This window comes from Cydia fagiglandana, chromosome 26 (assembly GCF_963556715.1).
Source record: "Cydia fagiglandana chromosome 26, ilCydFagi1.1, whole genome shotgun sequence".
In the NCBI taxonomy this organism is placed as follows: domain Eukaryota; kingdom Metazoa; phylum Arthropoda; class Insecta; order Lepidoptera; family Tortricidae; genus Cydia; species Cydia fagiglandana.
This window is the reverse complement of record NC_085957.1, coordinates 11349865-11421953: the sequence shown is the minus strand read 5'-3', so window position 1 is coordinate 11421953 and position 72089 is coordinate 11349865. Positions and strand designations below refer to the sequence as shown.

The window sequence follows — 72089 nt, the reverse complement described above, 5'->3', positions numbered from 1 at the left end:
CTCAAAAAACTACACCAAAAGACTCTTCTTTAAAGGCTTGGCCACATACAGAGCGCGACGCAGCGCCGCGTCCGCGCCGCGTCCACGCCGCGCGACCGCGGCACATGCTAACAGGTTACCGACGTCAAACAGACTGCGTCCCGCCGGTATCACGCCCCGCTTCTGTCGCGCCCTGCGCCGCGCGGCCCCTTGCGTCCGCGCGGCGCGTGCGCAGCGCTGCGCCGAGCGAACGCGGCGGCCCGCCGCGTCGCGCAAGGTCACATCAGTAGGATCGGACGTTAGGCAGCGAGCGGTGCGCCGCGTTCCCGCGCGGCCGCGCCGCGTTCACGCGCGCCTTGAGGGCGTGTTGAGAGCGTGAGGCCGGCGCGATCGGCGCGCGCCCTGTTTGACCAGGCTTCGCGTCGGCATCACGCGGCGCTGCGTCGCGCTCTGTGTGTGGCCAAGCCTTAATCGATCTCAACAGCGATTAATAAAATAACAAATAACCACGCTACAATTAAGAACCACAATAAAAAATAGGACGTGCAGTGCAGCGCAAGTGTGCAACAAAGAGAATATAGTATAGTAATCACTACGTTTTAAGAGACGGGACTTCCATACTAGTGATTTGATTAGTCTGTGTCGTTTGGTTATCCAATCATTACCAACATGTATGACAAACAACTGTCAAAGAGCAATAGTACCAATATAAGAGACTTAAATAGTGTAGTATGCTAGACGCTTGCGTATTTTATCGATATCGATAAATTAGGGAGGGTTGAAACATGGGCCCCTGTCAACAAATTTCGTTCTCGAAATCAGGTTAGAATCGAGTCCATATTTAAACCGTATGTTATATATAGTGTTCTTTGAGTGGACTCTGTCACAATCTGGGGGTCTACCGCGAAACAAGAAAATCGAAATTTCGTTATATGCATCTTCGCGGGGATCATAAGATAGTCCTAAGATCTTGACAATTGATTTATCCTGATCAACCTCTCTTTCTCTTGCATATTCGAGCGATAAGATAAAAGGCAGATAACTAAATTTCGATTTCGAGAAGCGCTGGTGGCCTAACGGTAAGAGCGTGCGACTTGCAATCTGGAGGTCGCGGGTTCAAACCCCGGCTCGTACCAATGAGTTTTTCGGAACTTATGTACGAAATATCATTTGATATTTACCAGTCGCTTTTCGGTGAAGGAAAACATCGTGAGGAAACCGGACTAATCCCAATAAGGCCTAGTTTACCCTCTGGGTTGGAAGGTCAGATGGCAGTCGCTTTCGTAAAAATTAGTGCCTACGTCAAATCATGGGATTAGTTGTCAAGCGGACCCCAGGCTCTCATGAGCCGTGGCGAAATGCCGGGATAACGCGAGGAAGAAGAACTAAATTTCGATTTTCGCATTTACCGGTAGTTCCTGGTTAACAAACCGCCTTGATGCATCAATGTCATAATTTATTGTCTGTGAAAACTTGTCAAAAAACAGTTTAAGGCAGAGTATGTATATGTTAGTCTATGAATTTACTAGAGTCGGTAGTGCTGCACTCTGGCGGCAGAACATTGCAGTAATATCCCCTATTACTAGATTCCAAAAATATATAACATAATGTCCATTCCATGAATGCACAGATGATAGATAATTTTCGACTAAAAATATTCGGAAAAATAATTATAGTCATGTTGTATGCAAGTTACCAGGAAATTCACTCATTTTATTTTATTTACTATTTACATTGACAAAAAATTTGGCTGCAGTCGATATCGATACTTCGTATCTTATACTTGTAGTACATCCCTAGTTCACAATGAAAGTGGATATGAAATATCTAATTTTCCATGTGTTTATAGCCCGCTACACCAAAATAAGGCTAAAAGTATCTAAAGCAATACTTACCGGTCATCATCTAATGGATATTTCGCCACAAACTTCCTTTTATGCGATTTTCGCGAGTGTACCAATTGCCACATATTTCGCACTGAAACAACTTAATTTTCGGTGGCATTTAAACAAAATCTATTGACTCACTGTATGTTCTTATCACGTTTGACTGTTTTGGAAAATAACGAAGGCTTTCAAAAAAGAAATTGCAAGAAATACGTAAGTAAAACCTACGAACCGCCATGACAAGCAACAAAGCAATGTGGCTGACAGTTGACATGACAGATGAAAAGCACTGACGGTTTATTTTGTTTTTTAGGGTTCCGTACCCAAAGGGTAAAACGGGACCCTATTACTAAGACTTCGCTGTCCGTCCGTCCGTCCGTCTGTCCGTCCGTCTGTCACCAGGCTGTATCTCACGAACCGTGATAGCTAGACAGTTGAAATTTTCACAGATGATGTATTTCTGTTGCCGCTATAACAACAAATACTAAAAGCAGAATAAAATAATGTTTTAAATGGGGCTCCCATACAACAAACGTGATTTTTGACCAAAGTTAAGCAACGTCGGGAGTGGTCAGTACTTGGATGGGTGACCATTTTTAGGGTTCCGTACCCAAAGGGTAAAACGGGACCCTATTACTAAGACTTCGCTGTCCGTCCGTCCGTCCGTCTGTCCGTCCGTCTGTTACCAGGCTGTATCTCACGAACCGTGATAGATAGACAGTTGAAATTTTCACAGATGATGTATTTCTGTTGCTGCTATAACAAAAAATACTAAAAACAGAATAAAATAAAGATTTTGTAGGGATGAATGTATAGTTATGATGTAAGTCCCAAATATATTTTAATCACTCGCGGACAGAGCGACCGATTTTATTATTAGATAATTTTCATATGTATGAGCTCTGTTCTGTGTAACTAATCCTAGAGCAGCTGTAAGCGCTGCGCGCCGCGCTGGACGGTCTAACGATCGGCCCTCGGCTACAGCGCTGACAGCGATGTATTGTGCCCGCCTCCCGCAGGCGCAGTGAGCCCTTAGAGACGAACGTTGTTATCGTGGCTGTCACACTAAGTTGCTTTTCCCGTTAAATTTGTATTTCTGAATAATTGTTTGGCTTTCGTTCTTACTCCTTCTATTTTATATAGATGTGTATTGTGTGCCGTTACAGAGAATAAATCGGTGTGCGAAAACGAACGTTTGGTGCCTATTATTTGCTCCTGCATCTGCACCCGCTTACCACGCCTAGCACAACTCTACCTTCCACATCTACAATTTCAATGGGCCTCCCATACAACAAACGTGATTTTTGACCAAAGTTAAGCAACGTCGGGAGTGGTCAGTACTTGGATGGGTGACCGTTTTTTTTTTTGCATTATGGTACGGAACCCTTCGTGCGCGAGTCCGACTCGCACTTGCCCGGTTTTTTTTTTTGCTTTTTTTTGTTTTTTTTTTTGCATTATGGTACAGAACCCTTCGTGCGCGAGTCCGACTCGCACTTGCCCGGTTTTTTGGCTATGGCTAGGTCACTAAAGCCCATACAAAACCTTTTTTTGTTCCTAGTTGCGTCAGCCTGGGATGCTACTTCTATGATCCGGACCATCCTTGGTCTTTGTCTTGTCTGTCAGACTGTCACTTCCATGTCACTTCACTGTCAGTCAGTGTGATGACAGCTCTCGTAGCTCGTTGTGCTATTTCTCTTGGGATTTTCTTCTCATCGTATTCGCTTTCAGTTTTTCTTGAAGCGGATTTCTTGTTGGTTTAAAACATTAATAACATATCTCAGTTCACGGCAATTCATATGCAAGATGACGTGCATTTGTGTGATATGCACACTCCGCAGGCCGCCGCTGACGCCGCTGGGCACGGAGCACAGGCGGCTACTCGATGCTATTGTATCTCCAGCTATTACCATGGTATGTTTCTCATGTTTTAGGGCCCCCCCACATCTAGCGTCTTTCGAGCGTCGGCTTCTACAACTCCATGGCCGCTGCTCGACGCAACGTCGACGCAACTGCGCAGCGACGTCATTTTCCATAGCGCTGACCAGACGCCGACGCTCGAAAGACGCTAGATGTGGGGGGGGCCCTTAGGGCGTCCGCGACAGAGGACCTACCGCGAACACCGAAGTTCGACAATTGGAGTAAAAGCAAAGTAAAAGAGAATTTGTGAACTTGGTGTTCGCGATAGCGTCGCACATACTATTTTTCGTTAACCCGTTCACCCGCTTCTTGCACTGCGCCAGCTAGCGGATGCCCTTACTAACAGAACTACGATTTTACAATGTAAAAGATAAATATCAAAAGAGCGACTAAAATCAAATGTCATTAATATTATTGATGTTGTATGTGTTAATTGACTGGAAGTATTGAATTGAGACAATATGTAAATTATTTGCTGTTGTACTTATAGTGTGTTGATGACATTGACTATAGAGGCGTTTTCAGATAATGGGCAAAAGAGAAAATGGCCTAGAACGGTATGTAGATGTAGATGTAGTGTAGGGACGCCCGGCCGGAAGCAGGCGGGCTATCGATCGCTTGTCGCGTTCATTTAGCCCGGTTCCCTGGAGTTGGAGCTGCAGGTTACTGTCCCGGCGGCATTCCCACACTATTCTCCTCAAATCTTCTTGTTTTCCTGCAGAACAGAAGGACATCTTTGAGTTCGACGTCCTTTAGTTCGTTTTCTTCTAGTGTGTCTCTACCGAATGTATTATATCGCGGTGCCGCGTACATAGTACATTCTGCTAGTAAGTGTAAGCTGGTCTCCTCCTTACCACAATGTGGACAGGAGGCATCTCTACTAATTTCCATTATCTTAAGGTGTCTGTTGAGAGTATTGTGACCTGTAATGATACCTGTCAGTAGTCTCAGACTGCTCTTACCTAGTTTCAAAAGATACCTGGTTCTCCTGTGGTCTATACCTTTGATCATCATCTTCGACTGTCTGCATCCAGTCTCTTCTTCCCATTCTCTCTGTGCTTCCATCTCTTTTACCTTCTCTATGACTCCCTTCGTGACATCAGCTGACATAGGCAGAGCCGGTTCCGGACCTATGTATTCCGTCTCCGCCCCTATCCTCGCCAGCTCGTCTGCTTTCTCGTTTCCCGTTACTCCCTGGTGTCCTGGTACCCATGCCACCGTGACACTTCTTTGCTTGCCTATGAAGTTGAGCTCCTCTCGGCATTCTCTCACGAGCGAGGAGGTAACTGATATTTTCTTTAGTGCCTTTAGTGCTGCCTGGCTGTCTGTGTATATTACAACAGCTCCCTCTTGTTTTGCGCTCTTTTTGATTATGCTTGCGCAGCGTGTTATAGCACATACCTCGGCTTGGAACACGCTTGCATATCTACCTAGTGGTACTGATACTTTCTCTCCCAGTTTGGGAATCACTATGCCCGCTCCTGCTAGTTTCGTCGAGCTTCTTCTTGAGCCATCCGTAAAGCAGATGGTCGTCGGGTGTCCGACTTCCACCTTCCAGTTGTCTCTTTCTCCTATGTGTATTCTATATTTCTTGTCAAAAATCTCCTGCCTCTTTATAAGGTCATTATTAGCCATCAACATTTCAAGTTTTGATAGTGCCTCTCTTTGTATTAGCGCGTGTCTCTTGTCCACGCAGCTTCCTCTCCATTCCTTGCATGCTTTCATTCTATACCACTGTTCCGTGGCTCTTTTCTCCACCTCAATCCAGAGTGGCTTCAAGCCTAGCATTACCTCCATTGCATGTGTCGGGGTTGTTCTCATAGCCCCCGTCATCATGAGGCACGCTAATCTCTGGACTTTGGTTAGCTCTCTTTGGTTTTCTTTGATATGTGCTCTATGCCACCATGTCACTGCTCCATATAGCACCCCGGGTAGTATTATCGCCTTGTAGATCCAGTGGATCATTCCTGGCTTCAGTCCCCAGTTCTTTCCTACTGCCCTTTTGCATTGGAACAGTGTTCTTATAGCTTTAGCCGTCTGCTCCTTGATGTGAGTTTTGTACCTGAGTTTACTGTCTAAAGTAACGCCCAGATATTTCAACTCTTCCACCATGTCTAGTTCTATTCCTTGTATCTTTATGGGTTTCATCTCCTTTATTCTTCTATTAGTGAATATCACTAGTTTCGTTTTCGATGGGTTGAGATCCAACCCTCTCTCTCTACACCACCTCAGTACCTGTCTGAGACCTCTTATCATTATATCTCTTATCACGGTGAGAACCATTCCTCTCACTAGCAGCACTCCATCATCAGAGTAAGCCTGCATGTACATGCCTCCTCTGTTGAGCTCTTTTACCATTGAGTCCAGAAGTAGGCACCACATCAGGGGGGACAGGCATCCCCCTTGTGGGAACCCTCTTCTCGGACTAATCGTCTTTGTTACTCCTCCCAGCTCCGCCGTAATGGATCTACCTTTTAGCATTCTCCCTATTCATTGCGCTATTGTCGGTCGGATGCCCTCTCTCTTCAGACTTTCTTCTACGGCCTCGAAGGTTGCTTTGTCAAAAGCCCCCTCAACGTCGAAGAAGCAGCCTAGTGCGTACTGTTTCGTTTCTAGTGCCCTTTCCACCCTTAAAGTTAGGTTGTGTAGGGCTGTCTCCGTTGACTTTCCTGCCATGTAAGCATGTTGATTCCCATGTAACGGGTCTCCACTGCTTTCCACATTTTCTCTTATATGTTTGTCTATCACTTTCTCTAAAGTCTTTAGTACGAACGACGACAAACTTATGCTTCTGAATGACTTCGCTTCTTGGTATGATTTCTTACCCGGTTTCGGCAGGAAAACCGCCCTCACCTCTCTCCACACCCTTGGAATGTATTTTAGTGCAATACTTGCCCTGTATAATTCCACTAAGTCCTCTTTTATGTATCTATATCCTTTCTGCAGTAGTGCCGGCAGGACTCCGTCAGGGCCCGCAGCCTTGAAGGGCGCAAAGGAGCAGATCGCCCATTCTAGCCCTAGAACGGTATACAAAGAATGGGAAATGGTAACATATAATGAATGTGATTTTCAGGCTGACCTTAGAGCTTGTGAAATCTTGGTGTGCGCGGATTGTCAGCAGAAGCTGCAGTCCGTACAGCAGTTCCAGAAGATGGCGGTGTACGGCCTCTCCGTACTCAAGTCTGTGCTATCTAAAGCGAACAATGCAACGGAACAGGATCAGAAAATAAAAACACTAATACAAATGGAAGATGGCCGGAAACTAGTAAGTTAAAACTTCATTCGTGACGTTATCTATGAAAAGGGACCTTATTGTCGATAGCGCTTACGCTATTATTATCGATGCTCCAATATAAATACAATGCCGCGCGACGCTGTGTGGCGTAAACCCCACACCCTCCCTTTTCTTAGATTATGCCCCATTTTATTTAATTTTACTTAGTTATAATTGTCTTCATAAATTTCATTGTAATTTTACTTGTCATCATCTGATTGACTGTACTGTATTACTTACTTGCTACTTGTTTCAGCTTGTCAATCCAATATCTGTTGTGGAGACAGTTATAAAAGAACCGGAAATGGAAGAACCATCCATACACGTGAGTTTTTGCTATTAGCTCTCTCTCTCTCTCTCTCTCTTGTATGAAATATTTTTTGAGTCTACTATCTACATCTAGCTAGGGTTGGCCACTAACAAATCAGAAAGAAACAAGCCTATTGAAGCCTTATTGTTAAGAGTGGCCAATAACTATCAAGTCTATAATAGCAGTCACTCTACCTACTGATGTGGCAGAGTATTCGCTGTCCTCGGGTGAAGTCTCGGTAGCTCAACTGACATGAGCATGGGCTAGTGATTTAGTGTCGCGAGTTCAAGTCTCGCCCGAGGCAGATATTTATCCAGTTTAAATTTATATCTAAGGTAAAAATAATTTATTTCGAACAAAGTCCATAATGTGTGTAAAACGTTGGTGTAAAGTAATATAATATTATATTTTCTAACATGTATCTTTCTCTGTCACTCTAATTACGCCTTAATTACAATAAAAGAGAAAGTTGCCCGCAATTTGCAAACTTTGGTATTCACGGTAGGTCCTCTGGAATTGAACTTATCTAAGTACAAGTGCAAGTCCTCCGTAATCAATTACTTCAGTAATCAGATTATGTAATTTTACAGACTCAATTACATGATTCAAAGGACTCACAGGACATGTCTATTAAGTCGGAGCCCCCGGCGACACCGGAGCAGCCCTGCTTAGACGTGGATCTCAAGCTTGAACTTCAACATGAATACGAGACGGTATTTGAACCTGAAATAGAGTTGAAATCAGAGTATGTTGAATTTGACTCTGAATCTGAATTTGATAACGCTTCCCTGAGTCGATCCGAGCAGTGCGACTCAGAGATGAAAACAGAAGGTGTCCCCGGAGTACAGAACATTGCGGTTCACACGCCAATCAGGAGCACCCTGCAAACTAATCACGTTTATAAGGTGAGTATTTATTAAAATGTGTTTTTACAAGATGAACAAATATTTTTCCGATACTTGCTTCCAAATAATGAAATTGACAAAATAAATGTAAATAGATTTTTATGTAAATGTAAATTGTGTATTGCCTACTGTTTTTTATTATAAAAATAATAAATGTGCCCTCTTAGTATGTTACTTATATTTAGTATGTAAATTGTATCTTCTGTTGGTGATCCTAATAAACAAATAAATAAATAATTATTTGTTCCTTTCCCAGTCCATTGAAAATAAAGTTAAGCCTGCAATTTTAAAACAAGCACACAGAGCAACAAAAGAACCCAAAGCAGCAAAAGTGGGTATAATAGCTAGAGCGTACGCGGCTAAACAAGCTAAAGCAGCTTTAAAAGCTAGCGCAAATGCAGTCAAAGAAGTTAACGTAGCTTCAGAAGGAGCAAATAAAATTATAGAAGCGAATGTAGCTTCAGATGAAACACATGCGGAAACACAAGGAAACATAGCTTCAGAAGCTAGCGATAATGCAGATAAAGAAGCAAATGAAGCTTGTACAACTGAAAACGCAAACGCAGCCGTGGAAAAGGAAAAGAAAAGGTTACTATATTTATATATTATGCATTGAATTGTATATTAATAACTTTGAAAGTATACTTCTGATTAAAATTTCTTTGGTCCAATCCCATGGAGCTATTTTATTATACTAAAATTATACTGCTACGGAATGCAGGGTAATGATATACAATAGGGCGTATTACTGCAATGTTCTGCCGCCGGAGAGCATTGATATTGAATGAAAATTAGACATGTTCGCAATTTTTTTCTATCAAACGAACTTTATATTTCAACAGTCTGCCCTCAGAAATACAGGGTGGAAAGATAAGTCGAGCCCTGGAGGGAAACTACCTAAAATCCTTATGCTGGCTCATTTTGCTTAATGGAGACATTCCTTTATTTTTAAAAGGAAACAAAACTGCATTAAAAGAATTTTTATTTTTTCTTCAATTTTGCTTGTCTAAAAAAATCTTGAGCACTAAATATTAGATTTTATGGATATTTTGTACGACAGACGAGTGTAACACCTAATGTTTCTTGGAGAAATGTTATCATTAACATTAACTGTATCGACTAGTACAATAAAATTGCGAGTTTTTATTTTTTGGAATTTTTAGTCGGTTCGAGTCCCGGGCGAGGCAAGCGAGTTTTAGAAAACCTTAGAATGCAGTTTTGTTTCTATTTAAAAATAAAGGAATGTCTCCTTTAAAAGTAAAATGAGCCAGCTTAAGGATTTAAGGTAGTTTCCCTCCAGGGCCCGACTTATCTTTCCACACTGTATAGTCTAGTTTCCGTATAATTTTTTTATTGCAATTGTCCTTCATTTAAACGTGCAAAAATAATAAATTTAAATTACAATTTTGCGGCGCCTCTCTTAAATTTCATATTCATTTATACATTGATTCCTTGTTTCAGAGAGAGTAAGAAGGCGGCGCGCGTGCGGTGCGGCATCTGTGATAAGCTACTATGCCACAACCGGAGTCTGCGGCAGCATTTCTATCTGTAAGTCAAAGGCGCATTACCACGGCACCGGTTTTCGAGGGCGAAACGTACGTCTAGCCCATGAGCCCGTGACGACCAGGCTTACGTCATAGTATAAAAGCTGAAAGATTTTATATGAATGTCCACTTAGTAGGTAAGAACGATCCCCGACTATAAAAGTGGGTCGCGGTTAATATAACGGTTTTGGATCGATATTAACAGGTATTTCAATACCGGTTCCGAGCTCTGACAGAGAGTATCGCTAATAACAATAATATAACCTCGATACAGATGTATCCCAGTGCGGGGCCTCTGGCAACTATGGAACACTTTTTAGAAAATAAACTATCCCCAATAAACTATCTTTGTTGTAATATTGCAGAATGCACGCCGAGATGAATCCGGTCAAGTGCGAGTTGTGCCACAAACAGTTCCGCAACGCGGGTGTTCTCCACTACCACCACTGTCCGCAAAAAAAGGTAAATACTATACTTACACCGCCAGCTGGAGTCACGCAGACAGATTTTAACCACGCATTTCTGGGGTCATAAGGAGCAATGGCAAACCTAGAGGACCAAGTCCAACGAGACGGTGTGACCAAATATCCGCCCAGATGGACATCACACTAAGCAACGCTTTCCACAAAACAACCGAAAGGGAGAAGTGGAGAGCTACTATAAGAAAAATTAGTATGCGGAGTCACGATTCTCAGCAGTGAGGGACCGACATAGAAGAATAAGGAGCAAATATATATATGTCTTTTGGTCAATTCCGCACTTACAGCAACACTCTTAATTGTCCATCTGTGGACCTTATACCTTATGCCTTTTATAATAAGGTTTACCGATGGACTGTGTGGGCGATGGTATCATTAAAACTAAATAACTAGGTTTATTGTTACCCTTGTTGCAGGGCATCCCTCGGCCGAAGCCGACGCAGCACTGCGAGGAGTGCGGGGTGCAGTTCCCGAGCCGCGCGCAGTACAAGGCGCACCTGCAGACCCTCAAGCACACGCCCAGGGACCTCTACAAGTTACTATTATACCATCAGCATTTATATTGACGACCTGTGGCGGTCTGGCCTAGTGGCCTAGTGGGTAGTCACCCTGCCTGTGAAGCCGATGGTCCCGGGTTCGAATAAAGGGCATTTATTTGTGTAATGAGCACGGATATTTGTGTTGAGTCATGGATGTTTTCTATACAAATGCTTAAATACAATACCTACAAGCACCACCAGAATTTGTTGTTTGTTTGTTTGTCACCGATACGCAACTCAAAGGCTCGGTCTGAAAACCAGCGGTGAGCCTCCGGATCAGCACATGCTGAGACTGACACCTATTTCCTCACAATAATTGTTACGATAGATTAATTAGTTAAGTACATATATGTATTAGTTAATAAGTTTTTTTTGTGGTAATAAAATATTTGAAGTTTGGAGTAGCGGCAAACCTAATGCTAATTATGTTTGTAATGGTTTCAGGTTCGAGTGTGAAGTGTGCAAGAAGCGGTTCCGGTACAAGCACTGGATGCGCGACCACGTCGACTGGATACACCGAGGGCTGGTAACTATACAAGAGCGCTATTTCTCAGCATTTAAATAATTTAATGAAACAAGAATTATTCTATTTACTTTCATTAAATATCTCAACTCAGCCATACGCCGAAGTTAACGGAGTTTTACAAAAACACCGTGCCAGGCCTATGGAACTCTCCGCGTGAGCTCGTATTTATTCCTACGAATCTGTTACCGTTCCCGGTAGACAAGCAAGCAAGCGTGGTTGCCACACGCGCTCACGCACGCACGTCACCGCGCGCCGCACTCACAATTTTTACGAGTTACAAGCTACGGACGTATATACTATTGAATTTCGTTGCGTTTATTACGACGTATGTATAGTTTAAATAGGTAGCAAATTTATAATTTATTTTATTAAATGTATATTTTAACGACAGTAAGTTAACTTTACACCGGAAAAAAGTACCTAATCATTTATGCTCCGGTTAACTAATAATTCACGTAACCTGTATTCATGGGTTCTCTATTATTTTTCTTTATTGTATAATATTAATCACTATCTGGTTTTTTATTACACGAAGTTTTAAAACTAATATAATTCGCCGGGATCATTGCGCGGTTTATAAAACGTCGGAAACACTGCGGTTACCGCGGGGACATGTGACCTTTTAAAATGAGTATTTCGCAAAAACTAGCGCATAAACGGAATATTACGTATAATTTAAGATTTAGATTTCCTTTTATTTCACTCCGCCGTTTAAGTAGGTATTTATTTACCATTTCTAAGCGTCAGCCGCGCGCGCGGTGCGGGGAGCGGCGCGCCGAAGGTCACTCCATTGTATTCGTGTGTGGGTATCAAAACGGGAGGTTTTTGCGTTTTCTTTGAGAGATAAGTATCCGTTCGTGAGAACTATTATTATAATCCGTGACCGTGTATAAGGAAGGGTTCGGTCGTTTCAGAAAAAGTACTCGTGCGAGCGCTGCGACTCCTCATTCGGGGCGTTCACGTCGCTGCGGCGCCACGTGGCGCGCGCGCACGACCGCGCCGCCGCGCCGCGCGACACGCACGTCTGCGACCTCTGCGGGAAGACTTTCAAGGTAACCACGGCGGGGAAACACTCTTGACTTCGGCCAAACTCGGCTCGGCATCGCTCCGAACGATTATTAGGGTTGACGCGACTCGACGTCCCTTTGCGTGCACGACCACAGAAAAGATAATAATTTGTATTTTTTTTACCACCAAAATAAAATAAATAAGAAAGGGATAGCATTGCATTCGACTCTGAATCGCTGTCAAACTTCGGTTTTGTACGAATTGTCATTTCTGTACGGTAGTACTAATTAGGTTCTGTTTAAAAAACCATACGCCTGCGATAGATGCAAGTTAACACATTCGATGCCAAGCTGCCAGGGTAATAAAATAATAGGGAACGATCCCGGTACCGAGTTTGTATGGCCAGAATCGGGAATTCCGAGTTCCGATACTATATTTGTATAGAAAACCAGTATCGGGAGCACTACCTAGTAAATAAAAAGCCTTAGATCATGTTGTCAATGACATATAATCTTTAGTAGATATGGTTCTGCTTTACCGCACTAGTGCGGTAATTAAAATTTAAAGGGCCGTAAGTACTGTAAAACGTACGATACGCGTGCGAACAGGTAATTCGCACTTATATTGGAAATGAAATATCCGAGTGTTTTGTTTGTGCAGGTGAAGAAGTCACTCGAGGAGCACCAGCTGACGCACTACGGGCTGCGGCCGTTCGCGTGCGGCGCCTGCCCCGCCGCCTTCTCGTACCGCGCCGCGCTCTACACGCACACGCGGCTCAAGCACCGCGGCGGCAAGAGGAAGAGGCAGCTGCTGCAGGAACGGACCGAACACCAGCGGGAGAACAGCGGGGGAGAGGAGGGACGAGATGACGAACAGACGGATGAAGATGAAACTCCACAATACTTGGAATTTACATTTGATGACTGATAATAAGAATAAATGAATTACTGTGACCGAGGTCTTTTCTTCCTGTTTCTGATAGTGATAACTCTAAAAACTGCAAACGTTCGCAAACTGCTTCATACAGATTTCACATGATTATGGTTTCTCTCCTAAATGGCTACGACCATGTATCATAGGTATTTGTTAAAAAATGTTTTCCCAAACAGGTTTCTTACAGATTTCACATGAATATGGTTTCTCCCCTAAATGGATGTGTCCATGTGGATATTTTATAAATACCCGCATTAATATTGTAGTTTATCGTAATTTTTTTGAGTTGACATCTTATTGCAAAATTAATGTGAGTTGAGTTACACATTATTGCTTATCAGCATACTATTAAAGAAATATTTCTCCCCTAATTCCCAGAAACTCCAATACTATAAAACGAAAAATTAAAATGTCTACAAAGACAAATATGAGATCACGGAAGGATCCATTTAAATAGGGGAGAAATCATATTAATGTGAAATCTGTAAGAAAGTATGTACTGTAGGAATTTGTTAAAAATGGGTTTTCGCAAACTGTTTCTTACACACATCATACAAAAGGCATAAGGTCCACCGATGTACAGTTAATAGTGTGGGCGATGGTGCCATGGCTATTTTGAAATTCTACACCAAATTGGACCTGAGCGAAAGAAACCGCTTGTATGTGATATGCTTAATTACCTTCCGTGTTTGGCTATTATTTATATACCTATTAAAATATCATTATATCACCTTGCGAGACAAGGGGACATGTAATTTATAATCTAATCTAACCTAACCTATATACATCTAACTTTAACCTAAGGCTATAAAAATATTAGTCATCGTAAAATGTGACGTCTATTTCAGTACCTAGATCTAGGTTACAGCCATCTTAGGTGTAAAAGGGCATATGATGCGTTAAGTGGAATTTACTCCCTTGTACAACTGCGCTGCCCGAGACTCCCTTCTTCACTATAGGGCCCACATATATTATATTAATTTTGTGTATTTTTTTCGAAATGCTTTAATCGTCAGGTGATAACGAAAACTTACTAGGTAATACCAAAAAAAATGAAATACAGCTTGGCAAAAAAGAGTAGAAATTAAAAACCGGGCAAGTGCGAGTCGGACTCGCGCACGAAGGGTTCCGTACCATAATGCAAAAAAAAACAAAAAAAGCAAAAAGAAAACGGTCACCCATCCAAGTACTGACCCCTCCCGACGTTGCTTAACTTTGGTCAAAAATCACGTTTGTTGTATGGGAGCCCCATTTAAATCTTTATTTTATTCTGTTTTTAGTATTTGTTGTTATAGCGGCAACAGAAATACATCATCTGTGAAAATTTCAACTGTCTAGCTATCACGGTTCGTGAGATACAGCCTGGTGACAGACGGACGGACGGACGGACGGACGGACGGACAGCGAAGTCTTAGTAATAGGGTCCCGTTTTACCCTTTGGGTACGGAACCCTAAAAAGTGGCAACACTGTAGTGTCGTCCCTTTCAAACCAATATATATATAAGAAAACGGGACGACACTACAGTGTTGCCACTTTTTAATTTCTACTCTTTTTTGCCAATAAAGATCAACCTTGTTTCCGTACGGCAATGAGAATACAATCTAATAAATTATTAACGAAATTTGGTTGTCACCCTTAAGTGACGATATTACAATTCAGATGGCTATAAAGTGGCTGTTAAATTAAATAGGTACATTCAGTCTTTAACTTTGTACGGTTTTATTACAAGACCCCTGTCCTTTGTAGGGTGAAACTATGTAAAAACTCGTAAAAATGTATGTCGCAGTTTTATGGTTCATACAAACTTACACACAATATAAAGAAGAGCTCTTCCGTGTTCATTTTAGTTTGCGTCAGTGTTAGCAAAGAGGTAAGTTTGTTTCACTATCACCCACTCCGCTCGGATAGGCTTTTTTTTAATCGGTGGGCAAAGTGGCAATTTATCCTCTGAATGCAAAGTAATTTCTATACAAGTTTTTAGTTAATTCCTCACGTTAGCTGATGCTGATAGGATGTACTTTAAAAAGTGATAATTTGGTGGTAAATATTGAAAATTATTGATTTACATTAGATTTCTAACATTTTAAAGCTAGTTTTCGTCTGGCGTCTGTGCAGAAAGGGGGCTCAACGATTAAAATTTTACTTTTTGGACCACTCGCTTGACTCACTTCCCCTGCTCTGAATATTCGTATGAGGGGTGAATAAACACTTTCCTCGATAATTCGACTCTGACCATGCTAACTTTGCACAAAATTGGCAGCAAACATTGTGCTTTGTAATGTTGGCGAACAGTTTTCATTATAATTGTGTATTAAAATATGCATGTCGTGCCGAATATTCAGCGGTCCGGTCGAGAGACGGGCTGAATATTCGGTATTCGGCCAAAACCTTCCAGCCAATTTTTTTTTCAAACCCACCCTAGTAGCATTTTCGTTGGGGCCCACGGTGCCAACGGTCGGGAAAACGTTGGGATGAGGTTCGTTCCGTAGCCAACATTAATTTTGTATTGGCCCACCATCGCATTTACCAACATTCGCTGTGGCACAGATGCCCAACAATGGGCCTTTGTGTATTTTGGTACCGTTGGCTAAACAACGATAATATTGGTTGGCCCAATGATGACATATATCGCATTTACCAACATTGGCAGTGGCAGTGATGCCCAACAATGGGCCTTTGTGTATTTTGCTACCGTTCGCTAAACAACGATAACATTCGTTGGCCCAATGGTGACGAATACCGCATTTACCAACATTGGCTGTGGCACGGATGCCCAACAATGGGCCTTTGTTTATTTTGGTAACGTTGGCTAATCAACGATATCATCCGATGGCCCAATGATGACAAATATCGCATTTACCAACATTGGGTGTGGCACTGATGCCCAACAATGGGCCTTTGTTTATTTTGGTAACGTTGGCTAATCGACGATATCATCCGATGGCCCAATGACGATAAATATCGCATTTACCAACATTGGATGTAGCATTGATGCCCAACAATGGGCCTTTGTGTATTTTGGTAACGTTGGCTAATCAACGATATCATCCGATGGCCCAATGATGACAAAAATCGCATTTACCAACATTGGCTGTGGCACTGATGCCCAACAATGGGCCTTTGTTTATTTTGGTAACGTTGGCTAGTCAACGATATCATCCGATGGCCCAATGATGACAAAAATCGCATTTACCAACATTGGCTGTGGCACTGATGCCCAACAATGGGCCTTTGTTTATTTTGGTAACGTTGGCTAATCAACGATATCATACGATGGCCCAATGACGACAAATATCGCATTTACCAACATTGGCTGTAGCATTGATGCCCAACAATGGGCCTTTGTTTATTTTGGTAACGTTGGCTAGTCAACGATATCATCCGATGGCCCAATGACGACAAATATTGCATTTACCAACATTGGCTGTAGCATTGATGCCCAACAATGGGCCTTTGTGTATTTTGGTAACGTTGGCTAATCAACGATATCATCCGATGGCCCAATGATGACAAATATCGCATTTACCAACATTGGCTGTGGCACTGATGCCCAACAATGGGCCGTTGTTTATTTTGGTAACGTTGGCTAATCAACGATATCATCCGATGGCCCAATGATGACAAAAATCGCATTTACCAACATTAGCTGTGGCACTGATGCCCAACAATGGGCCTTTGTGTATTTTGGTAACGTTGGCTAATCAACGATATCATCCGATGGCCCAATGATGACAAAAATCGCATTTACCAACATTGGCTGTGGCACTGATGCCCAACAATGGGCCTTTGTTTATTTTGGTAACGTTGGCTAATCAACGATATCATACGATGGCCCAATGACGACAAATATCGCATTTACCAACATTGGCTGTAGCATTGATGCCCAACAATGGGCCTTTGTTTATTTTGGTAACGTTGGCTAGTCAACGATATCATCCGATGGCCCAATGACGACAAATATTGCATTTACCAACATTGGCTGTAGCATTGATGCCCAACAATGGGCCTTTGTGTATTTTAGTAACGTTGGCTAATCAACGATATCATCCGATGGCCCAATGATGACAAATATCGCATTTACCAACATTGGCTGTGGCACTGATGCCCAACAATGGGCCTTTGTTTATTTTGGTAACGTTGGCTAATCAGCGATATCATACGATGGCCCAATGACGACATATATCGCATTTACCAACATTGGCTGTAGCATTGATGCCCAACAATGGGCCTTTGTGTATTTGGTAACGTTGGCTAATCAACGATATCATCCGATGGCCCAATGATGACAAAATATCGCATTTACCAACATTGGCTGTGGCACTGATGCCCAACAATGGGCCTTTGATTATTTTGGTAACGTTGGCTAATCAACGATATCATCCGATGGCCCAATGATGACAAATATCGTATTTACCAACATTGGCTGTGGCACTGACGCCTAACAATGGGCCTTTGTGTATTTTGGTACCGGTGGCTAAACAACGATAACATTCGTTGGCCCAGTGAGCACAAATATCGCATTTACCAACATTGGCTGTGGTACTGATGCCCAACAATACTAGTTGAGTTTGCTTGTGGCGTCACTAGATGGCGTTACTGTCTCCAAACATCGAAGTTATAGTTATTTTCTCGATCATTCCGGATATAATCATAATATTTTTTAAAAGTAACTTATAAATCTAATAGCTTTAACTAAACAATTTACACATAAATTTAAAAAATTGTATTTTACCAACATTTTCTCAATTTAAATCTCAAAAAACATAAATCTCGCTTACGAAGTTTCGAAGTGCGGTTAGTATATATACAAATTAGAGTTTATAGTAAGTGTACTTGCTTCGGCAGTACATATACTAAAAATGGAACGATAGAGAGAAGATTAACAACAACTGCTGCCTAGGGCCTTCATGTGGATACAACCAATGCCTACCGTAGTGTAATTGTAATATTTATCAGCAAAGGCCCAACGTCGTATTACACAACCACTTAACGTAGGGTAACTGTAGGACTCGTAAACAAAAGCCCATTACATAATAGACTGTAGGCACACTATAAATTACACAACTATTTACCTACGGTAGTATTGTAAGAATCCTACACAAGGCCCAACGTTAAAGTTACAATGTTGGCCCTTTGTGGGACAAGCTGTGTTGGGCCTTCAACCTGGTGCACGACTACCTACCGACCTACCTGACCTGCCGTTGGGTAATTGTTGAATTTGCAAACAGAAGCACAACGAAAAAAATGCCCTTTTTTATTTTTTTGCAGTTGGCCCTACAGCAAGCCATACGGCCAAATGTAACAATTAACCAACCATCAAACAAATGTGTATAGGCCCAACCACGGCCCAACCAAAACCACCACCGTTGAATAATTGTATGATTTATTTAAATAGGCCCAACGAAAAAATTACTCTAATGGCCCTCTGTTGGGAATCTTCGGGAGGGCCTTTGTCGAGGGCCCTCCAGCAAATCGTACGGCCAAATGTAACAATTAACCAACCTTCAAACAAATGTGTACAGGCCCATCCACGGCCCAACCAAAACCACCAACGTTGAATAATTGTATGATTAATTTAAATAGGCCCAACGAAAAAATTACTCTTATGGCCCTCTGTTGGGAATCTTCGGGAGGGCCTTTGTCGAGGGCCCTCCAGCAAATCGTACGGCCAAATATAACGGTTGCCCAACTAATACGTAAACAAAGGCCCAACAAAATCCCTACAAGAAAATGCTATTAGGGCAGGTACTAAAATAAAGCTATGCCTCCACGAGAGTCCAAAAACGTAGCTCCACGCAGCCACGAGGAGCCCGCGGCATCGCTCCCGCCAAGGAAATATGAGATAATTTACCTCAACTTGTTCCTTCACACCGCTGCCCACATCTCCGCCGTCTACGGTCTTTATCTGTGCTTCACTGTGGCACAATGGAAGACTATATTCTTAGGTAAGTTGTAATTAATTCAGTAATTTTTTGTAACTTTTAGTTTTTCGGAAAGCCTTATAATGCTTTGATGTTTTTTGTTTTCATGTTTTCCGCCATGCCAATTACCTAAATATTGTATAATTTCTATACCAAAACAACTTCATACCGGGTGTGGTCTGTAGAAATAATACTGTTTTAATTTCAACTAGATAGTTCTATGCTGCTCCATGCGATCCCGAGATAAAGGCTCTTGACAGACAGATGGACGGATTGACGGATGGACGGACGGACGGACAACAAAGTGATCCTATATGGGTACCGTTTTTTCCTTTTGAGGCACGGAACCCTAATAACGGAGGTACAATACTAATAATTTGTTTGGTAGCGTATCTGTGGCTGCTGATGGGAGAGCTGGGCGTGGTGTGCGGCGCGCACCGCTTCTGGTCGCACCGCTCGTTCAAGGCCAAGCCGCCTCTCGAGATTATGCTCATGCTTTTCAACTGCATCGGTAAGCCAAAACCTTTTTTTCACCTCGCATTAGCTCGTACACACACACGTATCTACACAACTTCATAAAATCTACACCTTATCTTAGTCAAAATTGAAAATACGTGGCTCCGCCTCTTCGTTACTACAAGAACGATACGGCTACCACCTTTGACACTTACATATTCACTAGCGAGAGTAGAGAGTGCCTCGCCTATAGCCTAGCCTCGCTCGTACTCGCATATAAGTGCGTTAGCAACCTGAGGCCCTACCGCGAACCGCGAAAGCAATTTTGCCTCTCTGTAGCACTTATATATTCGTAGAGGCAAAACTTCGTGCGTGGTTCGCGGTTGGCTCTCTGAACTGACTGCACCTTAACTTGTGCGCCAGGGCTCCAGAACACGGCGACGGACTGGGTCCGGAACCACCGGCTGCACCACAAGCACAGCGACACGGACGCCGACCCCCACAACTCCAGGAGGGGCTTGCTGTTCTCACACATCGGGTGGCTGTGTGTCAGGAAACACCCGGACGTCAAGGAGCGAGGCAAAACTACCGACATGAGCGACATCTATAGCAACCCGGTGCTGTGCTTTCAGACGAAGTAAGTTTTTAAATTAAAGTACCTAATAATGGAATTCACCGCTTCAGGCAAGATTCTTGCAGAGGACTTGGAGAGAACAGCCGGACATATGAAAGTATTTTGTACAAACCGTTCGTTAGTGGCGTACCTACGAGTATATAGCAAGGTATGGACAAAGCCGCTCCTCGCCCCTGGCCTCGCGACGGAAAATGATGTAGGCATTTTGCGTTCTGGACCGTTCGCGATGTAGACCTAGAGCGATATAGGCAAAATGTTACACTAGTCATTTTGCGTTCTAGACCGTCCGCGAATAACCCGCATTTAAGGGGCCCTGTAAAGTCTGTTTACCTAACCTTTGAATAACCTTTACAAACCTACTTTTGTAGTATATATTGAAAGAAAAGGGCCTCGCAGATGCAACTTCCCCACTAGACTAGATTAGATTAAGCCACTGACTTTCGGTTCGCACGATCAAAAAGGTGGTGTATCATGAATGATTTAAAAATGTCCGTCTTTTCAGATACAAAGTACCTTTGCTCGGGGTTATGAGCTTCGGTCTACCGACGCTGATACCGACACTCTGGGGAGAAGACATCATCACGGCGTGGCACGTCAACCTGCTGCGATTTGTTCTCAACCTCAACAGCATCTTGCTCGTCAACAGCATAGCTCATAAGTGGGTAACTGTGTACTTTAAAGCAATGGACTTCGGTCACAGATGCTCATACTCACGCTCTGGAGAGAGAGTATCTTGTTGAAACAAGTAAGTGTATACTATAGAGCAATGTGCACCGGTCACCGATGCTCATAAAAGAGCATCATCACAGCGTGGCAAGTCTACCTTCTGCGCTTCGTCCTAAACCTGAATAGCATCTTGCTGGTCAATAGCATGCTTAGCTCATCTTATGGCTTCTCTACACGATGGGCCAGCGCCGGCCACTCCAAGGGACGCAGCCATGCGGTAGAATGAGATAGCAATATCACTTGCTCCCTCTAACGCATAAGTGCGTCCCTTGGAGTGGCTGGCGTTGGCCCATTGTGTAGGGAGCCATTATAGGTGAGTTTAATTTACACTGTAGAGCAATCTTAGGTCTACCGATGCTCATACCCTTTGGGGAGAGACAAAGGCGCGCTCATTCTTTCTTCCGTGGGGAGAGAGCATCATCACAGCGTCGCACGTCAACCAACGGATCACAAATGTCATCACTATGTATGCAGTACAGTCGCCAACATTGACGCTGGTTCGTAGACCTTATTACAAAAGGCATAAGGTCCACCGCTGGGCAGTTAAGAGTGTTGCTATATTTTTGCCAGACCCTTGTGTTGATTTGTTGCAGGTACGGCACCCGGCCGTACGACGCGACGATATGTCCGCGGCAGAACGCCGCTTGCAACGTGATGACCCTGGGGGAGGGGTTCCACAACTACCACCACACCTTCCCGTGGGACTACAGGTTAGTATTCACGCTCCGTGATTATTGAGGAATTTAGGGTCCTAGCTAAATTGGTTGCTCAATACTTACGCTATAGAATTTCCAATTTAGCAAGAACCCTAAATGGCATAATAATCCCACCGTGTGGCGACTGTATATAATAAACAGACAAGTTTATTTTCACCACACTAGCTCGGAAAAGCTTACTTTGCACTTCAAAAACTCATAGCAAAGTTGCATTTTATTCAAATGTGAGACAAAGTAATCAAATGCAAATTTTGAGTTGTTTTCTTATGTTTGCTGGTAGAATTGACTTTTAAATGATGATTTTGGTTGATAAATATTTAATAACATTCATTTGGATTTGATTTGGTTTGATTTTGTTTGATATTTTACATTTAATATTTGCTTCAGGTTGGTGTGGTGAAAAATTTCGTGTTTCACTCGGGGGCAAATTTTATTTAACCCTCGTGCTTTGAAACCCTCGCAACGCTCAAGATTCCATTTATCGAATTTTGGAATCTTTCGCTTGCCAGGTATCAATATTAGCACGAGCGGTTAAACAACAACTTTGCCCCCTTGTAAAACAAATAACTATTGTTTACGTGGGGCAAAGTTGTTGTTTAACTCCTCGTGCTATATTGATAGCCGAGCAAGCGAAATACCAGTTGAAAGAGTGGCATGTAGCTTAAATAGCTAACAAGTCAGTCACAAAAACTTTCTCCATGCGAACGCGAGGAAAATACCTACTAACTGTAAGACATTGATATTAACATAGAGAAAAATACATAGAGTGCTAACTCCATACATCAGTTCTAGTACCAAAACGACTATGTATTATTTTCGTAGTCGACATCTAGCATCGAGTAGCGGAACTACTCGTATCAGTACTGCTGCCCATACCCATGCATCCGTCCCGCCTCATGTACTGTCACCTGCAATAATATGTTATTCTTCGAAGACCGCAAAAATATGTGACACGCTCTTATGGCTCTACAAATAAGATCGTGTCAGATATTTTTGCGGCCTTCGTTGTGTAACATATTATTGCAGGTGACTGTACAGTCGACGCAAAGATATGTTTACACGTTTGCACCTTACTCCTTTGTAATAAGGAGAAAAAATTTAACATGTATATTATGTGTATGTTTAATGTGTTTATGTGTGTTAAATGGGGTCCCTTTGTTTCCCATAAAGTTTTAAGTCATAATGTATTGTTTGTCATATTATCGTTAGTCATAAAACTGAAACCGTTAAGTTTTCAGGATTTTCGTAAGGTTATTATATAGATAGGTTAGGTTAGGTTAGATTTGTTTTATGGCAATCCTGAAAAGTTACGCGTTTCTGAGAAAAACCAATTATGACTAACGAAAATTCGGACAAACAATACATTATGATTATGACTTAAAACTATTTGGGAAACAATAGAGACCCGTGTTAAATGTTTTTATTTTTTATGTAAGTAAATTGATGTGACTAGTATGTAAGCGCTTTGGTATAACACTGTAATGCTTATATATGCTGAAATAAATGAAATGAAATGAACATATCTTTGCCGTCGACTGTACGGCGGCGGTCACGTGAGGCCGGGACCGGGGACAAATGGGAACACACCGATCTCATCGCTAAATTTGTTTCCTAGTAATTTTTTTATTTATTTTCAGGTCAGCAGAACTAGGAAAAAATTACCTAAACTTCACAAAATGGTTCATAGATTTCTTCGCTCTCATTGGCTGGGCGTATGACCTCAAAACTGTGCCAGACGACATGATCCAGAGGAGAATGAAGAGGACAGGAGATGGCTCTAACTCCTGGGGCTGGGGCGACAAGGACATGACCACGGAAGAGAGAGAAAGCGCTACTATCATCTATCCTGAGAAAAAAGAACATGATGATATTATGTTTTCTAAGAAACTTGATTATTCTAAAATTTTTAATCATGATTATTTTAGACTATTTGATGAGCTTTGAATAGCTACATCATGTTTTATATTCTAAATGTAATTTTATAATATGTGGCGTTCCATTAGAAAAGGGTCCTTATGCTTCATGTGCGAGTTTAGTATAAAATTCTAATGATTGGGCAGAAAATGTACCAATTGCACTGTTGTTATATTAGTGTCCGGGGTAAATCTTATTAGTTTTTTTTTTCTAATATAGTTCGGGGTTTGGATTAATATTGGATCAAGATCAAGTGATTTGCGGAAATAAGCCTTCCATAGGTACTTTATGACCAATAAATAAAGACAAATTATAGGTACTTAACTACCAAACTAGTTTCATTCAATTCTCCCAAACATGCTCGGTAAGTAAGCAACAAATACATATTCTTTATTATAAATAAAATCGGCAGAATTTGTATAGATAATGACAGACTAGGCGTCTTGATACGACCTAATCTATAGTTTGTCAAAGGACTCTCATTTCCATCATATTATCTTTGTCTTACTACACTAGTACAAGCTACAAGCACCCAAAAGAAGAGGATGAGTATGGTTTTCCTGAATCTTACTGACTGACAAATTGGTTTGATCGACTATTATTTATAAAATGGTCCTCTACTTATCCAACCCAACTATCGAAACGACAACCCAGCGACAACCATTGAAGAGTTTGCGTTTGGTTTGCGTAAACAAAGGACTCGCATCCAGCCCATAATAGTAAAAAAAAATATTACGATTATGTGAAAAAACGCCTCAACTACGTCAGTCATTTGGCTTAAAAGACTTGCATCCAGGCCATAATTGTTAAAAAAAAAACAAAACGTCAAAGTCATTATGTCACTTTCCACTTCACAATGTCTTATCATCGTTGCGAAAATATTAAGTCCAAGTGCACAAAATCTCTCACATTGTTCGAATTGGGTGTCTAATTACCATAATTACAATTGCCATTAAAACGGATGCAATTCCAAGGATGTTACATTATCTGGCAATGTTTTGCGCCATATAAAAGTGTGTTTAACGTTTTCAAACTCGGTGGGAGTCATCCAAGTGTTGGTGAAAACTTTTTCGAAATAAAATCTCAAAAATGAGCCGTTGTGATTTTAAAATAGTGTTGTTAGGGAGCGAACATGTTGGTAAAACGAGTTTGGTGATCAGATTCGTGAATTGTAGCTTTAATGCGGGGACTCCGTATCAAAATGTGAGTATGTTTACGTTGTTAGATAAAGTCCTAAACAATGATTCAGTCTTTTAAAGTGTTTACGCGAAGTTAATCATTGAGGTGATTCACTAAAGCCAGTGCTATATTGGAATTAAATAAAGACAATCATAATATAGTTTGAGTTAGACCAAGAAAAGTCGGCAGCGATTTTGATAGCCAGTGCAAGTGTTATTTTAAACGTCAAATTTCTATGTAAAATTATCTCTACACATGAAACAAAGTCCCCCGCTGAGTCTGCCTGTTTGTGTGTTTGTATGTTCATGATAGATTGAAAAACTACTGAACAGATTTTCATGTGGTGTTCACCTATTGGGCGGGTCGCTAGTGACATATAAATAACACTTGCACTACGTGGGCTATCAAATTGCTGCAGACTTTTCTTGGTCTAACTCTAGAATCTTTTAGGTGTTTGAATGTTGCAATTGTCCATTTGTTTCTAAGCTGCTTAGTACAAAATGAAATCTCTTCTTTGATATTTTATTCAGAAGCTTTGGAGTGTATCATTGAAAGATGTAGCTAGGTGGATAACATGCTTTTAAACTTAATAATAATGATTGTCCTGACAACAATTGAATATTCAAGTTTTTTAATGAAATTATATTTCAGACTATTGGTGCAGCATTCTGCGCAAAAACCATGCACTCCGATGGTAGAGACTTTAATGTTGGCATCTGGGACACCGCCGGCAGTGAAAGGTAGGCAGAGTGACAACCCTATAGTTCGTTTTTTTTTAGCATTAGAAAGAACTCCACAGAAGCAAGCATACATTTTTTATCAGACTCTTTAATTGTTAATAATTATTGAATTATCTAATGTAGCATGGTCAATACATATAATTTACTTCAAATTATTATCGCTAAAAGTGCCGGATTTGGAACCACAAGCTTACTTCTGCGAAGTTCTTTCTAATGCTAAAAAAAACAGTGTTCAAGTGAATAATCAAGATCAAGTGAGGGTAGTTCGCAAAACCCGCGCAGCAAGAAGATGATGATATGATTCCTCTCCAGTCTGTGTGACTACGAGCATAACGTCACGTTCGAAACGTCAGGCTGTTGGAAATAGGCCACAAACATAAGCGCCTGCTTATATTCTTTTTGTTTTTCCCTCAAAAGTCGTATTATTTCATTACAGGCGAAATAATAAACGTAATTAGATGGGTACTCTGAAGGCAGATTTCAAGATAATGTTGGTTATTTTATGTTTTGGTCAGGTATGAAGCGATGACGCGTATGTACTACAGAGGAGCGCACGCCGCCGTCATCTGCTACGAGCCGTCCTCTCTTCTCTCCTGGACCAGGCTGAGACACTGGCTCACTGAGCTAAGGACAGTTGAAGAGGTAAAAATAAATCTTTTCGGATTGAAATAAATCTTTATTAACAAAGTACAGCAGACCCTCTGAACGCCTATCATGGGCGGCGCGTCATCCTGAACCTTGTTGGAATGCACAAAGGTAAAGGATAGTGGGCTGTAGTCAGTTGAAGTCTTTGGCGATCAAACGTTTATGGTATCATGTTTCCAACTATAAGTGGTCCACAGACCAACCTCACAGGCGGTTTTCCGTGAAGTGGTCAGAACGGTTTACTAACGAATGGGTCAGAACAGTATGGTTCGTAATTCTGACTCGGCCGGCTCGGGCACTGGAGGCCCTGGTCACTTTTTCTTTTATAAGTATATGATATCTTCATCTAGTTTATAACTTATAAAGTAGTGTAATGCATTTACTCAAACTTAAACAAAGCAAAATATTTAAATAAAATACTGCAAAAATTTCCACAAATTTAAATAAAAATGAATTACGGGAGTATGTTATTATTAATGTCTAAGTCCGGCCCTGGGAGTTGCAGCTTGGAAACAAAGAATTGTTATCGATAAACGGGTTACCATTGCTACATGTTTACCGTTTTGAACTTAACTTACAGTCCGTTTTTTTTAGCATTAGAAAGAACTTCGCAGAAGTAAGCTTGTGGTTCCAAATTCGGCACTTTTGGCGGTAATAATTTTAAGTAAATTATATGTATTGATCATGCTACATTAGATAATTCAATAATTATTAACAATTAAAGAGCCTGATAAAAACTGCACGCTTGCTTCTGTGGAGTTCTTTCTAATGCTAAAAAAAACGAACTATGATGATTAAGGTCGTTCTGTTTTCAACATGTAGGTACCTATTGTATTACTTTTTATGAACTTGTTCTGCATTTTACGTGTAAGTTTCTGGACTTTTCTAATGCTACCGACTACTTGTTATCGTGACAAAATTTAATTTAATTTGTTATTGTTTTTATTTGTTTTGTATAACTTGCGATGCTCACTGATTTACCTTTATTACACGACTGCCCAAACAAAAAGAGTGTATTGTTTTCAGCGTTCATGTTTGTATGTATATGTATATGTATGTGAGTTTCTTTATTCCACCATAACTTCTGAATGCCTTAACCGATTTAGATGTATGATACATCATTAGAATCCTTACGTCATCCCGACTAACATAGGCTATGTGACGTTATTATAAAACCAATATGGCGGACGTAATACACAAAATTGCGTCACGTTTAGAAAAAAAAATCTTGCAATCCTATCGAGTGGGGTCTCAAAATGAAGAGCCTTGAAAGACGATTTAAAATATATATGCAGCATACGCGTTTAAGTCTTATTTTGGTTAAATAAGGATTTACAAAATGTGCTAAGAAAAATAAATCCTTCTATCTAATTTAGTGAGCTATCAAATGAAAGGGTATTGACTGCTGATCATAAAAATGTATACAAATCATCCATATGATTTGTATATAATTTTATAAGGTAAAAGGAACTAAGCACAAACATGTTCTAAATCGCCCTATTGAAATCTAAACCTGTGAACTTCGATTTAAGCGATAGGGTTTGAATAATTTATGGCTTATTGCATTCTTATATTTCTTGTGAATAAAATTGTACTTGACTACTAATTCAACCCGACTGTAAAAAAACTGATTTTGATTTAACACGTGCGTAGGTAACCTCAATCATTTCTTCTTAACTTTAGTACTAATTTAATTTTCATAATAGTAAGAAGTATTTAAGTGACAATGATGATACATATTATGTCTTTCTATACTTGTATAGGTCGACTGTAACAAAAGTGTATTGTCATTCTATGTCTGAACACCAAATTAAAGGCGCACCAAAGGTAAACTTCGCGTAGGGCCGAAAGCCCGAAGTGTCCAAAAGAGGCGTACCTACCTTTAGTATAATATTGTACGCTTACCAAAGCCGAGCGCCTTCGGCGCCCTCATACACAAAACGTTGGGCGTAGCCCGACGTACGTTGCGCGCTGTACGCTTACCAATCCCGGGCGCCTCCGGCACCCTCATACTAAGAGTGTCGGGCGTAGGTAGTCCGACGTACGTGGCGCGCTCGCGCTGTATGTGTTCCAAAACCGGGCGCCTTCGGCGCCCTCATCCTAAAAGAGCCGGGCGTAGCCCGACGTACCTACAAGACACGCTGTACGCGTTCCAAAGCCGGGCGCCTTCATACTTAAATCGTCGGGCGTAGCTCGACCTACGTGGCGCGCCGTACGCGTTGCAAAACCGGGCGCCTTCGGCGCCCTTATACTAAGAGTGTCGGGCGTAGGTAGCCCGATGTACTTGGCGTACTGTATGCGTTCCATAACCGGGTGCCTTCGGTGCCCTCATATCTAAAGCGTCGGGCGTAGCCCGACGTACTTGGCGCGCCGGACGCGTTCCAAAACGGGGCGCCTTCGGCGCCCTCATACTAAGAGTGTCGGGCGTAGCCCGACGTACGTGGCGCGCTGTACGCGTTTCAAAACCGGGCGCCTTCGGCGCCCTCATCCTAAAAGAGTCGGGCGTAGCCCGACGTACAAGACACGCTGTACGCGTTCCAAAGCCGGGTGCCTTTGGCGCCCTCATACTTAAAGCGGCGGGCGTAGCCCGACGTACGTGGCGCGCCGGACGCGTTCCAAAACCGGGCGCCGAAGGCGCCCTCATCCTAAAAGAGTCGGGCGTAGCCCGACGTACAAGACACGCTGTACGCGTTCCAAAGCCTGGTGCCTTTGGCGCCCTCATACTTAAATCGTCGGGCGTAGCCCGACCTACGTGGCGCGCCGTACGCGTTGCAAAACCGGGCGCCGAACATACTAAGAGTGTCGGGCGTAGATAGCCCGACGTACCTACGTGGCGCGATGCACGCGGTCCAAAGCAAGGTGCCTTCGACTTTCTCATACTAAAAGAGTCGAACGTAGCCCAACGTACGTGGCGCGCTGCACGCGGTCCTACTTCTATTTCTTTCTAAGAAGTTATATTTAAAAATGTCGAAAATCCCAAATTGTGAACATATCCACATATTGTCCACAGAAAAGAAGCCCGGACGTATTCCCGAACGGTGAGCTTAATTAAAAGGTCCCAGTTCCAGAAGCTAATATCCACATAAAAAAAACTTCGTAGACAAACTAAACGGCCGGGGGAAATCTCTATACAGGGTGATTCAGGAGACGTGAGCAGGACTAACACTGCGCATTTAGTCAATTATAAGCAACTGTTTCGTATCAGTATTAGTGAAGTTAACGTTAATTTTCTAGTCGTGTTGAAAAAAAAAAGTTATTAATTTATTTACGACATGCATGGTCATCCTACTATTAGAATACTAAACTACCGATATTCTGTGTCAAATTGAATGTCATCACAGTCTGGTTACTTTTGAAAACTCGTATCTCACTCAAGTTTGACAGTTTATTTTCTTCATAATCATAATGCTGTCATTACGGTTAAAGAGGTGGAATTTGGAATTTGTTTATTAATTAGGTCTCGTAGGGTGACCATGATTGTAGAGAATTAAATTTGCCCTCGCCAAAAAGTAAAAAAATAGGAAAAAGTGTGGTTGTTTCACCTAAATACGAGGGTGATCGATCAATTATCAGTTACTGAGTGTGCAGGATTAGTCCTGCTCATGTCTCATGAATCACCCTGTATACCTACATTAAATCATAGTTTTATACTTAGTTTTTTTCACTAAAATGTTCGAAATAAAATAATTAATTAAAAAATTAAAAACACGACTGCTGCATTTTAAAGCGAACTGAAAAGCTAAAAATAATGTTCATATGTTAGTTACATAACTTTATGAATCTAAATTGGAATGTATAAATATACACTCACGGTCATTCACAGTAAATACTAAGGGTTATGCTCATTTATGACCGTGAATGTAGGTACGTGTACATTTAATTTCTATTGCAGTCGGGGGACCTTTTGAATGAAATGCACTTAGGCACACCAAGGTCCCCCGATTGTAATTGAAATTAAATGTACACGTACCTACATTCACGGTCATAAATGAGCATAACCCTTAGTATTTACTGTGAATGACCGTGAGTGTATATTTATACATTCCAATTTAGATTCATAAAGTTATGTAACTAACATATGAACATTATTTTTAGCTTTTCAGTTCGCTTTAAAATGCAGCAGTCGTGTTTTTAATTTTTTAATTAATTATTTTATTTTTAGTATGTATTCTCAAATTCTCATGTAGTGAAATGTACAGTCGACGTCAAAGAGAAATTTACAGCCAAAGTAACAAAAAAATGTTTACACGATCTAAATGCTATGACAATAAAGTCGTGTGAATAATTTTTTGTAACGTTAGTCGTAAAGATCTCTTTGACGTCGACTGTACAATTTCTTTTGAGAAAATAAAGTTCTTTAAAATGCTATGCAGCCGACTTCTGGCCGAAAGGTGTCGTGTTTCGGAGGTTCCGGGGCAAACTGCCGAATCCGACACAAGAGCAGCCGATGCAACGGAGCCACGTCGTTTTGTCGACTAAATAGTGTTTAGTTTTAAGTTATAAAGTACATATGTATGTTAGTCTGTAAAGTATTTGTAATATGGACCTTGTTGCCGGAATTAAATTTCTAAATAAAATAAAAATTGGCCTGGCCATGACTAGGCGGGATAGGGCATTTCGAAAATATAAGCGGGATCGTTCCGAGGAAAATTGGCACCTGTTTAAGATGGCAAGGAATCGGTGTAATCAAGTGGTGAGAGCAGCGAAGCGAAAACATATCTTCAATAACATCGTTCCATCATCGCCTAAGGAAACTTGGAAATTTTTGAATTCTATCGGTGTTGGTAAAAAACAGAGTCTGCAGGCCATGTCCTTCTCCACTTTTCCTTTAAATGACCTGAACTCCCACTTTTCTAAATCGACCATATTAGATCCTGTCACTAAATCTCATAGTCTCTCTCTCATTTCCGCCCTGCCCTGCCCCTCTAATACAATTTTCTCGTTTACCTTGGCCACTGATGATGAGGTTGCTAAAGTTATTAGCTCTATCAAGTCCAATGCTGTTGGCCACGACGAGGTTAGTAGACTTATGTTAACATGTATCTTGGAATGTATTCTTCCAATTATAACCCACGTTATAAACTTCTCACTGTCAACTGGGGTTTTTCCGTCCTTGTGGCGTAAAGCACATGTCATTCCTTTACCAAAAGTTTCTAATCCCAGTTCATTAAAAGATTTCCGTCCCATCTCTATTCTCCCTTTTTTGTCGAAAGTCTTGGAAGCTATAGTACACAAACAATTATCAGCTCATATCTACTCCAACCTTGTTCTCACTCCATTTCAATCAGGTTTTCGTCCAGGTCACAGCACTACCACGGCATTGCTTAAGATCGTTGAGGATGTGGGGCTAGCTATGGAATCTACGCAGCTGACGGTTTTGGTACTGATCGACTTCTCAAACGCATTCAATGCAGTCAACCATGACCTCTTGTTAGCCGCATTGAACCACTTAAGTATCACGTCATCAACGGCTAAATGGTTCGCCTCATATCTTCGAGATCGACGTCAGATGGTTCGCGTAGATAGTTCCTCTCTTTCCGACTGGTGTGACCTCACGTCCGGTGTTCCGCAGGGCGGCATACTCTCTCCTCTTCTTTTTTCCGTTTTTATTAACTTAATTGCATCTCATATTTCATGCTCTTACCATCTTTACGCCGATGACCTGCAATTGTACACCCACAGTAGCATTAACGATCTGGATTGTGCCATAGCAAAAATCAACGAGGATTTGAATCGTATCTCTGTTTGGTCCCGTTGTTTCGGCATTTCTGTAAATCCGTCCAAATGTCAGGCGATTGTACTGGGTAGCCCCCGTTTACTCGCCGTAGCTGACCTCACTCACTTGTCTCCTATCGTGTACGAAGACATTCCTGTGCCGCTGTCATCGCAAGTGAGAAACCTGGGGTTGATTCTTGATAGCGGCCTGACTTGGGAACCACAGGTGTCTGACGTATGTCGTCGGGTCACTAACACCCTTAGAGCCCTATACCGGCTTAAAAATTTCCTTCCAACTGGCACCAAGGTTCTCCTTGTTCAGGCTCTTGTGTTACCTATTATAGACTATGCTGATGTGTGTTACGCGAATATCACAGAAGTCTCTCTGAGCAAGCTGGATCGGCTTCTTAATAACAGCATCAGATTTATTTTCGGACTCCGTAAATATGATCACATATCTGCATATCGCCGTCGACTTAACTGGCTCCCTATTCGTGAACGGAGGTCGTCACGTATTCTGTGCACACTATACACTATCTTATTTGATCCAAATGCGCCAGACTATCTTAGATCCAAATTTCATTTTATTACCGCCCGAGCAGGTTGCACCCTTCGTGAGTCCCGCAGTCTCAAGCTTTCTTTTCCTTCTCATCGTACCGGTTTTATCTCTAACTCCTTCACCGTTCAGGCGATCCGGCTTTGGAATGATCTCCCACTCAATATCAGACAGGCTCAAACCAAGCTTTCGTTTAAGCGCATGTTACGTAAGCATTTCTTCGACAAACTCACTGGTTAATTGTCCATCGTAGGCATAGTATTCTTTGCACTGGGTACATAAAGTAATATATATGTAAGTTTATTTAATTATAGTATGTATATGTAAGTTTATTTTCGTTAGTATGTATTATATATCGCTATTTTTTTTTTGTCTTAAGTTACCTATTCTGCGTTTTTTTTTTGTTTAATGCCTGCACCTACTACTGTTTCTGTTTAGCCTGGTGGTTGACTGGTAGAGAATGCCTTTAGGCATTAAGTCCGCCATTTGTACTTTATTTGTTATATTGTGCAATAAAGATTAAAATAATAAATAAAATAAATAAATAAATAAAAAATTAAACACGAAATAATTCTGCTTCCAGGATTGCAAAGTATACCTTTGCGGCACCAAAAAAGACCTGCTGGACTCCGGCCTCGCCCAGCGCGAGGTCCCGGAGGAGACCGTGGCCACGTACAGCCAGGGACTGAGGGGACATTTCCTGACCTCTAGCAAAACTGGGGAAAACGTGGGTAAGTGATATTATAGAAAACACAAACTTGCAACATGTGCATCAAATAGCTCTAGGGCTCTTGTCCGGCGCGGCGAGAGGTCTCCGAAGTAATTATAGTCTAACAGCCGTATTCATAAAAAATCCTTAAATGAGGAATGATCAGCTTATTAGCTAATCCGCTGTTTAGGCTTAATAAGCCGTTGATAAGAACCATGATTTATAAACGTTTATTAGGGGCTTCTTAACTAATAAGCAGATTAGACGCGTTATGTTGGCATCTTGGCGCATCATAGACTAAAATATGGCTGAACATTAAATTAAAAAAAAAGTTTGACAGCAGCACTAGCGGCCAATCGTAATATCATGAAGAAGTTGATTTACTATTTTGACTAATTTTCGGAATTATCTCTTATTAAAATAGCTTCTGTGCCACAAAAATAATTAAAGATTGCTGCATGGCCGGAAATTTTATAAAACTTGGTGAGTAACTACGTTTACAGACAAGTATCTTATACAGAAACAAGTAATAATATGAGTTCACTGCAATGTTGATATACCTATATCTTATTGCTTTTAGTTTCAATATTATGTGGAATGGAGTCGAAAGAAGTGGGGTTCTTTCAAACTAACCGAGAAGTGCATAATTAGCGAAGAGAAGAAGTCGAAGCCAGATACCGTACCAGACCCCACTCGCCTCCGCAAGAAGAACCATTGAATAATGGTTCATGAGTTCACACTAATTTATTCTGGTTGCGGCAGAAATTCACAACGGGTCAACAAAACGAAGTCCATTCAGACTCACTAAATCAGGTATGAACAATGTCCTATACTTACTTGTTTACCTTACATACCTGCAGTTAGACAAAGAAAAGTCTGCAGCGATTTTGATGATAACTCTAGGTACAGTTCAAATTTTGGGCATGACCATCTATTTATAATATATTATAGACATAGGTACATAACATAAAATGTAGTATCTGAACATGTTAAGATTGACACTTGCATTGACGGCTTTGACATTATTTAAAGGTTATAACACTTATAAATTTGGTAAATTTATCCGTGCTTTGTGGAGCTTGGTGTATTTGTTTAAAATTATGCATAGGTACCTACCTATTATAGGTATTATATTTCTTAACCATACAATGGAACCAAATGATAATTATATGTACAAGTGATGTTTTATTGTAACAAGCCGTTGTGTCGCGAGTTTACTTCTTGTCATCGTGTCATTAGTAATAATTTTGTAATGGTATTTATTTTATGCATGGAACAATGCGATGGTTATTATACTCGATCACCTAGCCAACCTACTTACTACGAGGAAGGATGGTTCACAAATTAGGCAGTATTTAAATACCAGTGTACAGGTGTGTGTATAGATACTGTGTACCTGCTGATTAAAAATAAGATGTTTTCTGCGTACAGTTGGTTATAATTAAGTTGGCTAATCTATATCTCATCAGACAGTTTGGACATCTATTCCAGAGAGTTTGCAAGGTCAATGTACAATGATATCATATTATAGTACCTAATAGGTAATGAATAATAAATGAAGTCATATTGATCTCTGTCTATAGCTTAAAATGATACTTAGTTACCATAACTATATTGAATCATGTGACCCTAACTTAAGTACATCCATTATATCATAAGCTAAAAATTAAAGAAAATTGTTGAATACAAAAATACTTTTATTCAAATTATTGCATCTTTTCAGATCCTGAAAGTACCATCATTAGCCACTGTTATTGTTGAATAACTCCAGGCTTTGGAAGAAAAGCTGTGGCCTGTGAACAGCTGTGAATATTGGTCAGAGAAGTGTAACTGACTCCGTACACTGCAAGTCCCAGCAGGAAATCAGCAAGAAACCTAAAAAAAAAACATCAAAATGAAAACCTAGCTTGATTTAGGTTGAAGTAATAAAATTGTTCTAATTTAATTGGTGTTTTATTTTACTAATTAAATATATTTTTTGACTTGTTAAGGTTTGTACAATTTTTATTAATGATGTACAGTCACCTGCAATAATATGTTACACAACAAAGGCCCATAAGAGCATTGCACATTTTTGCAGCCTTCGAAGAGTAACATATTATTGCAGGCGACTGTACCCATATTGAAATACTCAAAATTCCATTTTTCTAATTACAATGCAATAAAATCTTAAATGTATCTAGCAGTCTAATAGGGATGTTTCCTGTACTTAAAATAAATTATGTCACACCATACCATGTATAAAATAAAGCACCAGATTATTATTAGAAAATAAATTTTCATATAAATACCATAATAGCAAATAATTTTGAGAGTTCTAAAAAGGAAAGTAGGACCCTATTTTGCACATATTTATGATATTCATGTGTTTGCAATATTGTTCTGATGAAAGTGTACAATTTATATAAAGTAAAGTAGATATTCATAGGTAAGTTCATGCTATGTACCTAGTTCAAAGAAGTTCAAAAATAATATTGGTAATTAATGGTTCTTATGTAGAATAAAATTAAAAGGTATTTTTGAATACCAGACAATGACAAGGACAAGTTTAGTGCTGCCCATCTGATATTAAGCACTGCAGCCTACAGGCAACTAGCGGAGTTACAAATAGCCGACAGTGCATTTTTGGGAGCACTGGAAACCTTAGCGTCAAGAACAGGTAGGTATAGAATCCAACCTGGATGACCATACTGAATAATTAGTTGACATAAATGAAACTTTCATTCTATAAAGTTCAGCTTGCAATATTTTTACCTGGAGGCCAAATTGTTATGCTCAAAGCCAATATTGAGCAAACTGCCTATGCAATGACTGCATATACCCGTGACTTTTTCAGATTTTTCATCACTTTACCAGACTGACAAGAGTGCACACTTCTTTTACCTGTAAATAAGTTGATACTTTTAAGTAGTGCCTACTTACCTGTGATATTTTTTATTAAACACAGTCGGTTAAATATGTCTATAAAACAAGTTAACTTATGGTAAATATTATAATCTCATTAGGTATAATGGTTAGTTATTCAATTGCAAACTATGAACGAGATTGATGTACTCTTACAGGGTCTATAATATTATATAGGTAGGTATAATGTGCGCAAGAAATGCAATTAAATTTAAGTTTGCGAAATGCGAACACCCTGATCTTAAATTAAAAACAACGTTTCTGGCAAGTGGTAATAACGAATAACTAAAGGGTTTACGCACAAATATAAGTAAGTCCTCGCCGTGTCCGACGATGGCGACTCCTCCAAATATTTTTAATTAGGAACATGGAACGCTCTAATATTACTTGCCAAGCCAAACTTGGTTTCGAAAATGCGATTGTATGGCGAGCAATGAAGCTGGCCCGCATAGATTTAAGTGAATCTGGCGGTTTACCTATTTCTCCAAACGCCTAATAGCTGTGAGGGAGGAACTCGCTCCGTTTATGATGCATTTTTCCGACTACGCGATCATAGAATTCTGTTGCCTTCTTCGATATTTTGGTTAAACGAAAATCACCATACACAAAATCACATAAACAACTTATAAAAAGCGGGATATTTAGGTTTCGCGCCATTTTCGCACTATATCCAGGTATGTAATACGTAATTGCACATATTAAAGTTGTTTTCCATTCACATTTGGGATTTTAACCAAAACGTACTATTTGCTCTTGCTCTTGTCACTCTTGCCAAAATCAGCTGTTTCGTGACCGCCATCTTGTAAAATAGCAGATAATAAACAGATAAAGAAGGGTCCTCGGCTCCGTAACTTTCCGAGGATTTAATAAAGAGATGATCAACTGTTTAGCGCTAAAAAGTGTTTATGAATCACGTTTTGTGACATCCGGTTATCAGCAACTGATGATCAATGCTCTAACTGTTTATGAATACGGCTGTAAGACTAGAGGATGGGGGTAAGTGCAATGGTTAAGGGGAGAAATCATATTCTTGCGAAATATGCGAAAATGAATTCGATGAGAAAAAATAAACCAATGAGTGAGTAAAGTTGGACCTGTTCTGTCAGAGTTTACAAAATTACAAGTACATTTCCTATCTACATTTTTTGGCATTTTGGCTACGTAACCTTAAAAAACAGATTTTTGTACGAGTAACGTAACTTCCTTTTAGAAGTATATTTATATGAAATGACTAACTAATTTATGTTTGTTTCAGAGGAACTCTTCCAGAAGATAGTGGACGACTGTGCGTCCGACAAGCGAGTGATGAAAAACGTCGAGGAGCTTCGAGTGCAGATACTGAAAGACGAAGCAGCCTACCGCGCCAAGGACAAGCAATATTGCTTATGTTGAAACTGATGTTAACCTCCTAAATCCAGATGTCCTTTTAAAAGGACACATTCAAATCGATTTAGAACTGTAATGGAAAAAAATAAAGTTCTTAATTCAAAATTACAAAAATGACTGGGACTTAGGAGGCTAAAACTACACAACCATGAGCATCGAACAATAACTTGTTCACAGAAAGAAACATTTTTCGCGATTTCATCATTCCTAGCGCCACTTGCACCATCCCATTAACCCGGGGTTAACCGGTTACTGGGACCGGTAACCGGTAACCATGGCAACTCCAGCTTTAACCGGTTAACCCCAGGTTAGTGAATGGTGCTTGTGGCTAGTTATTTGAAACTAGACTGTTTATGAAAGGAAACCAGAACAAATGTGATATTGGGGTAAAATGATGTAAGTTTAAATGCTTTAACGTTATCAAACATCCTAGATATATCTATGAAGGTCAATGTGGAGAAGACCGACTATCCGGTAACACCGTCTTCAAGCTCTTTTGTCTTGCGTTTGTACACATGCAGGAAGAAGAAGCTCTTCCTTTCTGACTGTGAGTGAAGTACGTTTGTAAATATGAGCATACATCGGGGTTCTCGGTGCGTGAATGATTTCGTGTATTTATAACTTTGTTTATTGTAAAATAATTACCAAACTATTAATTAAACGTAGGTAGTAAGGTCCAAATATGCTTAGAAATTTTAAATTATTATCGTTTTTTACAGTTTTTACCTGTTATTTGGCTAGTGTAAAACATTCCCGCACCGAAAACCCCGATGTATAAATACGAGAGATCTCGCCCTATGACGGCTATGACGGCCTTCCTAACCAAAAATTTTATATGCCGGTCTTGGAACAGTCATTATCTTTTCCGCGTTATCCCAGCATATTGCTCATGGGAGCTGCTTGCTGCTGGGGTCCGCTTGACAACTAATCCCAAGAATTGACATAAGCCCTAGTTTTTACGAAAGCGATTGCCATCTGACCTCTAAAATATCTGATGTGGAATAGTTTATGTACCGGCACGGAATTTAATTTCAGTACTATTTGGTACCTGGTCACAGTGACAATAGTAGGAGGTCCCTAAACTGAAAATCGTAATTCAAGACCAAAAAAATAAGGTTTTGCCACTGCAATAATTTGTTTGTAGAATAGTAAATTCCTTTTGATAAATAATCACGCTAAGATAATTTATAAATTAGTAATTTTACTCCTACGATTTATAAAGTACTTTTATTTACTTATTTTTACATAAATACAAGACGCTAGTAAAAAGTGGCAACATTTTCTTACTTTTTTTGGTCTTGAATTACGTTTTGCAGTATAGCGACTTTCATATTGAATTATTGATTCCCTGTGACAAGGTACGAAACGGTACTGATATTAAATCTTTGACTGTACCTCTTAAAGGCTTGTGAAATGAAAAGCTCCTCTTGAGTTTAATCCACGCCACAAACAATGTTGTGTGTTTTCTTTTGTGTGTTCATATACGACCTTGAATAGGCATGTTGACATGAATCACAAATATATAACATGTTATGTTTTTACCATAGCAGGGAATATTAGAATGATGAAAATCATATTTTGCAAGTGTAAATATGCGTAATAAATTAATTAAAAATAATCAAAAGTATTTAAATTAATGCCCAGTATCACGTGACTGCAAACGCCAATCGGAGCGCCTGACGTCATGACATGAGAATCACCACAGACTAGTCATCAAACCTGACCGTAATCCATACGACACCGCCAAAGAGTTTGGATGTTCAAAAACTGTATGTATTTTTTATTTCGACAATAGACATTTATTATATACGTACAAAAATATTATTACATGATATAAAAATATATACTTATTTGTTATTAAATAAATAAAATGTTATATAATATGATATTTCACCAAAATCTTTTTAATTATTTGGCTGAATGGAACTATCATCGCCATGTTGGCTGTCGGAAACAAAAAAAAAATTAAAAAGTTATATCTGCGCCCACAATATTTGCACTCACAAATTTTAGTTGTATCATAATAATTCATTTTAAATTGTAACTGTAAGTTTTTGTGTGAAATCAGTTATTGTGATTCATTTTTGAAATGGTTTTATCATCGCTGAACGTAATATGTATACATATAGTTCGCAAGTAACAATATCATTCAAGTCATAATCCGTAACTGCAACGTAAGTATCATGTAACAAATATTTGATTTATACTCTAAGGGTCTTGATTGTTGTTCTTTGACACATAGGCACTGCATAAGACATGTAAAACTTGTTATTCATTATTTTAGCTTATATTTTTACGTAATACTGATCTTTTAGAAAGAGAGATAAATTAAATACTACAGCTTTTGTTCGTTTGTTTGCAGCAGTTTGTTTATTTATCTGTTCGTGACGTCACGTGACAGCTTGGAGCGTTTAGGCTCAAACTTTAAACACTAAACAAATTAAGCTCTATTTAGTATTTAAAATTAATCAATAAAAAATTTAAATATTTTTTTTCTAATAATTACGTGTCTATCTATACAATGAATACAGTTCTAGAAACTTGTCAACATGCCTATTGATGTGGATATTTAGATTTTATGAATTAGAATACCATTTATATTCCTTCCAAGTGTTCCTCGCTTTATTTAATGTATAAAGAAGCTAGGCTTTTTTTTTATAAATGGACTTATAAGTTTTAAAAGTTTTGACTAAGAACATTGTATCCGTTGTAAAAGCTAGTTAAGGGAAACAAAGTAATATGTCACAATCGTCTATGTCGTAAAGCCCGATGTCCTTTTTTTAGGACAATATTTATTCATTTCGCCCGCTGTTTTTCTGGACTGGTACGACCTTCAAGCCTTCAAGAAGCCTCGCATCTTAAAGGCCGGCAACGCACTTGCAACCCCTTTGGTGTTGCGGGTGTCCAATTGTCCATGGGCGACGGTCATTACTTGCTATCTCGTTTGTCTCATGTATCCTAACTAAATACGCGTTATGTCTGTGCCTACAATTTTAAATTAAAAAAAGTGTCCTAATTGTAAGCCACTGTTTATAAATAAATAAATAAATATTGGGGACATCTTACACAGATCAATCTAGCCCCAAACTAAGGAAAGCTTGTACTATGGGTGTAAATACATACTTATATACATAGAAAACACCCATGACTCAGGAACAAATATTAGTGTTCATCACACAAATAAATGCCCTTACTGGGATTCGAACCCAGGACCATCGGCTTCGCAGGCAGGGTCACTACCCACTAGGCCAGACCGGTCGTGTTTAGTTTTTACATTTTAATTAGGTTATCTTATCAAATTAATGACTAACCATGAAATGTCGCTGCTTTCGATTTCCATACCGTTATATGAAATTGCTTCTAAAATCTATAAAACAGCTTTAAAAAGGATTTGGTAAGTATTAAAAAACCAGTCACACAAAAATATAGGTTCTAATATGCCTTTTCTGTTCTCTAAAGGTAATAAAGTATAACTAATTGTAAGGCAAGAATTCTTGTTTTATTTTAAACTGATGGTTACATTTTGTCCTAAAAGTAGGCCTGTGGGCTTGACGGGGTTGTAACAAAGCTATAATAAAATTATTTGTTGCCTTAAGCTATTGTGTGTAGCTGTTGTATATAATCAAATGTCACAATATGTTAATAAATGCTTTATATTTTCCATTTGTTTTTTTTTTAACCGTGTCATCCGTCTGTCATATGACTAATGTGGATATTTTATAAGATTTTACTTTTTAGGGTGCCGTACCTCAAAAGGTAAAAACGGAACCCTTATAGGATCACTCGTGCATCTGTCTGTCCGTCTGTCACAGCCTATTTTCTCCGAAACTACTGGACCAATTAAGTTAAAATTTGGTACACATATGTATCTTTGTGACCCAAAGACGGACATGTAACGTAAACAAATTAATTTTAAACATGGGGGCCACTTTTGGGGGTAAATGGGAAAATTAAAAAAAAAATCCAAACTATATCATGTTACATATCAAATGAAAGAGCTCAATGTAAGAATCTCAAATATATTTTTTTATAATTTTAGAATAAATGGTTTAGAAGTAATTTAAGAAAATAGGCAAAAAATGACCATTCCTCCCTTTATCTCCGAAACTACTGGGTCTAAAATTTTGAAAAAAATACATAAAATAGATCTTTACCTATAGATGACAGGAAAACCTATTAGAAATATGTAGTCAAGCGTGAGTCAGACTAATTACTTAGTTTTTGATCAGACTCCTACGGGTTTTTTAAAGGAAATTCACATATAAAAAATCCATTGTTAAAAATTGAGTAATGTACGGAACCCTTGGAACTCGAGTCCAAGTCGCACTTGACCGGTTTTTAAATTTAACTTGCAATGTATGTAAATTGTACCTATGAAACTATGTTTGTACGGGTCAAATCTTGTAAGTTAAATTTGACTCAGTTCCCGGTTTTCAAAGCTGACAATTTGCATATATATTATGTAAGTAGTTTTGTGACAATGCAATATTATGGTACAGTCCACTGTAATTAAAAAAAACCGGACAAGTGCGAATCGGACTCGCCCACCGAGGGTTCCGTACTTTTTAGTATTTGTTGTTGTGTTATAGCGGCAACAGAAATACATCATCTGTGAAAATTTCAACTGACTATCTATCACGGTTCGAGAGATACAGTCTGGTGACAGACGGACGGACGGACAGCGGAGTCTTAGTAATAGCCTCCTAAGGCCCAGCCATACAAATGAAAAATGCAATATGTGCACAGAAATTTGAACCTTTAATGTAGGAAATAGAGTTGATTTTGCGTTGTTCAAAAACTGAACGAAACAAAGCAAAAGCAACTCTGTTCCAATCGAATATGATTTAAATTACATTGAACTGAATAAGTACAATAGGTGGGACCTTGGGCCTTAGGAGGCTAAGGTCCCGTTTTACCCTTTGGGTACGGAACCCTAAAAATATGGGTGTAGCAAACTTATTCATAAATATGTCCCGTTTGTGTAATTATTTCTAACCCCCCACCCGCTTTATCTCTTAATGGTCGGACAGACAGACAGACGAGTGATCCTATAAGGGTTCCGTTCCTCAAAAGGAAAAATCCGTTCCGTTCCATTTTTTCCTTTTGAGATACGGAACTCAAAAAACCGGCCAAGTGCGAGTCGGACTCGCGTTGCAAGGGTTCCGTATATTACACAATTTTTAACAGGGTTCCCCTCTTCTGGCATAGTAAAGTAAAGTAAAGTAAAGTAAAAATTTATTTGTGGAACACAGGTACAGTTAAGGTGTTATAGGTATATAAAATAATAAATAGAGCTCTGTGTTTTGCCTATTGGCGTACAAATATTAAACTTAAAATAATGGTGACTCATTACGAGTATGTTTAGCATAAATTATTACATTTAAACAATAGCTATGTCTATTAGTAATATTACGGCAATAAACATTGAGAATAGAATATTATATTGTTTAACTTCCAAATAAAATAATAAAATTTCTGAAATCACACAATTACAATCAAAAACTAAATAACTTAAACTACTATTATACAGGGTGTTTACTAAAATGGACAAGTTATAATTGTTTCAGGTGTCTGCAAGAAATTCACTTACTGAGTAATAGCATTTGTTAATTAAGTATGTTTTTAGTTGTATTTTAAACTGGTCAGGTTTCAGGCACTTTATATAGTTTGGGATTTTATTGAAAATTTTTGGAGCCATACCTAGTATACTCTTACCTAAGAAAGCTGTGTTGTGTTGATTATTGCAGATGTTGTTAAGATATTGTACACGTAGAGGAAGCTTGCGTTGTTGAGATATCAATTTGAATAGGTGTGGATTGTTTTTTATAAAATTTGCTAGTTCATATATGTATAGTGCTGGAAACGTTAGGATTTTAAAAGATCTAAAGAATGGAACACAGCTATCCCTCATATTGATTCCACAAATGGCCCGTACGCATCTTTTTTGGGCTTTGAAAACAGCTTCTCTATTGACTGAGTTCCCCCAAAAAATAACACCATATCGTAATATAGAGGCTACAAGGCCATGATATGCAGTTATTAGTGCATTATTATCAACTACTTTTGCAAGTTTTTGTAGTGCAAATGCTGATTTGTTTATTTTTTTACATATATATTCTATATGGTTTTTCCATGTGAGTGATCCATAATATTGTTTGTCAGAAATACACTTCGCATAACATGTATCGTAGTTTTTTTTTTATGTTTTTTATGTCTGTTAGTGTTACTCCATATCTCCGTCATTACTGGACCGATTTTGAAAATTCTTTTTTTGATTGTATGTATATGCATACAAATTGGTCCCGTTTTTGTCAAAACTCAGTTCTGATGATGGGATCCAGGAGGAATCGAGGGAACTCCTCAAATCTTAAAGGCATACATATAGTGATTTTTGGGTTTTTATCAACAAATGAAGCATATACATCCAAAAAAGTGACATTTGATGAAGTGGAACTGCTGATGATGATCAGAACGGAACTCTTCAACGACGCATAGTTCACGTTTGGCGATTTGTCCTCTTCGTTATGTTTGTTAAGCAAGTTTAGTTTTTAAGCCACATTTCTGTCAAGTTCGAGTTCTGATGATGGGATCCATAAGGAATCGAGGGAACTCCTCAAATCATAAAGGCATATGTATAGAATTTTCTGTATTTTCATCATAAAATCAAGCATTTACTTTAAAAACTGTCGCGTTTGATGAAGTGGAACTGCTGATGATGTTCAGAACAGAACTCTTCAACGACGCATAGTACACGTTTGGTGATTTCGAATTTCGATTTTGACTTGGTCTGGGACCCGGACTAGTACCCGGATCCGGTTCGGACCCGGACCTGGACTCGGACTCGGACTCGGATCCGGACTCGGACCCGGACTCGGACCCGGACTCGGACCCGGACTCGGACCCGGACTCGGACCGGGACTCGGACCCGGACTCGGACTCAGAGACCCGGACCTTGACCCGGAAAACCAATATGATACTTAAACTAAATAAACCGCTATGATTACCTACCATAAAATGTAGGTATAAAGTATGATGATGCCAAACCCCTCCCGCTCAAACCCCGGTACACCGCACCGCATGCGCTGTTAAGTGGGTTAGGTTAGGTTTGAACTGCGATCCTCACAGAACCGAACAAAAGTGGGTTAGGTTTGGTTAGAACTGCGAGCCTTACAGAAACGAAATGAACGAAATGCTACTAGAAAAGTGGGTTTGATTAGGTTCGAACTGCGATCCTCTCAGAACCGAACTGCTATCAGAGAAGTGGGTTTAGGTTAGGCTAGAACTACGACCCTTACGGAAACGAAATGCTACTAGAAAGTACTGGTTTTACCTCCTTTTTAGGGTTCCGTACCCAAAGGGTAAAACGGGACCCTATTACTAAGACTTCGCTGTCCGTCCGTCCGTCTGTCACCAGGCTGTATCTCACGAACCGTGATAGCTAGACAGTTGAAATTTTCACAGATGATGTATTTCTGTTGCCGCTGTAACAACAAATACTAAAAACAGAATAAAATAAAGATTTTAATGGGGCTCCCATACAACAAACGTGATTTTTGACCAAAGTTAAGCAACGTCGGGAGTGGTCAGTACTTGGATGGGTGACCGTTTTTTTTGCATTATGGTACGGAACCCTTCGTGCGCGAGTCCGACTCGCACTTGCCCGGTTTTTTTCTACATAGTTCACCATCTACCATAATCTTTCACCGGGCCCCATAGAAGTCGGTTTTTTTTTCTTAAAAATTATTATTACTAAGCATACAATACATTTTGCAGCATATTATTTAGCAGAAGATTACTTTTACTGACTTTGGTTAAGCATTATTTTATGTACCATAATCATCCTGCAGCATACTTTCATTATGGCATAATGTTTTTCTACTTGCAGAAAAGTGGATTACGTTAAGTAAGAACTGTGACCCCCAAACAAAATTGAACCTGTGCCAGATAAGAAGATTATGTTAGGTTGTAACTGCGGCCTCCTGTATAAAACGAACGGGTCCCAGAAAAGTGGGTTAGGTTAGGTTAGAACTGCGATCTCATACAAAACGAACGGCCACCAGAAAAGTGGGTTAGGTTATCTGATTAACTTTAAAGCATTTTGATAACTTTTTGCTACCTAAATATTATGCAATACATTTATCTGCGAACTCGTTTAAAAGACTATTATGATCATCAACAGTATGCCAAAATATGGTTCTGGATTTTACAACTCTGCGAAATGATTGTATGCTAAATGATACATGGGAAAGGTAATTCTGCCAAACGACATTTTTGCCAAGTAACATTATGTAATACAAAAATATGTCAAAAATCATTCTGCAACACATTAGTAAACCTTTTTAACAATGTATTTTTTATGTGAAACGTGAGTGAAATCTCTTTAAATAATTTGGCCAAGCCCGAGATAGCTCGAGGCATTTAGTGTTCCGTACGGCTACCTTCAGTTTGGCATTGACATAAACGATATCGTGAACGTAATTTACTTCCTATAGGTATATCTCTTTCGCACTAATATGTCAGTACGAGCGAGATGCATAGAAAAAAATTACGTTCACGCCCACGGTAGCGTTTATGTCAATGCCAAACTGATGGTAGCCGTACCGCTCGCATCGTTACATTTTACAGAGGTTGTTTGCCTGTTTTTAGGATACCGTATTCAACTACACACACAGAACAATAGTACAAAGTGTCTAAGTGCGAAGGCCGAAGGCCGAGCTTTAGCAAAATGTCATCGCTTTAGCACAGAGCAATAGTACAAGTGTCTAAATGTGAAGGCCAAAGGCCGACCTCCGCGTAGCCCGAAGGCCCGAAGCGTCCAGGATGTCAGTGCTTTAACACAGAACAATAGTACAAGTGTCTAAATGCGAAAGCCGAAGGCCGAGCTCCGCGTAGGGCCGAAGGCCCGAAGCGTCCAGGATGTTAGTACTTAAACACAGAACAATAGTATAAGTATCTAAATGCGAAGGCCGAAGGCCGAGCTCCGCGTAGGGCCGAAGGCCCAAAGCGTCCAGGCTGTCAGTTCTGTGTTTAACCACTGATATCTTGCAGGCTTCGGGCCTTCGGCCCTACGCGGAGCTCGGCCTCCGGCCTTCGCATTTAGACACTTGTATTAATTACCTGTGTTTAGAACTGACCTCCTGGATGCTTCGGGCTTTCGGCCCAATGCGACTTCAGCCTTTGGATCTTGCGACTTAGACACTTGTACTTAAAAATACTTACTTATTTATATCTGTACAAAAATATTCAATTTAATTAAATGTGTATTACTAAAAGTTTGTAGGTAACGTCTAAAGTACTAATACGATTGAATGTATGAATAAAAATACTTGGAAAAGTTACGGGAGGCGCGCGTCTGCCGGACGCTTCGGATCTTCGAATCGCTCTTTCGGCCTTTGCATTTAGTTAGATTCTTGTACTATATCTTTGTGTTTGAATACCGAAGTCGAGCGTCTCGCGAATGCTTGATGTAGGTATTATAATAATTTAGAGTAAGGCCAAGCGCGCACCACGATTTTTTGTCCTGCGATAATTTTGTCGCAGAAATGCAACGTATGTGTTTATATGTTAGTGCGCGCATATGAGACAAAAAAATAGCAGCGATTTTAAAATTGTGATTTGTCACATTTTTCCGCGATTGTTCGCGACGCGATTGTCGCAAAGTGAATTGCAGCATGCGGAGGCCAAAGCTGTTCATAAATATTAAATGACTTTATTATCTCTCTCTATACGCCTTACTAACTCTATGTATCCTATTGTGGAAAAAAAACACAACGACAGTCAAGAACGGAATTCTTAATTTGAATTTTTCCGATTTTTGAGATGCCTAGTCCATTGGTTGGAAAGCCCGTTCGAAATTGAAACTTGTTTGCAATATATTAAGGTCGTATTTTGTAGATCTCTCTCATACTAATAGTAGGCTATTGAGATAAAATTAAATATCCCACAAAAATAAGCAAGCAGAATTAAACTTTGTGTCAAAGACATAAGTCATAAATTTCAATGCCAAAGTTTTAACTAAGGATGTTTCTCGCCTAATATGAATTGACCAGTGTAAGCATCAGTTAGCTAGCCCTAAGCAACCAAAGGTCAAGCTGCAGTTGAAAAACTAATAAAGATAAAGTTAAGCTGATAATTTTCCCGCCGTCTCCATGCTTCTTTAAGTTGGGTATTGACTGGTCAGCTGCCTGTTAGCTATAGTTTTCGCGAAAAGCGCCAGGACAGAGGTGAAAATTTTTGTATGAAAACTTGCAACTTTAAATTCATTTTTTGACGAAACTATTGCAGTCTAAAATGAAGTCAAAATTAGTCCATCGACTCAATTTTTTGCAAGCTTTCTAATGGTACTCCACACGATTCTTACAAATGAAAAAAGTTTCAGCCTACCCCTCTCAACCCCCTAAATTTCCCCCTTTAATAAGAAATAAGCAGTTTTGACTTATTTACAATATGAGTGGTGGTAATTGCTATAACTGTTCCAAATTTTAGGTATCTATGTCAAACGGTCTCTGAGAAAAACGTATTTAACTGATTTGCAAGACCGAAGTGATCCCATAAGTGTTCCGTAAACAAAGTTTTGTACGGAACACTAAAAATCCGTAGGGGTTGGATCAAAAACTAAGTAATTAAGTCCGACTCACGCTTGACTGTACATTTCTAACAGGTTTTCCTGTCATCTATAGGTATAGTATAGACCTATTTTATGTATTTTTGACGTGAAACGTAGGTAAACGTCTTTAAAAACCCGTAGAGGGGCTCGGATCAAAAACCGATGTAACGAAAAAGTGTTATGGCGCGGCGGCTTATATCTCCGAAACTATAATACCTATAAACATAGTTTTGATACAGATGTGTAGAAGAAAGTAGCCATTACTCGGAACAGCACGTGCCGCTGACATAGATGGCGCTGATTCTGCGCTAGACACGACGTATTCGGAGCAAAAATGACCCCTATTTTCAGTGTTCATTTAGTAATGACTCATCAGCCCATTAACCGATTTCGGTAAAATTCATGTCATTTGATAGATCTTACTTTATTTTAATGAAATATGAGTAAAATAAAGTACGTGGAATTATAATAAGCTGTTAAAAAATAAAAATGTGACAGTTTTTACAGAATTTTTGACGTGAAACGTAGGTAAACGTCTTTAAAAACCCGTAGAGGGGCTCGGATCAAAAACCGATGTAACGAAAAAGTGTTATGGCGCGGCGGCTTATATCTCCGAAACTATAATACCTATAAACATAGTTTTGATACAGATGTGTAGAAGAAAGTAGCCATTACTCGGAACAGCACGTGCCGCTGACATAGATGGCGCTGATTCTGCGCTAGACACGACGTATTCGGAGCAAAAATGACCCCTATTTTCAGTGTTCATTTAGTAATGACTCATCAGCCCATTAACCGATTTCGGTAAAATTCATGTCATTTGATAGATCTTACTTTATTTTAATGAAATATGAGTAAAATAAAGTACGTGGAATTATAATAAGCTGTTAAAAAATAAAAATGTGACAGTTTTTACAGAATTTATATCACTGCTCTTGTTTGAGGCCACCGTGTGCGAAAAAAAGGGCGCAAAACTGACAAAATATACCTGAAATAGCAAGATAAAGCAATAACGGTTCTTTTAATACCACATTCACCATAGTAATACATGCTCATCTCCTCAAATAATGCATTAGCATCTATGGCGGCGCGGCGGCGCGAGTTACTTTGATAGAACACGTATAACGTATGACGGCTGCTTGACAATCCCGAGTTCCTAATGCTAGTAAGTAAATAGTAATCTTAGTTAGGTACTTTCTGATGTAATGGGTAAAACATAATTTAGAAAAGGTCACTTCTGTGGACAATAGGTACTATAAAAGGTAACAACTGTGGTTCATATATATCCTGTTTATCTCATTTGAGTCTCAAGTATTGAATGAAATATTCTGCCTGTAAAGGTGCTGCGCAAAAAATTGCTTTTAGATTCCCTTAAATGCGATGGCTACAGGAAAGACACGAACGAGTTTGCTATAAAACGTATATTACCCGTATAAAATATCTATTCTCGTAATTTTGGTGTGTTATTTACAAAAAAATTGTACCTATAATCGTTACATTCATTACTCCAAAATGAATTGATCATTTAATTATATAAATAGGTGTGACGCTGTAATTAATTATTTTAAAATTACCCATCAAATGCTGTATTCAAGTTCATCTAGATACAATGAATCATTATGACCCCAAATAATCCTTACAGATAAAATTTAGATATTACTCAAATATGTGCGACTTCGGTATTCAAACACAAAGCAATAGTACAAGAGTCTAACTAAATGCGAAGGTCGAAGGCTGCACTCTCGAAGGCAAGAAGCGTCCAGGATGTCAGTGCTTTAACACAGAACAATATTACAAGTGACTAAATGCGAAAGCCGAAGGCCGAGCTCCGCGTAGGGCCGAAGGCCCGAAGCGTCCAGTCTGTCAGTTCTGTGTTTAACCACTGACATCCTGGACGCTTCGGCCTTCGCATTTAGACACTTGTAATATTGTTCTTTGTTATAGCATTTAAATCCTGGACGCTTCGGGCCTTCGGCCCTACGCGGAGCTCGGCCTTCAGCCTTCGCATTTAGACACTTGTACTATTTTTCTGTGCTAAAGCACTGATGTGTTATAGTACTTAAATCCTGGACGCTTCGGGCCTTCGGCCCTACGCGGAGCTCGGCCTTCAGCCTTCGCATTTAGACACTTGTACTATTGTTCTGTGTTAAAGCACTAATATTCTGGACGCTTCGGGCCTTCGGCCCTACGCGGAGCTCGGCCTTCGGCCTTCGCATTTAGACACTTTTACTATTTTTCTGTGCTAAAGCACTGACATCTTGGACGCTTCGGGCCTTCGGCTCTACGCGGAGCTCGGCCTTCGGCCTTCGCATTTAGACACTTTTACTATTGTTCTGTGTTATAGCACTTAAATCCTGGACGCTTCGGGCCTTCGGCCCTATGCGGAGCTCGGCCTTCGGCCTTCGCATTTAGACACTTGTACTATTGTTCTGTGTTAAAGCACTAACATTCTGGACGCTTCGGGCCTTCGGCCCTACGCGGAGCTCGGCCTTCGGCCTTCGCATTTAGACACTTGTAATATTGTTATGTGTTTAAGCACTGACATCTTGGACGCTTCGGGCCTTCGGCCCTACGCGGAGCTCGGCCTTCGCATTTAGACACTTGTACTATTGTTCTGTGTTAAAGCACTAACATTCTGGACGCTTCGGGCCTTCGGCCCTATGCGGAGCTCAGCCTTCGGCCTTCGCATTTAGACACTTTTACTATTGTTCTGTGTTATAGCACCTAAATCCTGGACGCTTCGGGCCTTCGGCCCTACGCGGAGCTCGGCCTTCGGCCTTCGCATTTAGACACTTGTACTATTGTTCTCTGTTAAACCACTAACATTCTGGACGCTTCGGGCCTTTGGCCCTACGCGGAGCTCGGCCTTCGGCCTTCGCATTTAGACACTTGTAATATTGTTATGTGTTTAAGCACTGACATCTTGGACGCTTCGGGCCTTCGGCCCTACGCGGAGCTCGGCCTTCGGCCTTCGCATTTAGACACTTTTACTATTGTTCTGTGTTATAGCACTTAAATCCTCGGCCTTCGGCCTTCGCATTTAGACACTTGTACTATTGTTCTGTGTTAAAGCACTAACATTCTGGACGCTTCGGGCCTTCGGCCCTACGCGGAGCTCGGCCTTCGGCCTGCGCATTTAGACACTTGTAATATTGTTATGTGTTTAAGCACTGACATCTTGGACGCTTCGGGCCTTCGGCTCTACGCGGAGCTCGGCCTTCGGCCTTCGCATTTAGACAATTGTACTATTGTTCTGTGTTATAGCACTTAAATCCTGGACGCTTCGGGCCTTCGGCCCTACGCGGAGTTCGGCCTCCGGCCTTCGCATTTAGACACTGTTGCTATTGTTCTATGTTAAAGCACTTAAATCCTGGACGCTTCGGGCCTTCGGCCCTACGCGGAGCTCGGCCTTCAGCCTTCGCATTGGCGGTCCACACCACGTTTCACGTCAGCCATAGCGGCTGTGTCCCTGATACAGCCTCTCTCATTTTTTTTCAAAATTTTAGACCTAGTAGTTTCGGAGATAAGTGGGGGGGAATGGTCATTTTTGCCTATTTTCTTGAATTACTTCTAAACTGTTTATTCGAAAATTATAAAATAAATATATAGAGATCCTTACAATAAGCTCTTTCATTTGATATGTAACATGATATAGTTAGAAAAAAATTATTTTTTAATTTTCTCATTTACCCCCCAAAAGTGGTCCCTATGTTTAAAATTCATTTGTTTACGTTACATGTTCGTATTTGGGTCACAAATTTACATATGTGTACCAAATTTCAACTTAATTGGTCCAGTAGTTCCGGAGAAAATCGGCTGTGACAGACGGACAGACAGACAGACAGACGCACGAGTGATCTTATAAGGGTTCCGTTTTTTCCTTTTGAGGTACGGAACCCTAAAAATCAGAAATAGGATCAGAATCATGGATTTTTATTTCAGAATCAAGGTTTTTATTCGGATCCAATAACGGGTTGGACAATGTGAAAATGAAAACGCTCTAAGGCAGCACCACACTCAAGCACGGAGCGAACCCCTTATCGGACCCCTTATGAACCCCTTATCGGACGGAAGTACATTCTCGTATGTAAATTGGATATTAACTTTTAACGTACCTACACATAAATATTTTACAATTATGTTGCAATTTCTATTTTATTTATTTAATAACATTTTTACAACATAATAAAAACACGCTAACACTTATAAATAAAAAAATTGGCCTAAGTCGTCGTCCGTAGGTTTTTCAATTTCTTGAATTATTTTCAGAAAAATGGAAGCCGTTGTGTTTATCGCTGTTGCCAGTATAATAGGTAATGTATTGTATTTTGTTAATTTAAATAATATTTTGAGCTACGATGCCACAGATGGACATACTGATAAACATTGTAAAAATAAGATTCACAAACAAGATAGTAAATTAACTTTCATTTTGTATAAGTGGCCATGTCGCTAAGTTTTATAGTTTCCGAGATATAATCGAAAACCAGAAAAACGCGAGCTCCCCGGCTCAAAGGATACGGCCGGAGACTTTTCAGCTTCTTTAAGAATAAATAAACAAATAAATAAACAAATTTATTTATTTATTTCAAACATCAACATTTATTCAGCAAATAGGCGACAAGGGCACTTTTACACGTCAACATTGAATTTACATAAAAGCAAAAATAATAACATCAACAATTTTATAAAATAAAACCAACAATTCAATCTAACGTATTACAATTACTAAGAGATGTATATCTCTTAATGTCGAATTACATACAAAATACAGATACAAAACACACAAAAAAAAATCTATAATATTTAGAGGTGTAAATGTCTCTAGCTGTCAGAACTATAAGATTGAGTATATAGTTTATCAAGTTATCCTTAGAGATGTATAGGGTCTCCAAGAGTCAATATCCTGTATAATTAATACATTCATTAAGAGAAAAGAAACATACGAGAGCAGAGGGGTCCCTTTGTTTCCCATAAAGTCTTAAGTCATAATGTATTGTTTGTCATATTATCGTTAGTCATAAAACTGAAACCGTTAACTTTTCAGGATTTTCGTAAGGTTACACTGTAGATAGGTTAGGTTAGGTTAGGTTTGTTTTATGGCAATCCTGAAAAATTACGCGTTTCTGAGAAAAACCAATTATGACTAACGAAAATCCGGACAAACAATACATTATGACTTAAAACTATTTGGGAAACAATAGAGACCCGAGAGCAGAATGTAATTAATAAATAAAAATAAAGTTACTAAGTATAATAGCTCGTGTTAGCTTAAACAGACCAGTCTCCACAAACAGCACCCGTTCACGAGTATGACGCATATCTCAGCCATCGCCTCCCTCAACCTTCATTCGGGAAAGTGGCGACCCGATCAACGACGCCACCGTAAGCAAAGACTTTTAAGCGAGCATGACATGTTAAAGCTACCGGCCTATATTAATATTAAAATAGTAATAACATGTAGCTGTAAGGGCCCCCCCACATCTGGCGTCTTTCGAGCGTCGGCGTCTGTCGGCGTCTGGTCAGCGCTATGGAAAAAGACGTCGCTGCGCAGTTGCGTCGACGCTGCGTCGACGTTGCGTCGAGCAGCGGCCATAGAATTGTAGACGCCGACGATCGGAAGACGCGAGATGTGGGGGGGGCCCTTAGACACGGCATATTGTGCTCATATGTTATATAAAAAGACAGTATAGCTTCACATAATTACTAGCCTAAGTTGACTTAGAGATATAAAGGTCTCTAAGTGTCAGAAACATTAAAAAAAATAGGTATGTACAATCAAAAATAAAAATCAAATAAAGAAATACTTAGAGATGTATAAGGTCTCCAAGTGTCGAAAAATAAAATTAAATTTAACAATGTAATCAAGCGAGAACATCATTGTCTCATATGTCAATTCTACTGGACACTATTAGCATATTTAATTCACAATGTAAAAAAGAACAATATTTATTTAACTCTTATTATACTAATGTAATCAAGCTACCGGCTTAAAGGCATCTATCGTTTATAAATACTATTACAGTGTAGTACGCCTTACTTAACAAGGAGCGCTTAATGTGCGACTTAAATTTGTGAAGTGGTAAATTCACTACATCAGTGGGGACTTTGTTATAAAAAGTTTAAATACTAGCTGTTGCCCACGACTTCGTCTGCGTGGAATTAGTGACAGCAGCTGAAGTAGGTATAGCGCCTGGATAATGTTAATAGCAATCATTCAATTCGCACATTGCTTAGTTCAATTATGAGGCAATTCATTAACTTTTTCAATTCCGCCCCCCTTTGCACTCACTTCAGAGACGATTTCCGACATAAAAAGTATCATATGTCCTTCCCCGGGAGTCCCGGGACACAAACTATCTCTATACCAAATTTCAACTAAATCGGTTCAGCGGCTTAAGCGTGAAGAGGTGACAGAGAGACGGACAGACAGACACACTTTCGCCTTTATAATATTAATAATAATTAATAATAGTATTTATAATTTATAATATTAAGTACGTATTTAAACTTTCCTTTCTTCTTCTTCTTCTTCGTGGCCATTATTATTCCCATCTCTCTATTCTGTATCTTTAGGTATAAAAGTAAACAAAATCTACCCTCAAATGGCAGTTGAGGGTAGACGAAAACATTACATGATAAAATATTGTAGGTTAAAGTCAGGTCGTTCAGTGACAGATCCAGGCGGTTTTGTATTTGGTTGGTTAACCAATAAAATATGTTAAAAATACCCGAAATGTACCTACAAATTGTTTGTTTTCTTTCATTTAAACTAACCTTTGTTTCACCTAAAGGTGCAGACTATAGGGTTGGGGTTGGGGTATTTATTTATACTTTATTGCACTAAATATTATAAGATATACTATACAAATGGTGGATTTAATGCCCAATGACATTTTCGACCAGTCAAGCATAGGGCCAAACAGAGACAGTTACAATTTGTCATTTTCGCAATTTCCGTCTCGTTTTGTTGCAGTAAACACAGTGAAAGCAGTGGAGCCGAAGCAATTGAATCTAGCCCTCGAAACAGTCCTTCAATTTGACGAGAAAGACCGAGCAGCCGACCTAGCCGTCCTAGACAAAGTGCAAGATTTCCTAGATAAAATTAAAAATGCCATGCAAACCAGTGGTAGGAGAAGTAGCGGAAATGATATATCATTCACAGATTTCATTCTTAAAGCAGCTAAAATTCTAAAAAGTCTCAAAGACGATGAACTGGAAGAAGCATACGTCATTATCAATGATGAATCGAGACGATATATTAACACAGATACTGAGTTAAGAGAGCTATTCGATGATAATGACATGAGAAGGTACGTTTCTCAGAAATTGCATGATAACAAGGAGATGGCAGCTCATGACTTGCGTAGGCATATAGATGCAGTAATTACCCTAATAGGACTTAATCGAGAAGCTGGAGAAAATACCGACTTATTTCAAATTGGGAATACTTTGTATGAAGGTGCTAGTGCTACATTGAGGAAAGCTCTTAGTGACCTAAAGAACATGAGAAGAGGTAAAGAATATAATACAGGGAACTCGTTAAGAAGAGTGCTCGCTTCGCTTGCATTGAAGCATTATGACTCGCTCGGTGATGCTGTAAAAACTCAATTAAAAAAATTGATCAAAAATTATTGGCAAACATATATTGAAAGCAATGGACCCAATGCCTTACGCAGCTACATAACTACTACTAGGCGTACGTTGAATCAATGGAAAACACGCAAACATAGATATTACGATACTTTTACGGCACAAACAAAAAAGACATATTCACCAAAAAACATTAACTTTTTTAAAAACAAACCTTATAAAAAACCGGAGGTTTTCGTATCTAATGACGATTTAAAGACGTTGCTTGGTATGCATATTAATCAACCAAAATCAAATCAAAACCCAGTATCCGCGTTATCCTCACTTCTTTCTCCGAATCAAAATTGGTATTCCTCATTTCTCTCTCCGAGGGGTGCTGAATACAAACCACAGTCAAATCAAAATTCGTATTCCTCGTATTCTTCATTTCCGTCTCCGACGGGGGATAAATTATACAAACCACAATCAAATCAAAACTCATTTTCCGCAAAGCTTTATCCATCGGGGGCTAAACATAAACCAAAATCAAAACATTATTCGTATTCTTCATTTCCGTCTCCGTCGGGGGCTAAATACAAACCACAATCAAATCAAAATTCATTTTCCGCAAAGCTTTATCCATCGGGGGCTAAAAATAAACCAAAATCAAATCATTATTCGTATTCCTCATTTCCCTCTCCGTCGGGGGCTAAATACAAACCACAATCAAATCAAAATTCATTTTCCGCAAAGCTTTATCCGTCGGGGGCTAAAAATAAACCAAAATCAAATCATTATTCATATTCCTCACTTCCTTCTCCGTCGGGGGCTAAATACAAACCACAATCAAATCAAAATTCATTTTCCGCAATGCTTTATCCATCGGGGGCTAAAAATAAACCAAAATCAAATCATTATTCGTATTCCTCATTTCCCTCTCCGTCGGGGGCTAAATACAAACCACAATCAAATCAAAATTCATTTTCCGCAATGCTTTATCCGTCGGGGGCTAAAAATAAACCATATGTAAGACCAAAGCAAGGACATGACAGATGGCGTTATTCAAATAAACACAAGAAGAATCTCCGAACCAGTAAACAAGAGTCAACTGAATCTGCTGAATCGGAAGAAAAGGTTTTAATGGGTGGGCAAAGTACTCGGGACTTTGAATTTAGGACTGAAATAACTTCTAATGAGTTTTCTAGAGATAGAGAAGAAGACGAGACTAGTACAGAGGAGATACTAATACAGCACAGCAATGTTATCGATGTTGGGTTGTCTCGAAAGACACCACGACGATTAAACATTACTTTTGTTTCACCAGAAAAGTAAGTAATATGTAGTCATAGTCATAGTCATAGTCATTTATTTGATAAAACCGGTTTACATGTCAAAGATAATAATTATAATGATTCCCAACAGATTACAGTATTGTAAAATGATTGAGTTAACATTAGATCACAATATGATAAAAATAAAATATTAGTAAAAATGTACAATTATACAACTATAATTAGTCACTTCACGGATTCGTCCGAATAAATTATAACACATACCCAATAATAGTACCTACTATTGAAGTCAGTACCGAAGTAATAAATAAATAATCACACTTAAAAAGGATGTTGGTATATGGACTAACTGTCTTTATACATTAAAAATTCATCATAGCTATAGAACGAGCGCTCAATAAGCCAGTGTTTTAGACGGCACTTAAACCTATGCAGACTTGTGGCCTCAGTAACAATGCTTGGTAACTTGTTGTAGACCGTGGGGCCCATAACGTGAGTTAACTTGGACGACTTCACAAGTTTGCGGCTAATACCTACAAGCTTGTTAGCGTTTCGCGTATTGTACTCGTGTACCATTGCGTTCGTTTTGTAGGATGTAAGGTGTTCACGCACATACACTGCAACCTGCATTATTACTACTGCGGGTAATGTGAGAATGCCCAGTTTTGTGAACAGTTGCTTTGCCGGAGTATCTAGCGGTACTCGTGAGATGGTTCGTATGGCGCGTTTCTGGAGGCGAAAAACTCTTTCCCACTCGGCACAGCGTCCCCAGAGTTCCGCCCCGTACTGTATTAGGGAGTGAACTGTAGCAAAATAACACGCGCGGGCCACCTCCGAAGTCACAGACCCGACTACTCTACTAAGGGCAAAGCACGCGCTTGCTACTCTGCTGCACAGTTTGTCTACATGCCGATCCCACTTCAAGCCCGAGTCTATCTCAAAACCCAGAAAAGCTGTAGCAGTGGTTTGTTCCAGCAGCGTTCCATCAATTTCAACAGCCAGCGGCGCTGCTTGGCGACCAGATAAATTAAATTGCATGAAGTGCGTTTTCTTAAGGTTGAGAGCTAAGCCATTGGTTCTGAACCAATAAGCAAGCTGCGCCGCTGCCTCGTTCAACGCCTTCTCAACGCCATCTCCATTCGGAGCAGTAACAATCGCAGCAACGTCATCAGCATACATTAGTACCTCACCGGCTTTTATGGCATCAGGCAGGTCGTTTAAAAGCAGTGAAAAGAGCAAATTTGAAACTGATGATCCCTGCGCCACGCCCATACGTCCTCCCTGTGGATCAGACCTCACTTTCCCACCATCACTAACCACAACTTGTGTCCTATTTTGAAGTAGGCTTGAGAAAAGGGACAATGATGTATCGAGGATGCCGTAATGGCGCAGCTTACCTATGAGCACTGCATGGTCGGCAACATCAAAAGCCTTTGAGAGGTCACAACACAAGACTGCGACCTCCTGCTGACTCTCTCTAGCTGCTACAATACGCCGTATCAGTTCACGGGATAGCGACGTGGTGGATCTGCCCTCACGGTACGCATACTGTCTGTCAGATAGACTATTTGTTGATTTTAGGAACTGTGAGAGACGGGCACTTAGGCCATGCTCAAAAATTTTTGCTATCGCCGGAATAATCGATACCGGTCTATAGCCATCCATGTCTCCTCTGCTACCCTTTCCTTTGAAGATAGGTGCAACCTTACTTATTTTAAGCGGGTCCGGGTACGTACCTTCTTTTATGCAGCGATTAAAAAGTTCAGCCATCGCAAAAGCTAATGGAATAGGCGCTAGCCTCACCAGTTTCATGCTCACTCCGTAAACGTCTTTAGAAGCCTTTGGTGGAATGCATGAAGCAATCAAGCGGTGTACCTCATCCGCTGTAAAAGGGCGGAGTGTAAACAAGCAGTCCGCGGCGGGCCGGGCGTCGCGCAGCTGGCGCAGGGCGCGGGCGACATCAGCGCGCGGCGCCCCGCACGCTTCCGCTGCACCTAGGAACCTAGAATTCATTGCATCTAATGCCTGTTTTTTACAGGTAAACTTTGACCCGTCATTTTTTTTTATAACGTCTGCCACATCTAGCACAGGGCTATTATGTTTTCCCCGTTCCTTATTTATAACATTCCACATAGCTTTAGATGTATTAGTACTGAATTGAATTAGATTGTTGTAGTGACTAGATTTATTACTCTTAATTAAATTATCATAATGGATTTTCATGTCATGTATAAATGTATTAATTGAATCATTATTTGGGTGCGTATTACCAAATTCTATAATGTCGAATAATAAAGACTTACATAATTTAACATCTGCGTTAATCCAGGACGAATTATGCCCATTACTAATCATTCTCATACGCAGTGGGAAACAGATATAAAACTTATTGACTATAATATTAGTAATAGAAATCGCAAGTTCTTTAGCGTTCGTGTTTTTGGCAAGTATGTAGCTCCAATCAACACTATACAAAGCCGCAGTAAAATTAGCCTGATTAACCTCAGAGAAACATATTTACGTATAGATACTATTGAACTTTGACCGCCAAAGACGTCAACTGACGCGCGCGGCTACAGTCCAATCCAATATTAACCTTCCATTTTATGTTATGAGAGGTACTTTTTACTAATTATTGTATAAATAGGCTACAATGTGAAGGCAAGCCACACTTATGTACACGTGTTTACCTTACATGTCTCTTAAAAAATACACAATATTATATTCATGTAAAATGCTACTTTTATACATTCCACTGTATATAGTATGTTTATACCTGTGACTATTCAGAATAAATAATGAAATTGGGTCATTTTCGCCGAATAACATATAATATATATTTTAATAGTTTCAGAATCAGCGATGAAAGACGAATTTTAAGAAAAAGTAACGCAAACGATTCGTTTGCAGTGGATACTAGTCCAGGAAATTTTGATGCCGTAGATACAATGATTAAGCATATAGAAGAAGAAATAGAAGCAGTAAAAGACCAGGTCGAATACGTCAAAAATCTAACTCACTCGAAACGCATAGAAAATACAGACAGTAACAGAACGGAAAATTTTACTGATGCTGAAGCATTGGAATCCAAGAATACGTTCTCATTTAGAGCTCAATATGATACAGATGCGTCTAATTCTACAGAAACAGAGACTAACCGTAATAAAACAAATGAAAATGTTACTGAGACTACATCGACAAATGTCTCTGACATAACAACCGCTTACGAGGAAAAGGAAATAACACATGAAGAGCATACATCTGAAAATCCAATAAATAATATAGTTGACATCGATAAATCAAAAAATGGTGAATCGTTTGACATGAATGATACCCATTTTGTCAACGAAGTTAAACATAGACAAGACGAGACTTCTATGCCACCAAATGAAAAAGATAAGGCTGAATATAGCCCTGCAAATAGAACAGTAGTAGAAGTAGGCAATAATTCTACTGCCACAAATATTGAGGGGGCAGGAATTACTGCGGGGAATATGCGAGATATAAGCGAATAACAGCAAATATGCTAATGTATCCGTAGGTATGTATGGTTTCTCCTTCTTCTTTCTCGCGTTATCCCGGCATTTTGCCACGGCTCATGGGAGCCTGGGGTCCGCTTGACAACTAATCCCATGATTTGACGTAGGCACTAGTTTTTACCAAAGCGACTGCCATCTGACCTTCCAACCCAGAGGGGAAACTAGGCCTTATTGGGATCAGTCCGGTTTCCTCACGATGTTTTCCTTCACCGAAAGGCAACTGGTAAATATCAATTATCTCTAAAAAGTAATGAAATCTAGACAAAGTCGTGCCAAGTCTAAGGTTCCTTACTGCGATTTCTTTATTATTATAGTTAATGTTGTGTGACTTGGCCGTTGAAGGGTACACAAGGGTACAAAACCAGGTGCTCCATGACACCATTGCACCAATCTGCCATTGCACCAAAAAGAAGTGTTTGTTTCAGGCTCGCCCGTACATAAGTATTATTGAAATACGCAGCTTTATCAAGCCTACAATTGACTGGTTATTGAATCAACGTTTTCCAAGTGGCAATTTTCCATCGTCAATGGGTAGCGGTTCTGGCGACAGATTGGTGCAATGGTGTCATGGAGCACCTGGTTTTGTACCCTTGTGTACCCTTCAACGGCCAAGTCACACAACATTAACTATAATAATAAAGAAATCGCAGTAAGGAACCTTAGACTTGGCACGACTTTGTCTAGATTTCATTACTTTTTAGAGATAAACAAGCAGCTCCATCGAGACTTGGCTAGTTTTTTACAGAATGTTTTTGGTGGGATTTCACTTCTTTTTGTAGAAACCCCCTGGCACTGATTAAAATAACCGACTTGGTTTCACATTACATCTCAAAACTTTTTTGTAGTAAAAGCGTTGCGAGACTTGCACCTTTTTACATGTAATGTTTTTGATGGGATCTCATCTCTTTTTGTAGGCAGTCCTTCTTTTCGGGTACTTATACCCATACTATGTATACACATATCATAACTAAACATATCTTCATTCATACTCACATCCTTCGAGCAACACGGAAGGGAGGCGGCATTCGCACTATTTCCCCTCTGCCGAGGTACAAGATTAGCGCGTCAATATAATCTACCGCGGGTAATAAAACTAGTTGCACTTGGATTTTTCACTAGACCGAGTCCAGACGCGCGCGTGAACACTGCTGCACAAAAATGCCTGTTTGCTCGGTTTTTTGTTATAAAAAGAGGTCGGGGACGTCAAATTTACAAAAAGAAAGTGTTACATTTCACATGTAATATTTTTTTTTACATATCATACGTTTAATTACATTTAAATACAATTATTATATTTTAGTCTCAAGTAATTGTTGGATTTATCGATTTTGCTCGCTCAGTACAAATTGCGGATTGGTCGAGCGACAAATCCGACTTCTCTTCTCTCAGAATACAATGACATGCTTCAACGGAAATGTGTTAGTGTGCGTGTTGTGACACTAGTCACTCGTCCATACACAAAAAGAGATCGAGGTTTGCAAGATTTGTATTTGACGTGTGTCATTTTGTATGTATTTGTGTCGTCATTACAGAGGGCCTACCGCGAACCACGTTCGACGTGTTGCCTCCCTGTCACACTTACGTATGAATTTACAAGTGCCATAGAGAGGCAACACGTCGAACGTGGTTCGCAGTAGGGCCTCTGATTGGATTTTGTATGTAAGTGTGTGAGAAGTGCCACTGTGTGCACCTTCCCCCCGCGAAAAATGGCAGAAAGATTTGTACGGTGAGATATCGCTTGGGCCCCTCCCTTCTGACGTGTCGGAAGCCGGTGTTGCTCGAAGCTCACATCGTACATCGTAGTGTACCTTTACTTTACCTACTATTTGTTGGAACTGCAACTGTAACTTTGTAATATCATATATTTATATGGGATTACAAACTTACTTATGCAGTTCTTAGATCTTTAAAACGTGACTGATATTGCAATATTTTTAGGTTTTCCCTTTATGTGGCCATTAAACCCTAACTCTGTACCAAATTTCAGCTCTCTGAGTTTATGGGAAGTACTAGTTCTATTCTGATGATCATGAGTGAGTTTCATAAATGCGAAACTTTGCTTTCGCTTAACTTCGGAACTAAATGACCTACAGACTTGAAATTTTGGATTTTAAGTATGTGATTATAGCTTACTGGATGACCAAAATTTCTGCGTTCTGGTCTTATCCAGAGGTTCTCAAATAGGGGCCTGAAAATGCGGCGAAATGGTTCCAGTAAAGGATGGTACGGCAGTGTTTGCTTCGCGCTCGACTTGGCGGGGGCACTGCCGTGCCCCCCGAAAAATGATATTTCGTACATAAGTTCCGAAAAACTCATTGGTACGAGCCGGGGTTTGAACCCGCGACCTCCGGATTGAAAGTCGCACACTCTTACCGCTAGGCCACCAGCGCTTTTGTATGTATGCGCGTAGGTATGTATGGTTTCATGAAACTAAAATTAAAAACGTATGATATAATAAAACATTACGATCTTCCCATACATTTATATTGCCTGTATCTTTAATCGATTGTTTTTCTTTAAGCTGTATCTTTTACTGAGGTGTGCCAATACAGAGTATTCTACATATCTATCTACGATACAACTTCGAAAAATGGGAAATTCGAAACGAAATACGACAAAAATTAAAATAGACCGAATCGTCACGAGTTGCGAATTACCGAATAATTTTCATCTACAATAGAGTGGTTCTTGAGAAAGGTTTAGGCGTATAATTTGTTAAAGTAACTCTTGCGAAACCGGGGCGTGTCGCGCTAGTACTTAGTACTATATATATTATGTACTATATATACGTGCGATAGAGGTATAAAATGGCGGATCAATGTAAGAAATTATTCGTGTTTAGGTTTAGGATCTTTACTTTAGTTTTAATCCATTAGGTACCTTAAGTACCTTTTAATATTTTTTTTAGTTCTCAGCCATACTGGATGAATCATTTTACCAAAAACTGGTCAACACTACTTTTAGCAATACAATTTCAGTTTTTTGAAGAACGCTTTTCACAGTTTCCATCCCGTTTTGTAATTTGTTGCAGTAAACACAGTGAAAGCAGTGGAGCCGAAACAATTGAATCTAGCCCTCGAAACAGTCCTTCAATTTGACGAGAAAGACCGAGCAGCCGACCTAGCCGTCCTAGACAAGGTGCAAGATTTCCTAGATAAAATTTAAAAATGCCATGCGAACCAGTCGTAGGAGGAGCAGCGGAAACGATATAACATTCACAGATTTCATTCTTAAAGCTACTAAAATTCTAAAAAGTCTCAAAGACGATATACTCGAAGAAGCATACGTTGTTCTCAATGATGAATCAAAAAAATATATTAACACAAATCGTTATGTGTTGAGAACAACGTTAAGAGAGCTATTCGATGGTAATGATATGAAGACCTCCTCATATCATCCAATTTATCAGAAACGTACCTACGTGTCTGAGAAATTGGATGATAACAAGGAGATGGCAGCTAATGAGTTGCGTAAGCATATAGATGCAGTTATTGCTCTCATAGAACATGAACGAGAAGCTGGATTAAATTTTAATATTGACTTACTTGAAATTAGGAACACTTTTTATGAAGGTGCTAGTGCTAAATTGAGGAAAGTACTTCGTGACAAACAAATTGAGGAGAGGTCAAAATGTAATATCGCTCGATAACGATGTCAAAACTCAAAAATTAAATATTCTCGTATTCCTCGTATTCCTCATTTCTCTCTCCGACAAAGGCTAAATACAAACCACAATCAAATCAATATTCGTATTTTTCATTTCCTTCTCCGACGGGGGATAAATACAAACCACATTCAAATCAAAATTCATTTTCCTCAATGCTTTTTCCTTCCGGGGCTAAAAATAAACGACAATCAAATCATAATTCGTATTAATCAAGTCTTTCGATGTTATAGACCACAAATTGCTATTAACTAAGCTAAGTCTGTTCGGTATTGTGGATTCAGCACATAGATTATTCACATCGTTCTTGTCAAACCGCAACCGCAGGCAGGTTGTGAGGATGTCCACAAATGGATAAACACTAACATCGGACACTGGTAACGTTAATTTAGGTATTCCTCAGGGCTCAGCGGTTGGCAATACGTTTTTTTTACTGTTTTATAACGATCTTCTGTCGGCAATCACGACTGGTACTCCCGTGTTCTTCGCAGACGACACGACATTCGTTGTGAGAGCTGAAACCCATGAACATGCAGCTTGCGGAGAAAATCCATGACGCATGTGAGCACCTGAAAATATGGTTTTCGTCAAATGGACTGCTCCTACATGTCGCAAAATCAAATGTCATGATTGTTTCGGGTCGTAACACTATGATACCTTTGTGCATTGTAAAACGGCCCAATGCCAGTGTGTGCTGTGAGCAAATTCTTGGGTTTTACGGTTGACTCGGACCTTGGCTGGAAGTGTCATGTTGACATATTATGTAATAGGTTGAGCAGTGCTGTCTTTGCCATCAAAAACCTACAGCCAGTATATCGAGAAAAGCACTAAAAGCTGTATCGGGGGGCACGGCAGTGCCCCCGCCAAGTCGAGCGCGAAGCAAACACTGCCGTACCATCCTTTACTGGAACCATTTCGCCGCATTTTCAGGCCCCTATTTGAGAACCTCTGGATAAGACCAGAACGCAGAAATTTTGGTCATCCAGTAAGCTATAATCACATACTTAAAATCCAAAATTTCAAGTCTGTAGGTCATTTAGTTCCGAAGTTAAGCGAAAGCAAAGTTTCGCATTTATGAAACTCACTCATGATCATCAGAATAGAACTAGTACTTCCCATAAACTCAGAGAGCTGAAATTTGGTACAGAGTTAGGGTTTAATGGCCACATAAAGGGAAAACCTAAAAATATTGCAATATCAGTCACGTTTTAAAGATCTAAGAACTGCATAAGTAAGTTTGTAATCCCATATAAATATATGATATTACAAAGTTACTGTTGCAGTTCCTACAAATAGTAGGTAAAGTAAAGTAAAGGTACACTACGATGTACGATGTGAGTATGAATGAAGATATGTTTAGTTATGATATGTGTATACATAGTATGGGTATGAGTACCCGAAAAGAAGGACTGCCTACAAAAAGAGATGAGATCCCATCAAAAACATTACATGTAAAAAGGTGCAAGTCTCGCAACGCTTTTACTACAAAAAAGTTTTGAGATGTAATGTGAAACCAAGTCGGTTATTTTAATCAGTGCCAGGGGGTGTTAAAACCGTATCAATAAGATATCTTTAATTTGTAATACGTATAATGACTTGGCCATCGCACGGCTGCATAATGACAAAAGGATCATCGTCACCTATTAAAAATAATTCTAATTGAACATAACGCTAGCGCTAATGGCAGTTTGAGCATTACACATATTTACGAGTACGGTACGAGTAAAGCATTATGTGCGATTGCCAAGTCATTATATGATGATTAGTGACGGATTACTGATTATTATTTAATTATTAGATTTAATGAATGGGCAATACGAAAAACTGTTGCTACTGTACAAGAATCAGAACCGGAAAAAAAGAAAAGAAAGATTTGTAATAATAAAAAAAACTACTCCTAAAAAGAAAAAAAATGTGTTAAATAAGAAAATCTAATAAAATAAATCAATATGCCCACGTTTCTACAAAAAGAAGTGAAATCCCACCAAAAACATTCTGTAAAAAACTAGCCAAGTCTCGATGGAGCTGCTTGTTTATCTCTAAAAAGTAATGAAATCTAGACAAAGTCGTGCCAAGTCTAAGGTTCCTTACTGCGATTTCTTTATTATTATAGTTAATGTTGTGTGACTTGGCCGTTGAAGGGTACACAAGGGTACAAAACCAGGTGCTCCATAACACCATTGCACCAATCTGCCATTGCACCAAAAAGAAGTGTTTGTTTCAGGCTCGCCCATACATAAGTATTATTGAAATACGCAGCTTTATCAAGCCTACAATTGACTGGTTATTGAATCAACGTTTTCCAAGTGGCAATTTTCCATCGTCAATGGGTAGCGGTTCTGGCGACAGATTGGTGCAATGGTGTCATGGAGCACCTGGTTTTGTACCCTTGTGTACCCTTCAACGGCCAAGTCACACAACATTAACTATAATAATAAAGAAATCGCAGTAAGGAACCTTAGACTTGGCACGACTTTGTCTAGATTTCATTACTTTTTAGAGATAAACAAGCAGCTCCATCGAGACTTGGCTAGTTTTTTACAGAATGTTTTTGGTGGGATTATATTTATCCCATTTCCACTCTCTATTGTCATATGGTACGTTAAAAACGAGCGATTAAAAACCTGGATGACGTCATCACAACTTGATCTAGTTGATATACCGGGATACGAGGTAGCCACAGACTTTAGCCGAAGTGAACACAGTGGAGGAGGAACTTGCATTTTGGTTCGAAATGGAATAGAATACGTTGTAAGGAATGACATTAACAAATTATCGACTGAATTTGTATCTGAATGCTGTTGTATTGAATTACCTAAGTTAAACACTATACTTTTATGCATTTATAGACCTGATAGAAATATTGAAATATTTTATAACTGTATGGAAACCATATTAGAAAATATTAAACACAAAGAACAGAATAAAAATATTGTGATAGGGGGTGATTTCAACATTAATATGCTACAAGAATCTAAATATACTCGCCGCCTTTCTGATCTTATGCTGACTCTTAATCTACTAGAAATCATCAAAAAACCAACGCGAATAACACTGAACTCTGCCACTTGTATCGATCTGGTTTTTACTAACAATCATTCATACGATACTTTAATCAAAGACTATGGGCTATCTGATCACACAAGCGTTATTTGCGAATTTCACAATCAATCGTACAAGGACATAAACAGACCTAATAAACCTTATATAACACATAAAAGAATCCATAATCTGAAAAACCAAATGGCCTTTAAAAACGAACTCTCAAAAATCAACTGGAATCAAGTACTTACCTGTGATAATATAAACGATAACTACAATACTTTAGCCGAAATTTTAAGCAAAATATTAAACGAAACAATCCCCATCACACGCATAACTGTTAAAAGAAAACAAAAAAAAACATGGCTTACCCGAGGTCTTAAAATATCTTGTAAAAATAAAAGATTATTAAAAATACATGCTTGCAAATCAAATAGCTCTATTCTTAAAACACATTACAGGCAATACACAAGCATCTTAAAAAAAACGGTACTAAAATCAAAAAGATTAAACTACATACATGAAATGCAAAAATCTGTAAATAAAACGGCTACTATGTGGAAAATTATAAATAATCTAAAAAAGAATGTAAAGGTGAAGAAAAACCTAAAAATTACAATCACAAAATATTATAACAGACAACCCTAACATCATAGCAAATACCTTTAACAATTTCTTTGCCTCAGTTTACCACAGTTCTCACGACGACACTCCTGAAGTAGTCCCACGTGGTCGTCCAGTTCGTACTCCAGTTACTACATCTATGTTCTTGTATCCAGTCTCAGAGCTTGAGATTTTTAAACTTATACGTGGACTTAAAAACACACATAGCACAGGAATTGACGATATCCCTTCAACATTAATCAAATTGTGTGCCACCGAACTTACAACACCACTGTGTATTTTAATCAATCAGTCTTTTAACGAAGGGGTGTTCCCACAGCAACTTAAAACATCAATAATAAAACCTATACATAAAAAAGGTAGTACGTTAGACACTAACAACTATAGACCCATAGCACTCTTACCCTCCCTTTCTAAAATATTCGAAAAATGTATGTGTAACCGAGTCTTCAATTTTCTGGAAAAAAATGAGGTACTGGACGACAAACAATACGGCTTCAGAAAAAATCGTTCAACGGCCCTTGCCCTAACCAACTACACGCAAGAAATCATGGAAACCATAAATAACAAACGCCTGGCCGTCGGTTTACTCTTAGATCTTACAAAAGCATATGATAAAGTTTCTCATGAGATTATGCTAAGTAAGCTATACGGGTCAGGAATTAGAGGCATAGCATATAACTGGTTCAAATCATACCTGGAAAACCGAACGCAGCTTGTTCAGATAGACTACCTAAATCCATCTAGTCATGAATTAGAAACAGTTAGGTCTGACATTACAGAAATAAAAGGCTCAATCCCACAGGGCAGTGTTTTGGGCTGTCTTCTATTTCTGCTATATATCAATGACCTACCGAAAGAAATTGATGCCAAATGTACATTATTTGCAGATGACGTCTCCCTCCTTTTTAGTTTTGATAGAAACGAAAACTACAATGTAAAGCTTGCACATACCTTAAACAATATTAACCAGTGGATGCGTGACCATAATCTCTCAATAAATTCAAATAAAACCAAATTAATCCAATTTTATCCATATCAAAGAACACCATTACAATTAAAACTATCACTTAACAAAACAGATATTGAGGAAAATATAACACTTTAAACTCTCGCGTTTTGTACACATATCCAGTGTACGGATACTGTGAGTGTTGTGTGTCGTGCCGTGGACAATAAACATTAAACTTTAACGGGTAGCTGCAATTTCTTTGTCTACCCCGAACATTTTTATAAACTAATTTCGGGTAGTTTAGTGTTGTTTTATTAATATCTCCGTTGACATTTGTTGGGACGTCAGTCTTTCCGTGACCACAGCTGATGCAACTCAGCTGAAACGTCGGAATTAAAGGTAAAAACAATGAAATTATATCGCGGTAGACCCGTTTGTGTAATTGAATATAGATATTGAGGAAGTAGAACATTTCAAACTCTTAGGTATTACCCTTGATAACCATATTAATTTTAAAGCTCACATAATATGCACTAAAACTAAGATATCCCAGTTTCTATATGGACTTTTTACGCTTCGCAAAACTACAAACTTAACTACAGCTCTAACCGCATACTATGCCTTTGCAAATTCATGGTTACGATATGGGATCTTAACATGGGGTAACAGTACAGATGCACACGACTTATTTGTGATGCAAAAAAAATGCATTCGTGTATTAATGGGAATTCGAAGTAGGGATAGCTGCAAACCTCATTTTATTAAACTTGGTATACTTACTCTACCATCTATATATATTTTTGAATTGGGCATGTATGTCAGAAAAAATATTAACTTATTCAGAGAGCTACCAAACAAAAGACTACAATATAAGCTTGATTGAGCAACCCGTCCCAAATCTTGAAATATATCGAAAAAGCCCTCATTATGCAGCAGTAAAATATTATAATCACATCCCAAATTATATAAAAGCAGAGGAAAGAGACGCGACATACGAAAGAAAGTTGAAATCATTCCTTGCTGAAAAAGCATACTACTCGGTCACAGAATTTCTTGAAGATATTTTTCGTAACTAATATAATTTTGATATACCTACCGTTATTATAAGTAAAAGGCTTGTTCATGTTACAAAGTTAGTATGTATAGTAGTATGTAATCTTATTAATACTTAGATTAAGAAAATGTTAGCAACACCCTTCTGGGGTCCATGTGATACTTATATACTTTGTATTTTTTGTAACAACTTCTTACCATGGTGCAATAAACGATATTATGATTATGATTATGCGATTCGATTACTGGCCGGAGTCCGTGTAAAGAACTTTTTAAACAAAATGGCATCATGACACACTTCTCCCTATAGGTACCTACATATTTCAAATACTAATGTTTGTGAGAAATAATTTACATACTTACGTTCAAGTTCAAACGTATCGAGGTTACGGGTAAACATCTCCGATGTACAGGGACTCCGCACAGTGCCGCTGCCGCGTCGCATGGGGTGATAGGGCCGACGTATTATGAACGTCTACCTGCAGAATTGCGAACAGAACCATCTGACGAAGCATTTCGCCGTGTGCCTGCTACACTGCCACATCTCAAAAAACCGTTTTTTCGAGAAATCGCGTCTCAAAGTTTTGAGAGTATAGTTCAGGGTGTTTAATAGGATCTTACTCCTTTAGTTTTAGGTCTATGAATTTAAAATTTAGCTTTTTTTACTCGGAATGATATAACCTTCCTTATGACCACGCTACTTTTTAAAAGAAATGTATATTTTTTAAGACACAAGGCCCGAAAGACAGGTATTTAGAGTTGTGGCCGTATTGCAGAAAGGTTTTTTAAAGATTTTGAGATGCGGCCAAATTTAAACACAAAATTATTGGATAAAGGTTACCATGCAAATATAAATAAAAACACCAAAATAGTTAAAATCCCTTTATTTTTACCCGACTACGGCAACGCAAAAGGAGGGTTATGATTTTGACCGGTATGTATGTGGGTATGTATGTATGTATGTATGTATGTTCATTTGTTCCCTCATAACTTCTAAAGTACACATTATAATTTGACAAACGATATGTCATTCGAATTATCTTAATCGTCCGCTGGTTATAGGCTTTATGAAGTCACAAAAAAATGAACAAGGCGTCCTCTAGAGGTCATAAAGTCACGAACGAAAAAAATAAAAATAAGTAATGATTACGTGATGTATATCATTTGAAAGAGCTCAGTTAGCACATTTCAAATATATAAATATTGTTAGCTTTTGCGACCGGCTTTGCTTGCATGCACCCGATGAAACATTAATTTATCGGGTAGGTAATTCGAACTACGAATCTACAAGCGCTCTGGATTCTATCCGCGTATTACCCGACTACGGCGATACAAGAAGGTATTTGCAAAATAAATTTGTTTGGCCGCTATAAACATAGTGTTATTTTTAATGACCTGCAATATTTTATAACGTGAATAGGTATAGAAGTCCAGATCAGCCAAAATGTATGAAACAGCCGTACAAGAGACGTAGGAAGCTCGCTGTACGCGTTCCAAAGCCGGGCGCCTTCGGCGCCCTCATACTAGAGGAGTCGGGCGTAGCCTGACGTACGTGGCGCGCTGCAAGCAGTCCAAAGCCAGGCGACTTCGACTTTCTCATACTAAAAGTGTCGACATACGTGACACGCTGGACGCTTACCAAATCCGGGCAAATGCATGAAACAGCCGTACAAAAGACGTGCGGGCACGCTGTACGTGTTCCAAATCCGGGCGCCTTCGGCGCCCTCATACTCAACGCGTCGGGTGTAGCCCGTCGTCGTCGTCACTGTATGCGTTCAAAGCCGGGCGCCTTGGGCGCTCTTATACTAAAAGAGTCGGGCGTAGCCCGACGTACGAAGCTCGCTGTACGCGTTCCAAAGCCGGGCGCCGAAGGCGCCCTCATACTAAAAGAGTCGGGCGTAGCCCGACGTACGAAGCTCGCTCTACGCGTTCCAAAGCCGGGCGCCTTTGGCGCCCTTATACTAAAGGAGTCAGGCGTAGCCCGACGTACAAGACACGCTCTACGCGTTCCAAAGCCGGGCGCCTTCGGCGCCCTCATAGTAATAGAGTCGGGCGTAGCCCGACGTAGGAGGCGCACTGTACACGTTCCAAAGCTGGGCGCCGAAAGCGCCTCCATGCCAAAGGATAGCGCAGCCCGATATATGTGGCGCTCTGCGTGTATTTCTGTACTGGGGATGCCCTCGAAAAAGTAATATAAAGTGACTTCGAATAGGTAGTTAGTAACGAAGTCATGACCCCAAAAT

The 72089-nt window shown here is 39.6% G+C and overlaps 5 protein-coding genes and 2 long non-coding RNA genes across 7 annotated transcripts; 6 read left to right on the top strand and 1 right to left on the bottom strand.

The window, feature by feature from the left end:
- The first annotated feature begins 3582 nt into the window (after positions 1-3582).
- On the top strand, positions 3583-13294 carry LOC134677671 (zinc finger protein 652-like). Its single transcript, XM_063536133.1, has 11 exons — positions 3583-3776; positions 6856-7047; positions 7313-7381; positions 7957-8271; positions 8528-8859; positions 9733-9819; positions 10181-10277; positions 10711-10829; positions 11278-11359; positions 12274-12411; positions 13028-13294. Exons 1-11 carry the CDS (start codon positions 3669-3671, stop codon positions 13292-13294), a joined length of 1806 nt encoding a protein of 601 aa, XP_063392203.1. The 5' UTR covers positions 3583-3668.
- A 5755-nt stretch (positions 13295-19049) lies between these two features.
- LOC134677485 (acyl-CoA Delta(11) desaturase-like) lies at positions 19050-23731 on the top strand. Its single transcript, XM_063535967.1, has 6 exons — positions 19050-19246; positions 19611-19733; positions 20102-20315; positions 20815-20970; positions 21632-21748; positions 23392-23731. Exons 1-6 carry the CDS (start codon positions 19063-19065, stop codon positions 23696-23698), a joined length of 1101 nt encoding a protein of 366 aa, XP_063392037.1. The 5' UTR covers positions 19050-19062; the 3' UTR covers positions 23699-23731.
- A 793-nt stretch (positions 23732-24524) lies between these two features.
- On the top strand, positions 24525-41163 carry LOC134677453 (ras-related protein Rab-24-like). Its single transcript, XM_063535930.1, has 5 exons — positions 24525-24871; positions 25499-25587; positions 26103-26229; positions 33087-33234; positions 37372-41163. The coding sequence occupies exons 1-5, from the start codon at positions 24758-24760 to the stop codon at positions 37506-37508; spliced, it is 615 nt and encodes a 204-aa protein (XP_063392000.1). The 5' UTR covers positions 24525-24757; the 3' UTR covers positions 37509-41163.
- Positions 33335-35047, top strand: LOC134677604 (uncharacterized). Its single transcript, XR_010100054.1, has 3 exons — positions 33335-33695; positions 33793-34025; positions 34936-35047. It is a non-coding gene; the product is annotated as an uncharacterized LOC134677604 (long non-coding RNA).
- On the bottom strand, positions 34889-37091 carry LOC134677605 (uncharacterized). Its single transcript, XR_010100055.1, has 3 exons — positions 36593-37091; positions 35967-36095; positions 34889-35087 (listed from the first exon to the last, which is right to left on the bottom strand). It is a non-coding gene; the product is annotated as an uncharacterized LOC134677605 (long non-coding RNA).
- Positions 41164-52381: 11218 nt separating the features above from the next.
- Positions 52382-56081, top strand: LOC134677670 (uncharacterized). Its single transcript, XM_063536132.1, has 3 exons — positions 52382-52421; positions 55085-56007; positions 56073-56081. Exons 1-3 carry the CDS (start codon positions 52382-52384, stop codon positions 56079-56081), a joined length of 972 nt encoding a protein of 323 aa, XP_063392202.1.
- A 64-nt stretch (positions 56082-56145) lies between these two features.
- On the top strand, positions 56146-63672 carry LOC134677632 (uncharacterized). Its single transcript, XM_063536093.1, has 3 exons — positions 56146-57008; positions 59821-60513; positions 63543-63672. Exons 1-2 carry the CDS (start codon positions 56551-56553, stop codon positions 60485-60487), a joined length of 1125 nt encoding a protein of 374 aa, XP_063392163.1. The 5' UTR covers positions 56146-56550; the 3' UTR covers positions 60488-60513; positions 63543-63672.
- Positions 63673-72089: the final 8417 nt, after the last annotated feature.

Bases quoted from the DNA above. Each gene is read 5' to 3' on its own strand.
- LOC134677671 (XM_063536133.1), top strand. From the start codon at position 3,669: ATGACGTGCATTTGTGTGATATGCACACTCCGCAGGCCGCCGCTGACG. The intron at 10,278-10,710 runs GTAAATACTATA...CCCTTGTTGCAG, and splicing joins ACCACTGTCCGCAAAAAAAG to GGCATCCCTCGGCCGAAGCC. The intron at 12,412-13,027 runs GTAACCACGGCG...TTGTTTGTGCAG, and splicing joins TCTGCGGGAAGACTTTCAAG to GTGAAGAAGTCACTCGAGGA.
- LOC134677485 (XM_063535967.1), top strand. From the start codon at position 19,063: ATGCCTCCACGAGAGTCCAAAAACGTAGCTCCACGCAGCCACGAGGAG. The intron at 20,971-21,631 runs GTGGGTAACTGT...GATTTGTTGCAG, and splicing joins GTCAACAGCATAGCTCATAA to GTACGGCACCCGGCCGTACG. The intron at 21,749-23,391 runs GTTAGTATTCAC...ATTTATTTTCAG, and splicing joins ACCTTCCCGTGGGACTACAG to GTCAGCAGAACTAGGAAAAA.
- LOC134677453 (XM_063535930.1), top strand. From the start codon at position 24,758: ATGAGCCGTTGTGATTTTAAAATAGTGTTGTTAGGGAGCGAACATGTT. The intron at 24,872-25,498 runs GTGAGTATGTTT...ATTATATTTCAG, and splicing joins CGGGGACTCCGTATCAAAAT to ACTATTGGTGCAGCATTCTG. The intron at 33,235-37,371 runs GTAAGTGATATT...TGTTTGTTTCAG, and splicing joins CAAAACTGGGGAAAACGTGG to AGGAACTCTTCCAGAAGATA.
- LOC134677670 (XM_063536132.1), top strand. From the start codon at position 52,382: ATGGAAGCCGTTGTGTTTATCGCTGTTGCCAGTATAATAG. The intron at 52,422-55,084 runs GTAATGTATTGT...GTTTTGTTGCAG, and splicing joins CGCTGTTGCCAGTATAATAG to TAAACACAGTGAAAGCAGTG.
- LOC134677632 (XM_063536093.1), top strand. From the start codon at position 56,551: ATGCTTTATCCATCGGGGGCTAAAAATAAACCAAAATCAAATCATTAT. The intron at 57,009-59,820 runs GTAAGTAATATG...ATATTTTAATAG, and splicing joins ACTTTTGTTTCACCAGAAAA to TTTCAGAATCAGCGATGAAA.